The sequence below is a fragment of the Phacochoerus africanus genome, chromosome 12 (genome assembly GCF_016906955.1).
Source record: "Phacochoerus africanus isolate WHEZ1 chromosome 12, ROS_Pafr_v1, whole genome shotgun sequence".
Classification (NCBI taxonomy): Eukaryota; Metazoa; Chordata; class Mammalia; order Artiodactyla; family Suidae; genus Phacochoerus; species Phacochoerus africanus.
The window spans coordinates 29,127,501-29,197,099 of record NC_062555.1 but is presented as its reverse complement, the minus strand read 5'-3'; the positions used below and the strand labels follow the sequence as shown (position 1 = coordinate 29,197,099).

The 69,599-nt window shown below is 58.1% G+C and overlaps 1 protein-coding gene across 1 annotated transcript; it reads right to left on the bottom strand.

Moving 5' to 3' along the window:
• Window positions 1–20,007: 20,007 nt before the first annotated feature.
• On the bottom strand, window positions 20,008–50,641 carry IGFN1 (immunoglobulin like and fibronectin type III domain containing 1). Its single transcript, XM_047754932.1, has 25 exons — window positions 50,474–50,641; window positions 50,011–50,057; window positions 49,432–49,554; window positions 47,887–48,026; window positions 46,688–46,787; window positions 44,588–44,629; window positions 44,309–44,351; window positions 43,372–43,549; window positions 42,500–42,613; window positions 40,475–40,643; window positions 39,185–39,457; window positions 38,408–38,457; window positions 33,139–33,253; window positions 32,566–32,690; window positions 31,452–31,593; window positions 30,832–31,131; window positions 29,771–30,070; window positions 29,126–29,299; window positions 28,289–28,417; window positions 26,382–26,684; window positions 25,430–25,518; window positions 23,583–23,778; window positions 22,130–22,438; window positions 21,145–21,471; window positions 20,008–20,433 (listed from the first exon to the last, which is right to left on the bottom strand). The coding sequence occupies exons 1-25, from the start codon at window positions 50,485–50,487 to the stop codon at window positions 20,420–20,422; spliced, it is 3,816 nt and encodes a 1,271-aa protein (XP_047610888.1). The 5' UTR covers window positions 50,488–50,641; the 3' UTR covers window positions 20,008–20,419.
• Between the last annotated feature and the right edge of the window lie 18,958 nt (window positions 50,642–69,599).

Here is a 69,599-nt window from a genome sequence, read left to right as displayed (position 1 = left end):
AGGACATTTCTGAGCCGGACCGACTTTAGAGGAGCTGGAACACACAGTGGTTGGGGAACAGTACAGCACCCCCCAAAAAAGGATATGTCCAGATCCTGATACCTCCAGGACCTATGATGGGGACCTATGAAGGGTCCTCGCAGACGTAATAAAGTGAGGGCTCTTGAGATGAGCCCTCCCTGGATTTTGGGTGGCCCTGGGGCCCACAACAAGTGTCCTTCCAAGAAATGGCAGTGGGAGACCAAGCCAGAGGAGGCCACATGGGGCCAGCAGCAGAGGCTGGGGTGACACTGCCACAGCTGAGAATGCCCGGAGCCCCCAGAGGCTGGAGACAGAGGCTCCAGGGAGAATTAGCCTGCCCCTACCTTGACTTTGGATTTTTGGCCCCCCAGACGGTGAGAGAACACATTTCTGTGTTAAGACATCTAGTTTGGGGTGATGCGTGTGGCCACCCTCAGAAGCAGAGACGCTAACCCCCAAACCCTCTGGGTCACCTGGCCTGAGCTGCCAGCCTCTCAGCACGCCCATTGGGCACCCGGCTCCATGGGGGAGTGACACCCAGGACTGGCCCCAGGGTCCGGGAGGGGACACCAGAATGAACCAGCCCCTCGGCAGTGGCACCAGGTAAAGGCCAGCTGCTTGGGCCCAGTCTGGCACAGCCACTGCCCGCCTCCCCGCCTGCACCTGACTCTGGTTTCATTCCGTACCCATGAAAGAATGTGCTCCGAGGGCTCTGGGAAAAGTGGCCACAGCGACGTCACCTCCTGGGAGGAATTTACAAGGCCAGTTACACCTGCACCAGGAAGCCGGTGGGCCATCTCCTCATAGTCTCTGCTTAATGGGGTCTCTTTCATCAGCCACTGTATGCAGGCCCGGTCCCCAATAAGACAACATGATGCGACTCTGTCTCCCTGCGGCCTTCCTCTCAGAAGCTCAGGCAGTTTTATGTGCCGGGGGGACCCCGATGCCTCTTTATAGGCAGGGAAACTGAAGTCTGTTTGGGAGAAGAGTCAGAGCAGGGCTCCAGTCGGATTATTGATCCATGATGCTGGCTGAGAACTTGGTTCGGAAGGCGTATCTGGCACCCTCACTCTAGGATGGTCTACCAGGCTGCAACAGGAAGCTTTGGGGTTTTTTGGAGGGGGGCGTGGGGTTCTAGAACCATCCTCAGGATCTGCTGCTCCTTCTCAGATATGGTCAGAACAGTACTCAGCCGGCTTGGCCTCAGGATTGGAAGAGGTGGGGGACACAGACCCTGGGTTCCCAGGGCAAAGAGCACTGCCCTGGGGGGGTCCTTGTACCTGGGGCTACCTGGTACGAAGCAGAGGCCTGGGCCAAGCTTGGCCTCCAACTTGCTGTGTGACTTTGGACGAGGCATCACCCTCTCTGGGTTTCAGTGCCCTGACCTATGAAATGAGGGGGTTGGAGGAGATGCTCTAAGTCAGTGCTTCTCAAACCTGAACGCGCGTTGAATCAGCCAGGAGTCTCATTAAGACGCAGGCTCTGAGTCAGCAGGTCGGGGGGAAGGCCCGGGGCTCTGCATTTCCGACAAACAGCTCGGTGATGTCGGGGCTGCGGGTCTTCGGACCACGCTTAGGTGACACATCTTGGGGCAGGGCACCCAGCCGTGATCTGAGCATGCCACGGCTCTTGGTCACCGTCTTCCCCAGGATGCTGGAGGAACAACAGGCCTCTGTGCGAAGGAGACTGTGTGTCACAGGCTGTGAAGTCCTGGACGAGTGCACGTGTTTTTGAAAGCCCCACGTCACTGTGATCAAAACTTGTGCTGGACACAAAGGCACCTCTCAGGAGCTCACGACTCATGACCTCTTGGGCAAACGCTTCATTCTTGGAGCTTGGGAAATGGGGCTGACAGCACCTACCTCGCGGGCTTGTTACGAGGATTAAGTAAAACCAGACCGTCGAGGCAGCACCAGTACAGGAGAGCTGCTCCCAGCTTGGTCCCTTCTCTAGACCCTGGGTTCACGAGGGGATGGGAACAGCCAGGGAGGCTGCAGTGGCCACCAAGAGTCCAGGCCATGGTGTGATGGCCACCTGGTCCCCAGGGTCCCCTGAGGTCCCACCCAGGCTCATCCCCTTCCCCACTATCCTAGAGGGTCCCAGCTCCTCTCCAAGTCCCCTTGGAGCAGCTGGGGAAGCCGGGACTGGACTTCCACCCCTGCTGGGGGTCTGGACAGGAGAGAGGCTCAGGTTCAAGTCTCTTAGGAAACTGCCTGCCGCCTGGAAGTGCTTGGGGTTTGGCGGGGGTGGCGGTCAGTCCCCGGGCCGTGTGCTCTGTGGGTGTGAGCGGCTGCGGGGGGGCAGACTTAGCACTCCTCCAGCAGGGACTCCTCCTTGTTTCACCCCCAACTTGTGTCTGCCCCGCCCCTGGCAGGGTGGCCACCGGGACAGCCAGAGGTGGCAGTGGGCAACCCTCTGGCGACCCTCTCCCAACACAGGCTATGAGATCTGTGTACGTCTAAACAGAACAGTTACCCGAATTACTGCTGGTGCTGATTCCTTGCTCACCCCACGGCCACAGCCACAGCCACGGTCATGGTCACAGCCATGGAGAGCTTGCTGCCTCTGGGGAGGGGTGGGGGGGGCACCCAGCCCTGTCTGACCCAGCTCCCCCGCTCCACACCCCAAGCCTGGGATGGGGGGTGAGGGTCTCTGACTGTGACTGGGCCCTCTCTTCATCTCTAGGTATGAAGCTTTAGGTTGGCAGATGTGTAAATTTACATAATATACTTAAATGCACAGATGGCCTTATTGTCTAGACCCGATCCTGGGAACTCACAGCCCCCTTTGTGGTTCCGATGATCGGGAACCAGACTCGCCCATGTAAGGTAACCGGGGTGCTGGTTCATAGCAAGCGCTTCTGTATTCATTCAAAGTCACTTGGGTGAGTGATGACTTCACCATCCAAAAGTCCTCACCTGGGCTCTTCCTGCCCATCCCAGGGTGGCCGAGGGCACCTTCCAGTGTTGGAGAATGGGGGTCTGCCTGCCATCCTCTGTTTGCAAGATCCCTCTGCCCCCCCCCCCCCGCCCACGGTGGGCCCTGGGGTTGCTCCCCTGTGGGCCCAGCCCTGCCCAGCTCCACTCTCGTGGCCGTGGAGATGCCCTGCATTCTGGTCGTGACAGAAGCTCTGTCCCAGCCTGGGTGTGTCAGCCTGCAGCCTCCTGACAGTGACTCCTCGGCAGATCTGCTTGTCAGCACTCTGAGTCCTGCCTGCAGGGCCTTCCAGGTGCCCGGCAGCCCAGCAAGGGAGCCAGGGGAGGAGCGTGGGACCGGCTCTCCAGATTCCAGACCCCGAATCTGCTGCTCTGTCCCATTTAAGATGTGGCCCCCTGGGGACCACTGGGTTTTTCTAAGTCTTGCAATTTGCAGGTCTATGTACTGAGAAGCTAGGAGGGACCCCCACCGAGCCTCTTGGAGGGGGGATCCTACCCTAACTTATACTTGGTCTTCCTCCAACCCCCATCACCCCGGTCTGGAAGCCCATGGCAGGGGAGGAAGCAGGACCACCGCCCCCAAGGGTGGGAAGTCTGTTTCCTTTTCCTCCATCTGTGGAAGTGTCTCAAGGTCACCCCCTTTCTACATGCGTCCCCAGGCCAGAAGCCCCTGGGATCTGTGTGTAATCACAGAGGAGCTGCAGGGAAAGGAAGAAAAGGGTTTGGATCCCATTAGGAGAGGCTGAAGAGCCAGCCACCGCACTGCACAGAAAACACAGCCACCCAGGGGAGAGAAACGAGCTGGGACTTGGAGGCAGAAGGACTGGTTTGCGTCCGGCCTGCTCCTGCCTGGCTCTGCCTTCCTAGGATGCTGCGGAGAGGGGCTGGGGAGGGGGACAGCCTGCAGCAACACAGGAACGCCTGCCCATCAGGACAGTTCCCTCTCCACCCCCTCCCCAGTTCCCGACGAGGGGGGGGGGGCCCTGGGGGGTCTGTTCACAGGTGGTGGACCCGTGCAAGCAGAGTGACCCTGAAAGTGGGGCTGAGCACTCTTGTCACTCTTGTCCAACAGGGAACCTGGGTGCAGAGACAGGAAGAGAGTGAAGTGGGGTCTGGAGGAGGGGAGGGAGGGACTCCCTGCCCCTGATACTGACAACCCACTCCTGAGGCCTCGTAGCACCTCCTGTTTTCGATCTGCGATAATTGGGCACGGGCTACTCTGAGCAGGGGAGAGGCCTGATCCTCGGGGAGCAAAAGCAGTGATGACAGCACCCCAGCAACCGGACAGTTAAATGTGAGCACAGCCCCAGGCTGCCGGCCAGGGGCCACGCGCTCCCAGATGCCTCCTGTGGACACTGCCCGGGGATGAAACTCTGAGCCAGGAATCATGCTGGAGCCCAGACCCAGGAGGGCAACGACATGAGGGAGTCTGACGGTGATGGGAAGAGGGACCAGGTGGCTGCTGGACCCTCCTGTTCCCAGAGCCTCCAAGGGAACAGCCTTGCAGGTGGAGTCAGCAAGGCAGGCGTGGATTAGCGCCCCCCGCTTCCCCCGCCCCAGGGTCTCCTTGGAACTGCTGCCACCACTGCCACTGAGGCTTCTCAGGAGAAGGCCATCTGCCCGGGAGAGGGTCCGGCACCCGCAGGAAGAGTCAGTCTCCTGGGCACACTTGTTGCTTTCACACCCTCCTCCAGCCTGGTTTCCTGGCACCCATCAGGCCTCTGTCTTGGCCAGTGGTCCTTAAACTAGAGAGCATGGCGATCCTCTGAGTGCTATTTTATTTTATTTTATTTTATTTTATTTTATTTTACTTTTACAGCTGCCTGCACCATATGGAAGGTCCCAGGCCAGAGGTTGAGTCTGAGCTGCAGCTGTTGGCTTATACCACAGCCACAGCAATGCAGGATCCCCAACCCACAGAGGGAGGCCAGGGATCATGCCCGCATCCTCAAGGATGCTATGTCAGGCTCTTAACCCGCTACGCCACAGCAGGAACTCCTGCATGCTTCTTTTAAAAGGAACCCTTTCGGAACCCACCCACATCTGGGGCAAGACCAAGGAACCTGAATTTTGAAAGAGAGTGACAGGTTCAGCTGCTCTGGGGACTATGTTTTGAAACTGATGAAACAGACAAGGAGAGCAGACGTGTGGTTGCCAAGGGGGAGGGGGTTGAGGGAGGGGTGGAGTGGGAGCTTGGGGTGAGCAGATATCTGATGTTATATACACGGAAAGGAAAAATAGCACGGTCTACTGTATAGCACAGAGAACTGTATTCAAAGTCCTGTGATGAGCCACAATGGAAAAGAATATTAAAAGTGTGTGTGTGTGTGTGTGTGTGTGTGTGTGTGTATGTATCTGAATTGCTTTGCTGCACAGCAGAAATGAAAACAACATTGTAAATCAACAGCCCGTCAATAAAAATTTAAAAATAAGCATTGTGATAAAAGACACATAAGAAAATGTACCACTTTAGCCATTCTAAGTGCATGTGCAATGGCAGTCAGGGCATCTCGTTGCACAGCCATCCCCACCAGCCAGCCCCAGAACGGTTTCATCATCCCAAACAGAAACTCTGGACCTGTTTTAAAAAAAACCTCCCTCTCCCTACCCCAGCCCCGCCCTCTACCTTCTGTCTCTGTGAGTTTGACTCTTGCAGGTCAGAGGAATGGAATCGCAAAAATATTTGTCCTTTTGCGTTTGGCTTACTCCACGGGGCATCGTGTCGTCCAGGGTCTTCCGCATGTAGCAGGTGTCTGGTTCCCTCCTTTTCAAGGCGGCTGCAAGTGCGGATCCCATTGTGTTTATCCATTCGTCTGTCCGTGGTCACTTGGGTGCTTCTGCCCTTTGGTTTATGCGAATGATGCTGCTATGAACATGGGTGTGAAAATACCTGCCTGGGGAGTTCCCTGGTGGAGCGGCAGGTTAAGGATCCAGCGTCATCACTGCAGTGGCTTGGGTCGGGGAACTTCCACAAGCCACAGGTGCGCCCCCCCCCTGAAAAAAATATAGATAGATTGATAGATAGATCGATTGATCTATGTCCATCTATATGTAGATATATGGATATAGACATCTCTCTGCTTTCTGTTCTTTTGGGGACAGACCCAGACCCTCTCTCACTCTGACTCTGCCATTGCAGCCTTTGGCTTCCGTTACCTAGAAAACCTCCATCTCCAAGCCCACCCTGACTCCTTTGCCTCTTGTCATCCTGCCCACACTTGTTGAGCCAACCTGGGGGGCAGCACGGGGGAGGAGTCAGGGGGGCAGGTGCCTGGGAATGTTCCTGCCTGGGCAGTTCACCTACCTATGTCTTAGGACTAGTTAACTTCTCTGAACTTCAGTGCCCTTGGACTAGTTAACTTGTCTAAACTTTAATGTCCTTGGACTAGTTAACTTCTCTGAACGTTAGTGTCTTTGGGCCAGTTGACTTCTCTGCCGTCAATGTTCTCATCTAGGAAAGGGAATTAGTGAAAACCAACTTGTGGGAGTTCCCGTCGTGGCGCTGTGGTTAACGAATCCGACTAGGAACCATGAGGTTGTGGGTTCGATCCCTGGCCTCGCTCAGTGGGTTAAGGATCTGGTGTTGCCGTGAGCTGTGGTGTGGGTTGCAGACATAGCTTGGATCCTGCGTAGCTATGGCTCTGGCGTAGGCTGGCATCTACAGTTCTGATTCGACCCCTAGCCTGGGAACCTCCAGATGCTGCAGGAAGCAGCCCTAGAAAAGGCAAAAAGACAAAAACAAAACAAAACAAAACAAAAACACAAAAAACCAACTTGTGGGCTGGCTTTGGGAGGATTAAGTGGGAGGATAAACATCAGGGGCACAGAGTAGGTACTTGATCAACGGTGGTGGTGCTGGAATTATTCCAGAAAGTGTTCCCCAAGAGAGTGGAGGCAGTTTGCTTCCTTTTCAAGCAAACGCTGCACCCCAAGAAAAAGGGAAAAACAAAACCTCCTCCCCCGCTGAAAGGAGCTCAGGCTTTTCTGGCTCCCGCGAAATGAATATCAGACTGATTCTTAGAATGGAGCAAGTTGTGTTTTCAGAGAAACCGCAATTTCGCTCGTGTAATTTCAGCAGAGGTTCTCCTGCTTCATCCTGAATAACCTCCCTGCGCTGCTGTGGCAAGTCCTCTGTGACGATGAAAACGTCTCTCGGAACTTGAGACCCGGGTAGGGCCCCCACCTGTGGCCGCTGCAGTCAGAGCTCAGGCAGCCCCTGTGTGCGCCGTGTCTGGCGGGGGAGCAGAGGAGGATGAAGCCCGGCTCTTGTCTTAGGGATGCCCAAGGCGTGAGGGCAAGATTTACATGCATGAGGCAATCCCGGGAACAATACAAGACAAATGTGATTCATCCGTTTTATATCACGGCTAATAGAGGGTGTGGACGGGGCTGTGGTGTTAGCTTAAGCAGTGTGTAAAAGAAAGAGCACAGCAATTCTTCAGCGACGCTGTGGGGGCGGGGAGCAGGAGAGGCGCACAGTGTGAAAGAGACCGTGAGGCGTCCGATCTGGAAGAGAACCTAAGCTAGGGACAGAAGCGAATTCCTCCAAAGCGCTTCCTGATTTGGAACGTATGTTAACTCCCCATTCCAAGACTGGATAAATAAAATTGATGGAGTTCCCCTTGTGGCTCAGCGGTTAGCGCACCCGACGAGCATCCATGAGGCTGTGGGTTCGACCCCCAGCCTTGCTCAGGGGGTTCAGGATCTGGTGTTGCTGTGAGCTGTGGTGTAGGTCACAGACGCGGCTCAGATCCAGCGTTGTTGTGGCTGTGGCGTCGGCCCCCAGCAGCTTCAGCTCCGATTCCACCCCTAGCCTGGGAACCTCTATATGCCACAGGTGTGGCCCTAAACAAATAAAAAAATAAAACACGAAACGGATGGAGATGAAAAGAGATTTCAGGGTTAGGAAAACACATTGAGAACTAGAGAGACAATTACTAACTCACTAAATGATTTAGAAACACTAGCAGACAAGGCTGAAAATAGAAATGTGCAAAGGAGGCTTGAATCCATCACAGTCAATGCAAAGAAAGAGCGAGAAAAGGAATTCAAGGGACAAAAAAAGAAAGATCTGCTAATGTAAGAATAATTCATTTCTCCCAAGCAGAGAACATGAAACAGGAAAGCTCTTAGGGGATATTGTGCAGAAAAGATTTTCCTTAGCATTTTATTTATTTATTTATTTATTTTCTTTTTATTATTTTTTGGTCTTTCTTTCTTTTTTTTTTTTTTTTAAGAGCTGCATCTGCCGCACATGGAGGTTCCCAGGCTAGGGGCCTAATCCAAGCTGCAGTTGCCGGCCTACACCACAGCCACAGCAACACGGGATCCGAGTCCTGTCTGCCACCCACGCCACAGCTCACGGCAATGCCAGATCCCCAACCCACCTAGCGAGCCCAGGGCTCGAACCCTCATCCTCATGGTGGCTAGTCGGGTTCATTAACCACTGAGCCACAACAGGAACTCCAGTTTTCTTTCTTTTGTCTTTTTTTTTTTAGGGCCGAACCTTCGGCATATGGAGGTTCCCAGGCTAGGGGTCGAATTGGAGCTATAGCCACCAGCCTACACCACAGCCACAGCAACGCCAGCTCTGAGCCGTGTCTGTGACCTACACCGCAGCTCACGGCAATGCCGGATCCTTAATCCACTGAGAGAGGCCAGGAATCGAACCTGCGTCCTCATGGATGCTATTCGGGTTCATTTCTGCTGAGCCATGACGGGAACTCCGGTTTGCCTTAAATAAAGCAAGGACTGACTTTCCTGGTGGAAAAGACACCAGGAGTAATCCCAGAAAAAGAATAGAGAATGGTGAGGATGAACATGTACGCTGTTGAAGTTATCAAACTTCAAAGCACAAAGAATTCTTCAGGTGCCTGGGCAGAAAAAAACCAAGTCATCACAAGAGGGAAACTCAGGGTAGCCTCAGATTTGCCCACATCCAACACCAGGAGGCCGCACAGTAACGTCCACTAACACACAGAGGGAAAGAAAGCTTGACCCACAGACACGGTACCACCTAAGTCTAAAGGCAGCAGAGGGGGCTCTGACGTAAAACCTGTCTTGAAAGCATGGTCTGACAGAAGAAGGCAGAAAACTGCGAGTGGGACTTTCTGAGTTGGCTCCGTGCAATTACGAAGCCAGCTACTCTCCATGAGGATGCGGGTTTGATCCCTGGCCTTGCTCTGTGGGTTAAGGATCCGGTGTTGCCATGAGCTGTGGTGTGGGTCGCAGATGCAGCTCAGATCCTACGTGGCTGTGGCTGTGGTGTTGGCCGGTGGCTACAGCTCTGATGCGACCCTTAGCCTGGGAACCTCCGTATGCCGCGGGTGCAGCCTACAAGGAAAAGAAAAAGGAAAAGCCGTGAGTGATTCAAGCCGAAGACCCCAAAGAAAGGCCGGCAGAGAAGGGCTGGCGGGGAGCGGTGCATCCTTTGATCCTTTCACACACAGAGCCGCTGCAGAGGGCTTCCAGCTCCCAGCGAGATGAAAATAAGAGTCAGGTTGAGGGAGGAGGGAAGGGACCAAGCATCGGCCTCCACGAGTCTCATCTTCCAGAGCAGGGAGTCTGCGCACTGTCCACAAGGAAAACGTAACTCAAAACTAATGACTACGACCTTTTAAAACCCCTTTGCAAAAGAATTTATTTCCTTGTCTCTAGAGGGTCCTTAAAGGGACAGGAGTCTCTTGTGGTTTAAGAAACATTTATTCAAGATCGAATCATGCCTCCAGATTCCCTTTTTCCTCTCAAATGTAAGTCCATAGAAATGACATTTTCTTATTTTTCTTTTTTTATGTTTGCCTCACCTGCAGCACATGAAGGTCGAATCCAAGCCACGGCTGCGGCATCGCTAGATCCTTAGCCCACTGTGCCACAGCAGGAATTCCAACCTTTTCATATTTGAAAGCACGTGATATGATCCCATCATATCCCATCTTATCCCATTGGGTCTGTCTGGCCATCATCCTCCTACCACTATATCTGCATTTCTGCTTAGAGATAGGCCAGGACAAATGTCCAGCAAATATTTATGTTGGTTATTTCTGGGTGGTGATTTTTTACTTTCGTTGTGGATGTTTGTGCCAAGAAATTTAGACATAGGATTTTTCTAAATAGAAAATAGAAATAGGGTGTTTATAATAAGTACATACCATGTGACAAAAACCATCAAAATCACTGCTTAGAAACATTAACGTGAACAGAGTTTCCACTGCGGTGCAGTGGAAATGAGCCCGACTTGTATCCATGAGGATGTGGGTTCGATCCCAGGCCTTGCTCAGCGGGTCGGGGATCTGGTGTGGCCGTGAGCTGTGGTGTAGGTCGAAGATGCAGCTCGGATCCTATGTTGCTATTATGGCTGTGGTGTAGGCCGGCAGCTACAGCTCCGATTGGATCCCTAGTCTGGGAACTTCCCTGTGCGTGCCACAGGTACAGCTTTAAAAAGACAAAAAAAAAAAAAGGGGGGGGGGCGGAGAGAGAAAAGAAAGAAAACCCCAAAACATTAAAGTTAAAATGCATGTGGCCGAAGTCGGTCCTGGAGCAGAGGGAGTCCCCGTGGTGGTCATGTGGACATGGCCCCCTGGCTGGGCTCAGCCTGCCTCTGATGACAGGGTGGGAGGGCCCAGGAGGAGCCTGCTTGCAGGAGACCTTCAAAAACAAGTGAGTTTTCACTGAGCTACAGCAGGAACTCCTAAGAACACTCTTTCTTGTGGATAAGGCACAAAAAACCACAAAAAGCAAAAAAGGATTGCAATGCAGATGTCCTACGGCTCTTTTTATTTTTTTTATTTTTATGGCCATACCTGCAGCACATGTGAAAATTTCTGGGCCAGGGATCAAACCCGCACCTCTGCAGCAACCAAAGCCACTGCACTTGGATTCTTAGCCCACTGTGCCACAGTGGGAACTCATCCTGCTGCTCTTTTGAAAGCATTTGTGAATATATGTCTTGTCCATTTTTGATGATTTTATTAGGTCTTCTTTGGGGGATAGAATTGAAATATTCCTGATAAATAAATTAGTAGTTCTTGTGGGTAAAACAACAAGACAAAACAAAACAAAACAAAAAAAGAACAAGTGGGTTTGGGGAGCATCTATCTTGCCAGGCAATGACTATATTTAAACAAAATCCTAGGTGTGTGGGGTAGGTGGCATCGCCCTATTTTATGCATGAGGAAACTGAGGCCAGAGAGACAGCAAGGAGAGTGCATGGCACAGCCCAGACCTCAGGGGTGCAGCACAGCCAGTGGGAACCCAGTGCAGCCAGGACGCCCCCAGACCAGAGTGAATGAGGCCGCCCAGGGAGGGGCGATGCTGGGGGCTGCCCCCTACCATGCAGACCTGGCTCACTATGGCTTAGGTGGCAGGTCCCCCATGGAGACCCCCCAGCCCAAAAGAGGGGCTGGAAAGGCTGAAGCTACAAAGCAGCAGGGTCAGGGAGGTGACTGCCACCTGTGCTGCGGAGCACAGACACCCAGCTCTCAGCCGGTCCCGCTTGCGGAGGCTGTCACGGCTCCTTTGCCTCCTCAAATCACTAATAACACAGCAGGTGGCAACAAAACAGCCTTGGGCTTGCTCATCCTCCCAGGAGCCCGGGGCCTTGGGACAGCAGTCCCAGGGCCCAGTTTTGGAGCAGCTGCCTTGCCATGTGGGGGCTTCACCAGCCCAGTAGGAAGTGGGTAACATCTGGATGGCAGAACTTTCAGGGCACCAGGGCCCGTGAATGTTCAGAGACCCTGCCATAAAGCCCAGACCAGCAGAGGCACTCAGGATGCCCTCGGAGAACATCGAACCCCATCCATCCCCACGTGACCCTTGGAGGCATCCCGTCCGTCTAGTGGATGGAATCCCCGCCCACTCCCCTTCCGGGCTCCATGGGACCAGCTGGAGGCTAAGGCACAGGCTCTGACGTCCCAACCATTTTATGGGAATCATGGCTCCGCCGCTCACCAGCCTTGTGACCCAGGCTGAGGTCACAAACCTCCCGAAGCCCTGGCTTCCCCTGACGTAAGATGGAGACGCTATTATCCACCTGTCTATCTGTCATGAGGATAACACAGGTGGGTTAATGAAAGCAACACACCTGCACACGGCAGAGGTCCCTCCTGCTGGCCCCTTCCTCCGGTCACGTCTATGGACTTCCTTTCCACCCTCAGATTGGGCTCAGGTAGTAGCCTTGGCCGGCAGGTGCCTTTTCTTCCTTGGACCGTGTCTTTACTACCAGGCCCCCGACGGGTGGCCCCTCCACAGGCCCGGAGGTCAGCCAGGCAGGAGGGCAGGGCACCCGGGCCCCGAGAGAGACAGGCCTCGGGAGATCACGGTTGTCCAACAGGCATGATGAGATGCATGTGTACAAGGTGAATCCTTCTAGCAATTGCATTTACAGGTAAAAAGAGGCGCTCCTGCTGTGACACAGAGGGTTAAGAAGCCAACTGCAGTGGCTTGGGTCTCTGCAGAGGCGCAGGTTTGATCCCCAGCCCTGCGTGTTGAGTTAAAGGATCTGGTTTTGCTGTGGCTGTGGTGTAGGTTGCAGCTGCAGCTCAGATTCAGTCCCTGGCCCAGGCATTTCCATAGGACGCCAGTGCAGTCACTAAAATAAAAGAAAAAAGAAAAGAAAAGAAAAAAGAAAAGTGAAAAAAGGAGGTGAAATTAATTTTATGTATATTTTAAGTAACACACTATATCCAAATTGGGAGCATTTCAACATCCAATCAATATAAAAATTATTGCACTATTTTGACGTTCTTTCTCTCCTATGAAGTGTTTGACACCTGTTCAAGACACAGACACTAAGAGTATTTGGTGAGAAGACTGGGTGTGGACCTAGGACACACAAAAAAAGATTCCTAACTCCCTTCCTCCCTCCCCATGCCCTCCCCCCCGGCGCCCAGGGGCCCCTCCACTGGGGAGCATGCGAGGGGCCCTGTGTCAACAAGATGCTTTGCACCCACAAACTAGCACCTGGGTTCCTACCCGGGGGCCTGGGCTGGGCTGTATCTTATTTGTGCACGTTTACCCAAACTCTGCACAATGTCCCAGTGTGTTCTGTGCGTGTGACTCTCTAGAAAACAGATCTCAGTGGCTCAGAGTCACTGAGGGTGGCCTGGAGCCAGCAGGCCATTTCCCACTCTCTTCCAGAGGCAGCCCGGGAAGCAGGACAGCACGGGGAGGTAGGTGTGGCCTCTCGTCCCATCAGGGGCCCTGGGGTGCGAGCTGGTCTCTGCCCAGAAGCCACAGCCAGACACGCCCATCTGCATGCACATTTTTGGCAGAAGCCGCTCTGCACAGGCCGCGGTCCTGCTTCGAGGTCTCGGTGGGACCTGCAGGGGGTGGCAGGTGACCCCACTCAGGCCCCTAACTGCCCTCAGCCCCACCTGCAGGGCCCGTTGCAAGGTGGGCGGAGTGTCTGGGGGCTGCAGTGCCTCTCCCTGCGGAGGCCAGGGATCTGGCTGGGCAGGGCTGGGAGCACCCAGATGCCAGGGCGTGAGCTGCCAGCGGCTTGGGGAGGCAGCCCGGAGCGCGTCTCATGGCTTGGGAAGCCAGGTGCAAGCTCGGACATCTCCCCTGACTCAGGTGGGGGGCGGGCGGGTGCTACTGCCAGGGGAGTGGCAGGCTCTCACCAGCAGCCACGCCAGCCCCCGCCCTGCCAGCCTGCCGGCCTGGGGGTGGGGAAGTCCTCCAGCCAGCGTTTCGTGTACCCAGTGCACTTTTCCAGGGAATCGGGGAGCCCACGCCCTGGGCTGGGCCTCCTGGTGGCCCTCTCTGGCTCTGGAAGAGGAGGGCTCTGGGCCACAGCTCCCTGGGTGAGGCCAGGCTGAGGCGGGGTGGGGGTGGGCCCACTAGCTGCAGCCCTCAGGAAACGACAAAGCCACACCTCTTACCTGGAACAGGTGAGGGCTCCCGTTGTTCCCTCCTTGGGCCAAGCCTTCCTTATCCTTACCCCACGTGATGCGGCTGGGCCAGCCCCTGCTCCGGGGCGGGCAGGGGCGGTAGGGAGTGCAGCCCTGTCCCAGCAGAGAATGAATAGAGGGGCCCTGGCAGGGCCCGCCCTGGGGCTGACAGCGAGCTGGGCAGCGCCCGTGCTGCTCTAGATTCGCCAACATGGACCAACTCCCTAATCATTAAAAAAAACACAACTCTCAGGAAGGCGTTAAAAAATGGTAAGCTCAGCAGAATGGGGCCTTTCTTTCCTGGGCAGCTGAGAAACAGAGGAAGGGGCCTGCCTGGCCTCCAGGGCCACCTTGGTGAGGCCTGGGACCCCCTCCTACTCTCTGCGTCCCCGCACACATTTCTCCCGGCTTTGGGATGAGGAGTGGGCTGCCTGGCTGGGACCCCAGACGTGGGACAGGGTAGTGGTGCTGGTTGGGGGCTCCCTGTGTCCACTGCCCTGTGGGCTGGGGATCAGCTGCTGAGCCCACTGAGCCGGGAGAGCTGGGGGGGGGGCGGGGGGGATCTGGTCCAGCAGACCCTCCATGCATCCCCTCCATGGCCCACCCTGAGCTGGGAGGGTGTCCACGGGCCCCCCAAGCCTGGAGGAGGTGGGGGCAGAGGTCAGAGCTGAGAATAGCCCCCACCAGGACGGCCAGAGATGGGATGCAGGCCGGCAGGGCTTCACACCGGCTATAGTCTGGGGGCCATGGGGGGCCAGGGAGGCCACCCCCGGGAAGGCTGGAGCTGGCAGGCCACAGCCCAAGGTGGACAAGACGGTCTCTGCGCTGGAAGGACCCTCCCTCCAGCCTCCAGCCAGTGGTGAGCTGAGAAGACCTGCCCCCTGCCTGGGGTGGGGGCCACACTCCGTGGGCCTGCGCCCAGCTGACACCCACATCCCAGGCACCTCGCCCAGAACACGGTGTCCCAGAAGAGGCTGCAACACAGCTGACAGCAGCTCTGTCCTCCCACCACCCTCCTTCTCCCCTGGCCCAGGTGGGCTTGGCTGCACGGAAAAGGCCCCAATCTTCCAGCTGGAAAGGCCTGGCCTTGATTTCCTCCGCCACTACCCTGTCCACAGTTCCCTGGTGGTGGCCACGCCCTGCCCCTGATGGGTCACTCCTGCAGTCCCCTCCAGGCTTCTGAGCCGAGCCCCAGGAAGCTGCCCCTGGCCCCGCCCCCTAGCCCTCCAGGGAGACCCCGGCTCTGGGCCCAGGAAGAGGGGTCTGCCTTCGGCCTGTCCTCTCCACTGCCCCGGAAGGAAGTACTGAGGGGACTAAGCAGTCTGGGCGGTGGCACGAGGGAGTAGGTGGTGTCAGGATGGTCCCTCTGGTCCTGCCCACAGTGCCCACTGACAGGCCACATGGGACACCCAGACCTCCGAAGAGCCCGCCTCCATCCACTCTGAAGCTCCTCTAAGCGATACCAGGGCGCTGGTATCTTCAGAACAGCTCCTGGCTGAGTCCGCCCTGGCAGAGGACCACGGAGGGCAGATGGGAGGATGGGGAGAGGGGAGGGGGCTCTGGCAGGAGACATCCTCCCCAGGCCAGGGCCAGGGCTCCCAGGTCCAGCGCGAAGTTCTCCCAAAGAGACCTGGGGAGGTGGGAGCGGGAAGGGGCGCCTGCTGGTGGCCACCCCCACGGCCCCAACTCCAGCCGCCTTCCATTCCCCCTCCCCCGCCCCCACGCAGCCCCCTTTACCAAAGGCGGATTCTCCGCAGCCACCTCTCCAGTCTTGCTGCACAGCCTGTAGCACCACCTGGTGGTAGGGTATGGGATGGCAGACCGCTGGTCTCTGGGACTGTTGCGGTGCGGAGCGGCTTTCCCGACCCCGCCCACGCCCTCCTCCCTGATGCACTTTGGAGGGGGAGCTTCCTGGCCCCCTTCCACCTGCTCAGCCACCCTTTGCTGGTTCTGGAGAGCTGGCTTCAGCAGCACAGGATGGGGGTTGCTGGTGGGGGGGGCTTCTGTGATCACCCGCATGGCACCAGCGAAGGATGGGCTGAGGGACCTGGAGTAACTTGCCCAAGGCCGTAAGACTGGTTCATGATGGTGCTGGGCTGGATGGTCCTGGGACCCCCGAGCTTCCTGGGGTGCAGAGCCCATGTGGTCCACAGCCTCAGGCCTGGGTCAGGCTCTCCCCCCTGGGCGGGGAGGCGGGGGGGACAGCGGGAAGAGCACAAAAGTGGGAGTTAGAATTTAAGTCTAGCTTCTCCCTAACTCACTGTGGGGCTCGGGCAAGTGACTTCTGTCTCTGGGCTTGTCCATCCCCAAAGAGGTCACATCAGACAATCTCCCCGGGATTGGGGTCTGGCCACAGCATCCCTCCCTTGGCTTCCTGGGGGCCCACAGACAGGGCTTGGGCGGGCGGCGCTTGGAATGGGCCTCAGACCCCAGGTGAGTGACAGGGACACCCTCCGTAGAGGCAGAGCCAGAACCTTGGTCATCTCCATCTCATGAGCCCCCTCCTTCGGGGGCCTGCTGCCAGCAGCTGCCACCAGCAGGGCAGCAAAGGAGACCCACCAGGGAGCTGGTAACAATGTCACGAGGTAGGTTCAAAGCGCATTTGCCGTTGTGACCTCGCAAGGCAGGCAGGGCCGTGGGATCCTTGTACGTACAAGGAGAGTCAGCACCCCAGGTTAGGGGAGGTGCCCGAGGTCCCCCAGAGGGAGTGGCAGCCTTTGACTCTTGGTCCTGTTTGTCCTCATCAGAAGTCCTCCACCTGCTGGGCCAGCGCTCAGCTCTGCCGCACTCTCCCCCTGCCTGACCTTGCCCCAGCTCCCTGGCTCCTGTCACCTGCAGCCACTGAGCCTGGAAGAGTTGCCCACCTGGCCAGGGCCCCTCCACCTCAAGGTCTGCTGGACCGCGACCCCCAGCCTCCGCTCCAGCCTCCCTGGTGAGACCACAGACAGTATGTGCTTGGCTTCTTGGAGCTTCGGCCCCAGCTGGGCCTGGGCACCGCAAGCCGGGTCAGCTCCTGCTCTAGGACACCCAGGCCATGGACCTCTAACCCAACAAGGCAGAGGGTCACTTTCCTCTTTGAGAAATGTCCCCATCGCTGCTGCACTCCTGGCCGTTTATCATCACAGCAGCCACGCATCATACATTGTCGTGTGGTCCCTGTGGGAGGGGTATCCTGTGCAATTTGAACTCTCATGACTCTGAAAGAAGTACTGTTTTTGTCTTTTAACTGACAAGGAGGCTGAGATTCAGAGAGGTTAAGTAACTTGCCTGACATCACACAGCTGGTGGGTTTATGGATTTGAAACAACAGTCATACTCCAAAGCCCAAGATTTTTCTCTTTTTTTGGTCTTTTTTTTTTGCCTTTTCTAGGGCCACTCCTGTGGCATATGGAGATTCCCAGGCTAGGGGTCTAATCAGAGCTGTATCCCCTGGCCTACACCAGAGCCACAGCAATGCAGGATCTGAGCCGCATCTGCGACCTACACCACAGCTCACAGCAATGCTGGATCCTTAACCCACTGAGCAAGGGCAGGGATCAAACCCACAACCTCATGGTTCCTAGTTGGATTCGTTAACCACTGTGCCACGACGGGAACTCCCCAAAGTCCAAGATTTAATTACTATTCTCTCCATTATTTACCAAATTGTTGAGTATCTGTTTTGTGTCAGGCACTGGTTTTGGCCTGGGAATAGAGCAATGAGTAGAAAGGACCCTCCAAAAACCAGCCCTCATTTTCATCAGAGGAAACAGATAAAGGCAAACCAATAAAACAAATGTCAACTGGTGATAAACGGAGAAAAATACACAGAAGAAAATGCAGAGAGTTCCCGTTGTGGCTCAGTGTTTAGCGAACCCGTCTAGTATCCATGGGGACACGGATTCGATCCCTGGCCTCGCTCGGTGGGTTAAGGATTCAGTGTTGCCGTGAGCTGTGGTGTAGGTCACAGACGCGGCTTGGATCCCGTGTTGCTGTGGCTGTGGTGTAGGCAGGCAGCTACAGCTCTGATTTGACCCCTAGTCTGGGAACCTCCATATGCAGTTAGTGCGGCTCTAAAAAGACCAAAAAAATAAAAAATAAAAAAATAATCAGTGGTTGAAGGAGGAGAACGGGTGCCTGCACAGGCAGCTGGAAGGGAGAGACCTGGAAGGGATCCTGTCCCTGGGCCAGGACTCAGCCATACACCCCCACCTAACTGGGAGGCGGGGAAACTGTCACGGAGCCTTCTTTTTTTTTTTTTTTTTTCCGTATTTTTGCCATTTCTAGGGCCGCTTCTGCAGCATATGGAGTTTCCCAGGCTAGGGGTTGAATCTGAGCTGTAGCCGCCGGCCTACACCACAGCCATAGCAAACTGGGATCCGAGCTGCTTCTGCAACTTACACCATAGCTCACGGCAACACCAGATCCTTAACCCACTGAGCAAGGCCAGGGATCGAACCCGCAACCTCACGGTTCCTAGTCGGATTCGTTAACCACTGAGCCACGACGGGAACTCCAACGGAGTCCTCTTTTATTGGTTTGGAGCTTTTGTTCTTTTTCAGCATAAGCACAGTAGCAGAACGAGCCTTCAAACTCAAATTCGTTCACTCTGTGTACCTGACTGGTGAGGGCTTTGGGAGCTTTGGATGGAAATGAAAGAAGACACCTATGGCCATTCCCTGCCCAGTTCCAAAAGTGTGCCAGGCCCTCCCAGGCACAGGACTCCTTGCACCCTGCTGTCCTGGGCTGCGCTGTCCAAGCAAACCCCCGCTACCCCGAGTTCCCCCACGTCCCCAGCCCACAGGGTCCTGGAGCCCAGTCTGTGCCCTCCGGGTCCCCGCCTGCACCGGGGTCTGTTTCCTGCCTGGCAGCCCTTCCCTGCCTCTGCCCCCATCCCCACTCCTCTTAGCTTTCAAAGATGTCACCACCTCTAGGAAGCCCTCCAGGATGCTTTCAGCCACAGCATCCCCCTCCTCGGAACTCCTCAGGGCATCTCATCCTTGGGATGTGTATCCCTTATACCTTGGGTTATGGCTTCTGGTGGGCAAGTCTTCCCCTCCCAGAAGGTAGGCCCTTTGAGGGTCTCTCCCTGCACAGGCTGGTCAAAGGCATGGCGTATCTCCATAAGCCACCAGGAGGCCAGGTCTTGTCCTTGGGTCTCCTTGGAAGGCCCAGTCCCCCCGTCCCCCCAGGGGCGCAGAAAGGGCTCATCTCTCATCCTTGCTGGATGAGCCCTGCTTGGCACCAGGCAAGCCACGGGCACCTGCTGACCACTCTGTGTGACCCTCTTTCCCCCTTGCTGATACCTTAGACTCTAGGCTGCAGTCCCCCCCGCCCCCCACAGTGTGGGAAGCAGGAAGCTCTTAGCAGATCAGCCCAAAGGCCCTGCAGTCTCTAAGGACTTCCTCTTCCCAGGCCCCTGGGCCCGCAGCTCCCAAGGCAGGGAGGTGAGGGGTCTCAGTGGGGCAGGGGTGGGCCACGCCGACACAGACAAAAATCACCTGGCCCATCTCTGCCTCGGGGACACTCCTGGTCCAGTTGGGGACGACTCTCTCTCCAGTTCCGAAAGCTGTCACTGGTCCCCTAGCCCCCTTCTCAGAAAGTGCTGATGTCCAGCCTCCTCTCCCTCCCCAGCCCCTCATCCAGCACCTGCACAGGCTCAGCCTCCCTCCTTCTGGTCCCTGGGGACTCGGACTATTTCCTGGGAGCCAGCCCTTGAGGAGGAAGGAGGTGGGGTGGGGGGATGTCACACGGGGGTCCTTCCCTGGAGAGAGAGGCATTCCATCCTGTCTGTGTCACGGGGCCTGGGGCTGTGTCAGGGCCAGGCGGGCCCTGGGCCTGAGTAGGGGTCAAATCCCACGCGCCTGATGGGCCCCCGGAGCCAACCCTGGGGTGCCATCTCACCCAGCCTCCGCCCAGGGAGGCCCCGGCTCTGCAACTCACGGGATCTTGCAGGCAACACGGGCTAGGACTCAAGGCGGTCTCTGTGCTACAAACCCTCGGCTCATTCTCAGCCTCCCCACCCCAGGAATGGTACTTGCAGCCCAGGCTGCAGAAAAGCGCAGTCCTGACCCCCCCCCACTTCCCTGCAGTAGGAACCAGTGCCCCCCTTTCCCGGTACAAAGGCTCCATACTGGGGACCCTTCCTGGGCACCCCAATCCCCAATTAATCTTCAAACGGTCTGTTCACACCAGCCAATGCTTTATTGAAAAGAAGCACAGAAAGCATCCCCCACCCCTACAAACACACACACACATGCCCGCCATGCCCGGCTCTGACCCAGATCCTCTGAGCCCCCCGCCCTCACTGGGGTCATAGAGGTACAGCTCGTCCTGCCCTCCGGCCACAAGGACGTGGCCTCCATCCTGCAGACAGACCCGCGCCCTCTGAGCTCGGGAGTAGGAGGTTCGCTGTCACCCCATTCAGGGACAGTCCTCCTTTGTCTCCCCAAAGTGCCCGGGGCTCTGGCACTGCTGCGCCCTCTGTCCTTTGGGACTGGCTCCCCAGCCGCACGGTGTCAGGAGTGAAGCTTGAGGGGACCTGGTGTCCTCCAGCAGTCGTGGGGCCGGGCAGGGCCTTTCCGGGGTGAGGCGAGGCTAGGAGTCAGATTCTGCAAGACACGGAGCACATGTGTGCCAGGCTGGTAACCCCAGGGGTCAGGCGTGGGGGCACCGTCAGGGGTGTTGGGGGGCAGACCCACAGCTGCCCACGTTCTCCGAGTTTGGGCCCAGTTCTTCCCTGGCCCCTCTGGCAACCATAACGACCCCAGACACTGGGTGTGCACAGCCGGGCACTTTGAGACACCCCCTTCTGAGGTAGAAAGGGCCATTTCTGCACAAAGGGAAACTCCGAATAAAGTAAAATGTTTAGCAGTGACTTTTTTTTTTTTCTATTCAAAATGTTTGAAGTGCTACTGGGGAAAAAGGTTTTCTCATCAACACCCATGATTTGCTTTCCCCATGAAAGGGCCAGCCTGGCTTTGGGAATGCGGGACTCTGGGCATATTTATAAAGAAACAGCATGGGATTGAAACGGCTTTGCAAGGCCATTCTGGGAAGCTTAGGTGGCTGGCACGTAGCTCCTTACTCCAGAGGCCGCTCACCTGCAATCCAGCCCAGGGCCTTGGACAGAGGAGCAAATCAAGACCCCGGGAGGTCAAAGAGCAGAGTTCACGGAGCCCCTGCCCCTGGGGACCTGGCCCAGCACCCCACGAGGGAGGGGCTTCGAGGACCCCCCCACACCCCCCAGGCAGGTGGCGGCTACTTGTCTGGCTCTCCCTCCCCTCCCCCAGCTCCCCTGCTGGGCTGACGACAAGCCTCACCTACAACGATGAGGGTGGCCGTGCTGACCGCCTGGCCCAGCGTGTTCTCGGCCACGGCCTTATACTGGCCGCTGTCCTTGGCGGAGACGCTGGGGATGACCAGGGAGCACACGCCCAGCACGTCGGTGCTGTACACGGCAGGGTTCCCTGCCAGGCTCTGGTCGTTCTTGAACCAGGTGACGTGGGGCCGGGGCCAGCCCTGCACAGCGCAGGTCATGCAGCATTCGCAGCCCAGGGGCAGCAGGTGGGTCCGCAGCCCCACCAGGAAGCGTGGCTTCTGGCTCAGGTCTGGCTCCCGGAAGCTCGGGTGCTTCACCCTGCCCCTGTCTGCGGGGGAAACGGGCAGGAGAGGATGCTCAGAGAGTGAGCAGGGGGCTGAGGCCTTCCTGCCATGTCCCCACCCCCACCCCCGCCCCGTGAACTTGGCCCCAAGGCTGCCCCAAGGCATTTTTTGATCCTTTTATCAAAAGCCTTTGGGGATTTCTGTTTCTGTACTGCAAGCTAACACACATTCTCTGTGAATAAACTGGAAAATCTAGGAAATCAAAGCGAGAGAGAAAACAAACCAAGCCCAATCTACCTCCTGGTGACCGTGGCTACCACTCTGGTGTGGAATCTTCCAGACATTTTTATTTTTTATTTTATTTTTTTTGCTTTTTGGGGCCGCACCCACGGCATATGGAAATTCCCAGGCTAGGGGTCAAATTGGACCTCTAGCTGCCAGCCTACGCCACAGCAACGTGGGATCCGAGCCACATCTGTGACCCACACCACAGCTCATGGCAACGCTGGGTCCTTAACCCACTGAGCGAGGCCGGGGATTGAACCCGCGACCTCATGGTTCCTAGTTAGGCTGGTTAACTGCTGGGCCATGAAGGCAGGACCCACCCTCATTCAGAGGACAGGGTGCAGGCATGCAGGACTGGCGGGGGGGGGGGAGTGAAGACCCCCCCCTTTTCCTGCCCTCCGCCCAGCACAGGCTCACCTGGCTGCTCCTTTGGGACGACCCAGGGGTGGCGTGTGTCTGAGGGCTCGCTGGTGCCCAGCTCATTCTTGGCCACCACGCGGAAGTGATACTCGCAGCCTGGGAGGACACCCACCAGGGTGAAGCGGCAGTTGTGCAGGCGCTCGGCTGCGGGGCGCCAGGTTGCACAGGTCGAGGAGCGTGTCAGCACCGTGTAGTGCAGTGGGGTGGCCCCCGCCTCGGCCTCATCTGGGGACGGTGCCCACTCAGCTGTCACAGAGCCTGGAGTGACTTCCTTCAGGACAATGGGCCCCGGGGCCCGTGGGCACGCTGCGGGGACAGAAGGGGAGGGCTGGGGCCTCGGTGCACCTGGTTGTAGCCTGGCTGCTGTCTGGCCCTGTCAGGTCCCCTGGTCCTCCCCCCAGGTCTCTGAGTCCTCCCCCAGGTCCCCTTAGCCCTCCCCAGGTGCCCCAACTCTGTCCCAGGCCCCTAGCCCTCCCACCAGGTCCATGAGTCCTCCCTGGGTCCCCTAGTCCTTCCCAGGTCCCCAAGACCTTACACAGGTCCCCAAGTCCTCCCCAAGTTCCCCTATTCCTCCCATAGGTCCCCTTAATCCTCCCCCAGGTCCCCGAGTCCTCCCCCAGGTCCCCGAGTCCTCCCCCAGGTCCCCAAGTCCTCCCCCACATCCCTTTAACCCTCCCCGGATGCCCCAACTCCTCCCCAGGCCCCCCTAGTTCTGCTTAGGACCCCTAGTCCTTCTCTCAGGTCCATGAGTCCTCCCTGGGTCCCCTGGTCCTTCCCAGGTCCCCCTAGTCCTCCCACAGGTCCCCTAGTCCTCCCCAGGTCCCCCTAGTCCTCCCCTAGGTCCCCTAGTCCTCCCCCCAGGTCCCCTTAGTCCTCCGCAGGTCCCCTTAGTCCTCTCCCAGGTCCCCAAGTCCTTCCCAAGGTCCCCGAGTCCTCCTCCAGGTCCCTATCCAGGGCCCTGGAGACGGTCTCGCCAGGCAAGGGCCAGGTTCTGCAGTGACTGCGGGGGCGGGAAAGCTCTCAGAAAAGAAGGCCCATTTTAATTCACTTGGGCTTATAAGTAAAACAACACAGGACCCAGGGACAGAGTAGGGGCTTTCCTGAGACCACATTACAGACCCCCCCACTGTGGCTGTGGTCACTTCTGTGTCCAGAAACCCCTCCGGGGCTGGGGCTGGGGGATGGCGGTCTCTGGGGTGGGGAGTGGAAGGGGGTGCCTGTCTTCACTCACAGACCCTGAGTGAGGACCACTGGGCTCCTAGGATGGCTGTGGGCAGCTGTCCCCATGTGCCTGGGGCAGGAGGACAGCGCCTCCTTGTCCCCATCTGGGCCCTCATCCTCCAGGGTGGGGTTGTGGCCACCTGGACCCCCAGGCCGGGTGGAATCCGGGAGACCTGGGACCAGGCCCTGGGGAGCGGCCAGCTGTGTCCAGCCCCAGCCGGGCCCTCACCTGCCACCCTGAGGCGGAAGCTGTAGGTGGCCTCCTCCCCCTGCAGGCTCCGCAGCACCACGGTGTAGAGGCCGCTGTCCGCGAGGCTGGCTGCAGGGACCAGCAGCTGGGTGAGGCCGTCTTTAGCGGAGGTCACACTTCTGGCAGGCAAGGGTAAGCCGTCCTTCAGCCAGGTCACCTCCGGCATGGGGGCGGCCTGGGAAGCGAGGAAGGAGGGGAGAAGGGGAGGGGAGAGGGGAGAGACGATGGCGCTTGAGCTGGGCCGAGGTGTGAGTGTGACAAGCCTTCTAAGAGGCATGTCCGTGGTGGTGGTGACAGGGGCTGTTGTGGGCAGCGGGCATGGTGGCCAGTGCTGGGAGACGGAGCTGGAAAGGGGGGCTGGCAAATGCTCTAAGGGCTCTGCACATCACACCCACCCAGACACCTGATGTCATGCTGGGGGCCATGAGCTGCTGCTCTATGGTGTGGCGAGGAAGAGAGAATTAAACCTGGATTCTCATACGGGGCCGAGGGAGCGAGGGTGGGTAGGAGTGGGGAGGGCTGGTGGGGTCCCTGCTCTCATCCAGGAGGGGGAGTATGGTGGCCTGCCCCTGGCCAGTGTGGGGAACCAGCCCAGCTGCCTGATGGCCATGCCACCAACTCCCGTGAGACCCTCAGCTCTGGGTGTGCTGGGCGTCAGAGTCACGTGGGGTGTGACCGTGACCCACCTCACAGGACTGTCTGAGGACCCGAGACGTTAACAATACACGGGTGGGGGTGGGGGGAGAATGGGGCCCAGGACGGAGCAAACACTCAGTGGGTCTTAAATATTTTTGTCATCATCACCGCAGTCACTATTATGGTGTAATGGCTAAGAACGTGTGATTTAGAGTTAGCGCCCGGGCTGCACCTGCAGCCCATGGACGTTCCCAGGGCAGGGGTCGAATCGGAGCTGCAGCTCCCAGTCTACACCACAGCCACAGCAACTTGGGATCTGAGCCACGTCTGGGATCCACAGTGCAGCTCAGGGCAACACCGGATCCTTAACCCACTGAACGAGGCCAGGGATCAAACCTGTGTCCTCATGGATAGTAGTTGGGTTTGTTACTGCTAGGCCACAAGAGAAACTCCCTAGATCCAGGTCTGAATCTAGCTCTGCCACCTGTGAGCGTCCCACATGGATGATGCTGATGAAGGTGATTTTAATAATACAAATAACCACAATGATGATAACAATAGCGAACACATACTGGGTGCTTGCCATGTGTCCAGAACTATTTATGCACTTTTAAGTATTAATTCCTTGAATCCTCAGGACAACTCTTTGAGATAAGTCACTATTACTACGTCCATTTGACAGATGAGGATGTGGGATCAAGAGCGGTTAAGATTTACTTCCAAATTCAAACAGCTGTCGAGTGATGAGACCAGAATTTGAATCCAGGCCCCTGTGCTTCTAACCACTACACTGGCCGCTCAGCTCCGCACACAGAGACACTTGGTGCCGCTTGGGGACCGTCTTGAGTCAAATGCAGGCCATGTGTTTGCACATCACACATTCTCAAGTCAAAGGGCTGCGTGACCGGGGCTGTAGCCCCCCTCCACCATTTCCAGACTCAGAAGGTGGAGAAAGTGTGCACCCCCCCCTTAGAGGTGCAGTACCGGGAGCCACCACCAGAGGGGTTCAGAAGCCCAAGCAGAGTGACCGCCCAGTAACCAGGGGCACTCAAGAAAAGGTCCCTCTCCTCCCTGTCTCGCCACTGCCTGACACCCAGCACAAGCCCAGGTCACTGACCAGGGGCCAGAAGGGGACTGGGAAGGAAAGAGGCCCACAGGGCTGCCCCCTGCAGCCCACCAGGTGTGCTCACCTCAAAGTGGACAGGCACGCGAACTGTGTCCCCAGCTCTGACCATCAGTGGGTCCTTCATACTGGCGTCCAGGAGGAACCTGGGACGGACTGGAACACACATGGGGCTGCTTGTCACTGCCCTGTGCATGTGGGCCCCAGCCCTGGGTCACCACCAAGCAGCGGGGAGGGGATGCTGGGATCTGCAGGAGCTGGAGAGGGGGCTGGAGGGGATCTGGGGGAGCCTAGGGCGTTGGGGCAGGGGCGATGAGTGCAGGGACGATGGGGCTGAGGAAGCACAGCCGACAGGGAGAACCTGTCGGAACGGACGGGACAGGGTGGTGAGAAACCAGAAGGAGCCCAAATCCTACACTGGTGGTGAGACACGACCCTCGGAAGCAGGCAGGGGCCTGAGGCCCCTGGCATTGGGGGAGTGCCAACGAGGCCCCTGGGAACTTTCACCAGACGCCTCCCGTATGGTCACAGGGACAACCGGGGTCTGCTGGGACAGCCCAGCGTCAGCCTGGGCCAAAGGCAGGTCCACTGCTCCAGGAACAAAAGGGGAGGAACCGTCCACCTTCCAGTAACCGGCGGGGCGGAGGCGGGGGGGGGGCAGCTCCTGCTCCGACGTGAAGGTGGGAGCCGAGGGGCCAGTCTCTCAGGCCCAAGAATTCTGGGTGGGCCTGGGTTTGGGGTCAGTCACCTGGCTCAAACCCTGGCTCTGCCACACACCAGCGGTGAGGGCGGCCCAAGGCAGCGTACATGTGACTTCAGCTTTCTCATCTGTAACTTGGGGATAATATTGACCTTGTAGGATTTTCACAAGTTGTCATGAAAGCACATTTCTGAACAGACCTGGCCAGCTTGGCATCCAGCCCCTCCAGGCATCCATAGTGAACCTTCTGGAAGCTGGGGGGAGGGGATCGGAGCCCCCCTAGGAAGGGCCTGGGGCTGCAGGAGGGTGTGGCACTCACCAGTGACGGGCATGGCTTGCACAACTGTGTCCAGGGTGGCGGGCTGGCCGTGGCCACCGTCGTTCACTGCTGTCACCCGCACGAAGTAGCCCTCCCGGGGCCGCAACCCCTTGGCGGTGAAGGTGGTGCCAGACACGGTGCCCGTGTGGCACGGGGTCCAGTGGACGCTGTCCGAGCTGCACAGCTCCACCACGTAGCCCTGGGCTTCGTCCCCATCCTGGGCATCCGGTCGGGCCCAGCTCAGGGTGATGCTCGTGTGTGACGTGTCTGTGACTCGGAGGTCCCTCACGGGCCCGGGGGGTTCTGGCCAGACACCAAGGGGGTCAGAGGTGTTGGAGGGTATGGCCTCTCCTGAGGGGTCCCCTCCATGAGTGGCTGTGGGTCCCTTTCACTTAAGGATCCATCTGCGGACATTCCCGAAGCACCTGCCTGCACCCAAATCTCTGCTCGGTCCCGGGCTCCTCCTCAGTCTGCACACCCAGCCCAGGTCACCTCCTCCAGGAAGCCTCCCCTGACTCCTTCCATCCACTTGCCGACCTGCCACCCCCTTCCCCTGATCTCCCATAACTGCCCAAAGCTGGCATTTTAGTTGATGAGAACTTAGGCTCCAAGACCCCTGAAAACTAGAATTCTCTGTTTTTTTTTTTTTTTTTTTTCCTGAGCTCTAAGCTCCGGGTCAGGACGGCCCTGGGCACTTGGTCCACACTTCGTTTCGTGCTCTTTCCCTGTGAAATGGGAACCATGACAACATGGCTCACCCCCCATGAGGGTTTCAGAACAGACTGTGGTGTGTGTAAAGGGCTTTGTGAACAGCATGGGGTCCAGGGCTCTGGATGCCAAGCTTGGGGACCACCTGGTGGGGGGCACCCCTGGGCGCCCAGCCCCGAGACTCCCCTGAGTCTCTCCAGGCCCCATGGCCACTTCCTTGGGGCTTGTCTGACACAGAAGGACACCCCTGGCTGCTCCACAAGGGCTGGGAATGTGCCACTTCCCTACTGTGGCGTGTCACGGGTGGGGTCGGGAGAGGTGCATAGAGCAAATACCTGTGTAGAGGGAGGCACTGATGGGTGGGGTGCCCTCTGCTCGACTTTGGGAAATTTGTTGGGTTTTTTTCTGTGTTTGGGGGCTTTTTTGTTTGTTTCTGTCTTTTTAGGGCCGCACCTGCAGCATAGGGAAGTTTCCGGGCTGGGAGTTGAATCGGAGCTACAGCTGCTGGCCTACACCACAGCCCCAGCAACGCTGGATCCGAGCCACATCTAGGACCCACACCACAGCTCACGGCAATGGTGGATCCTTAACCCACCGAGCGAGGCCAGGGATCAAACCTGCATCCTCATGGATACTAGTCAGGTTCGTTACCACTGAGCCACCACGGGAACTCCCTTGCTTTGGGAAATGTGGATTAGCCACGCTAGGACAGCTCTCTCTCTCCTGTAGGACCTGGAGATGCCTTAGCCACGATGACCACAGGCCTTCTTAGCTGTTCCTGCTGTTCTCACACTGTTGGCACCTCCAGGGGCCCTGGTGTACCCAAGGCCACAGGGAGGGCAGTGCTGCTCTAGCCTAGAGGGTCCCCACGGATGCACCTGATCCTGGCACAATGCCAGGGTGGGGACTTGCTAGTGAGACTCTCCTGGGAGCCCCCCCCCCCAACCCCTCACCACACCACCCGGGATGACCCCTCACTGTGGGAGAGTGGGTGCTGACAGGGCTGAGACCAGTGAGTGACCTGGGAAGGCCTCTTCCAGTCCCCATTTCTGGCTGCTGAGCCTGTCTGGTCTCCATGACAGGGCTTTAGGCCTGTCTGCCAGCCCCCCCTTTCCTCAGGAATGTTCCTAGCCTGGGGCTTCTGGTCCCCTCCCCGCTCACCCCGCTGCCATCCTCTCCCGGGCTGGCACTGCACTTACTCATGGGGTCCCTGGCAAAGACAGCATCCGACGGGGGCCCAGGTTCTCCGAGGCCAGCAGGAGCCACGGCCGTGACGCGGAACTCATACTGAGCTCCCTGCCGCAGGTCTGCCACTGTCCATGTCTTCTCTGTGGAGAGAGAGTCCTGCCTGATGGGGCTGGTGGGGTCTGGGCAACACTAGCCTGGCTACACCCTGCCCCACCCCTGCCGCATGTGACCCGGCCCTCCACAGGGGAGAAGGATGCTCCTTGGTGTCTCAGGGCTTGAATCCATTTGGTTCTGCCACCAATGTGGGGGAAGTCTCTCTGGTTCCCTTGCCAGAGATGCGCGGGTCGAGCCCTGAAAGGCACAGCCTGGCACCCAGCACAGCCTGCCTGGCACCCTCACCCCCTTCGTCCTCCTACTGGCCTGGTTTTGGCTTTTCTGCATTCCTCTTGGTTTCAGAACTAAGTTCTTAGGAATCTACTTGGGAAGGGGACACTTCTGCTGTCTGGATGAGGAGCTGTGAGCAGCCTGGGCGGGACCTCCATCAAACCAGGGTCTCCCAACCCCACCGCTACTGACATTTTGGGCCAGACGCTCTGTTTGGGGAAGGGACGGGGGATGGGGGACAGTGCCCTGGAGTTGAAGGATGTGCAGCCACATCTCAGCTCCAGCCTCCCCCCACTTCAGGGTGATGACTCCAAAAAGTTCACATGGCCAAAGGCCCTGGGGTCAACCCCCCACAGGCGAGATGCCCACACTAAAGCCACCTGGCTTGATGCCACCGCAGGACCCCGGGCAGGGGTCCAGGGAGGCTGTGGAGGCCTGGATGGTGGGCACCCCCGGCTGCTCACCGGACACCGGCTGCTGGTTCACGGCTGCCCAGGTGTGGCTTCCCTTCTTACGCTTCTCGATCAGGTAGCCCAGGATGTGGGCACTGCCCGGGCCCCGAGGTGCGGTCCATGACAGTGTGATGCTCTGGCTGGAGGCTGACAGGATGGTTGGGGAAGAAGGGGGCCCGGGCAGAGCTGGGGACAGAGAAGGAGCTGGTCAGCCAGAGGCTGGGAGAGCGGCTACTCCAGCAGGTCCTGGTGCAGGAGCAGGCACCTGGGGCCGGCCACATGCCATCTCTCCCTGGGGAGTGTCAGGGCCTAAGCTAGCCCGCAGCTGGGGGCAGAAGTGATGGAAATGGTAAAGCACTGTGGCCTGGGGGTCTAGAGCCAGCCCTGAGGCCCCTCAGCCCCAAGGCAGATGCTCCGGATGGAGGGCGATGCCAGCCCCGCCCCGTGGCACTGCCGGTGCACCCCATTCCCACAGAGCCCCCGCTGGAGAAGCCCCCATGCATCCGACTTGTGGATTGCAGAGGACACTGGGGAAAGGCATCACCAGGGCTGTCGGGAAACCTCAAGACCCGCAGGCACCAGCTGGTGGCCCCAACTCTGGGCACAGTTGGGGGAGCCTGGCAGTGTCCCATCCCTGGCCCCAGCCTGGCCTCTCACCGTCAGGAGCCACCAGCACCTCCTTGGACTCCAGGGCCTCCCCAGGCCCCTCGGCGGTCACAGCCCGCACGCGGAAGGTGTACTTCTTGCCCCGCTCCGTGTGGGGGTCCGTGAAGGTGGTGTTGTCCGCGGGGGGCTCGCCCACCTTCAACCAGGTGCTCCGGCCGGCCTGCTGCCTCTCCACCATGTAGTGCTCCAGGGCCCGGCCCCCATCGTCCTTCGGGGGCCGCCAGCGGAGGCAGACGCCAGCGCCATGGCAGTCCTGCACCTCCAGGGGGCCCTGCGGGGGCTGGGGCTTGTCTGCAGACCCCCAGGGGAGCAGGAAGAGAAGGGGGTCAGGGAAGACTCGGGGAGTTGCGCTGACCCCCCCCCCCCATCAGCGGGGCGCCTGCCTCGGGGTGGAGGGCCTAGGTGGGCTTTCCCTGGAGGCGACCCTGGTCTCCACCCCCCACAACCCCCGGGAGGTGACACGGGGTGCTGCAGCCCTGAGCCCAGTCCCAGGGGGCCACAGGTAGGCCCACCTTGCTGGCACAGCTCAAGGCTGGGGCCACCACCCACCCCAGCGCTGGCCCTAGAGCCCGCTGTGTCAGCCACGGGGACCCATGGCCTGTCTCCCCCATGGGAATCATCTCCTTTGTCTAAACTGCTCTTCACAGTCTGAGGAGGGGGAGAGAAGGAATCTTTTTTTTTTTTTTGTCTTTTTGCCATTTCTTGGGCTGCTCCTGCGGCATATGGAGGTTCCCAGGCTAGGGGTTGAATCAGAGCTGTAGCCGCCGGCCTATGCCAGAGCCACAGCAACACGGGATCCGAGCCGTGTCTTCCACCTACACCACAGCTCACAGCAACGCCAGATCCTTAACCCACTAAGCAAGGCCAGGGATCGAACCCGCAACCTCATGGTTTCTAGTCGGATTCGTTAACCACTGAGCCATGACGGGAACTCCCAGAGAAGGAATCTTAAAGAGCGTGCACATGGGGTCGGCGCCAGGGACCCCCCTCCGCAGGGCCTGCCCCCTGCCAGGGAGGGCTCAGCAGGGCTGGGGACAGGGCTAGGCTGGCACCTAGGACTTGCAGGGTGAGCTGAGCCTGCACGGAGCCGCCCTTGCTCCTCAGCGTCACGCTGTACTGGCCACAGTCCTTCCTGCTGGCGCTGGGGAGACACAGCCGCGTGAAGCTGTCCCCCACAGCCACTTGGGCCCCCTTGCTGCCGCCAATCGCCACCTCGGCCCCATCCTTCTTCCAGGTAGCCTGGACCGGGAGGCGGCTCTGGAAGGGGACTTTCATGGCTACCGGCTTCCTGGCCTTGACCACCAGCGGCTCCTTGAGTTTCTCGGCCACGTCTGGAGCGATGACAGGGGGATCTGGGGGAGGACAGGGCACAAGAGTCAGACACGGCCACCAACACTGGGCACCAGGGGGTGAGGAAGGAAGGGCCCAGAAAAGGAAGCCAGGCCCAGGGGCCCCAGGGCTGGGTCCGCAGCGGGAGGCTGAAGGCCGGACCTTGCTGAGGATGTGCTGATGCAGAATGGGGCACATCCAGGCTGCTGTTTAAAACCACCCTCTCACACTAAGGATGAGGCTGCACTCGGGCCTCGGGCCTGCGACACGTTTGGACGACAAGCCGTGGAATGGTCACCCGGCCGAGAGCCCACCTAGCAGGAAGGGCAGGGCCGGGTCTCACCATGGACGGTCAGCGTGGCCTCGCTCTTCTGGTCCCCGGCCACGAAGCTGTACTTGCCAGCCTGGGTCCCCTCTGCGTGGGCAATGAGGAGACTGTGCGCCAGCCCGTCCTGCTCGAAGACCACTCCATCTCGGGCACTGAGCTGGGAATGAGGTCACAGGGGGGCGGTCACTCCACCCTGTCCAAAGCCCCTGCCGCTGGCCAGGGCCTTTCTGGGGCAACCGCAGAGGGGGAACTGAATGCTCGGTGCGTGCTAGGCTTCGGCCAATCCCCCTGTGTCTAGTGTCTCATTTAATTGTTCCAGTGACCTGACGAAGCGGGTACCACTATCAACCCCGTTTTATAGGGGAGGAGACCTAAGGCCACATCCATGGTGAGTGGCCGGGCTGGGGTCAGCTCTGTCCAGCTGATGCCAAGGCCGAGCTTTAGAGCCCAGGGATGACTCCCTCCTGAGCTGACAGCAAAAGTGGGGATGGGAGCTGTTCAGAGAGGTGAGAGCCCATCCAGCTGGGCCGAGAGGATGGCGTCTGCAGGGCCTAGAAGGGCAGGTAGGCTTCAACAGGTGTTGGGAGGGGAGGGCACTTTGGATGGTGGGAGGGGCATGCGAGGGGCAGTGGGACACGTGCCCTTTAAAATCCAGTTTTATTTTAATGGTGGGTCAAAAAAATGATAAGAATAAAAAAAATTAAATCAAAAAAAAAAAAAGGGAGTTTCCGTCGTGGGACAGCAGAAGTGAATCTGACTAGGTCGTGGGTTCGATCCCTGGCCTCACTCAGTGGGTTAAGGATCTGGCATTGTCGTGAGCTGTGGCGTAGGTCACAGACACAGCTTGGATTCGGCATGACTATGGCTGTGGCATAGGCTGGCGGCTACAGCTCCGATTAGACCCCTAGCCTGGGAACATCCATATGCTGCGGGAATGGCCCTAAAAAGCAAAAAAAAAAAAATTAATTGTGGGTTGTTTAACCTTTAACCTTTGCCCAGAATCAGTGTGTTGGTGAGTCAGTAAAGCGCAAAATGAAAACTTTCCTGCAAAGCCGCCACCCTCTACTCTTCTTGGCTCTGCCCCATCCCTTCCCCACAAACCGGGTGATCAGGGGGGTGGGGGCTGCACCTTGACTCCATCTTTGAACCAGGCTCCAGGTCCCAGGTCGCGGGTGAGGGTGCAGGAGAGCACGGCGGTCTCTCCGTGCTGCACCTCCGTGTCAGCCAGGCCTTGGGAGAAGTGGCCGAAGGAGCCTGGAGAGACAAGGGGGTGTGGGGGCCGGGCAGCCTCCCAGGCCATGGCCCTCATTGCACCCTGGGGGCCACAGTCCCACCACCTGGGCTAGGACGGTGCCAGCAGGGCCAGGCTGCCCGTTATTCTGCCTCCGGGCCTGGGCCGGTACAGGGGATGCGGGATCAAGGTAGGTGAAGGGGCACTTGAGTCACACAGAGGGGACATCCAGGTGACCCGCAGAGAGCTGGTTCAACAACTGCAGGGCTTTGGACATGGGGTGTTGAGATACACAGAGGCCCTGAGCCCCACACAGCTTCATCCACCTGCACGAGGAGGAAGAAGAGGTCCCTGGAAACGGGGGGCACTGCAGGGACAGAGTCCTGGGCAGGGTTGGCTGGCTCAGCATCCTTGGGTCCAGCGAGTCTGCCGTGGCTCCACCCCTGAGGCCGCACAGCCAAGGGCACTTACCTCCAGCCTCCCTGGAGAAGCCACCAGCTCCAGGCTTGTGTCTGGATCTCGGACTCCGGGCAGCGTCTCTCTGACTGAGGATGTCTGACTCGCCCTCCCTGCCATCTCTCCTGCCCTCTGGATGGCTTGGCAGCTCCCCTGGGGCATCTCTGTCCTCTGCTCCCGGTGGCCCCGGGCCTCTGGCCTCATCAGCTCCCCCACTCTTTGCTGCTCCACCCTCCACCCTCGACCACGTTTGAGTTCTGCTCCTGTACGGGCCCAGCCTCCTCTCGGACCCGCCCGACTCTTCCGCTGCCCCACCCTCGGACTCCCACAGGGCACCTGGACCTGGGGCCCCATCACCCTCAGCCTCCAGGGACGCCTGCTCCCTGCCTCCGCTCCATCCTCTGCCCGGCTGAGCGCCACGCCCCCCGGTGCCCCCTGATCCTGCTCCATCTCCAGAGTCCTTTCTGTGAGAAGGACCGCCTGGGCCATCCCAGGCTCCTTGACGTCCTGAGTCCCCAGGCTTTGAGGTGGAGCCACTCGCCCTCCCAAAAGCGCCTTTACCAGGAACACCTGAGTCCCCTGGGCCACTAGCCTGGCTCCTTCCAAGGCCCGAGGCTCTGCCATCCAGGAAGCCAGCACTCTGCCCACCACTAGCCTCTTTTCCGCCTGGAGCCCCCTCCCAGCCCCAGGAGCCCTCTGGCCCTTCACGGATCCCCCCGTAAGTGGCATCATCGCCCCGCAGGGAGCTTGAAGCCCTGGAACCTGGGGGCCAGTCCCCTGAGCCTATACTGCCACTGCCAGACCCCTGGTCTTCCCAGCCTGGGCCCCAAGCCTGACCTTCCCCGTGCCCACCAGCGGGCCCCAGCGATGATTTGCTCCTTTCCCCAGGCATCCGGCTGCTGTCTAGACCCTGGCCTGCACCTGCCGAGCCCCCAAAACCTGCTCCCATCCTCCCTCCTCCCTGGGGGGCCAACCCCTTCTGGCCAGCTGCCAGACCCCTGTCTGCTGCCCCTGGGCCTGCTTCCCAGAAGCCTGGGTCACATCCGGATTCCAGAGCAGCTGGGCCTGCCCCCCGACTACCAGGAAACCCAGAGGCTCCCAGGCCCCCCGCATGGCCTACAGATCCCCCTTCCCCACCGGGAGCCCCTCCGTACCCTGGGGACCCTGGGAGACCAGAGCTGTCCTGCTGCCCTTTGCTGCCTGACTTGCCTTCAGGGGTCCCTGAGGAGCCAGAGGCCCCCAAACCACTCTTGGAGCCCTGTTGTTCTGCAAGCATCTGTGGCCTTCCATGAACACCTGGCACCCCGGAGCCCCAGGGCTCGTCCCTGTGCGGGGGGCCGTCCGTGGTGCCTGGTGTTCCCACAATCCCAGAGCCCAGCCCAGCACCTGCCCCTTCCCCCAGCCCTGTTCCCCTGCCTGTCTCCCCACCATCCTTGAGGCTTGTGCCACCGTAAGGCCCCTCTGATGCTGCCCAGTACCCTGACCCATGCCCCGTGGCTTCCTGGCTTCTGGGCCCACCCCCATCTCCCATGCCGGCCAGTGAGCCTGCTCCTCCAAACCTCCCCGAACTGTCTCTGTAGCCCCTCTCAGCCCCTGGCCCCATCTCCCCAGATCCTGAGTCTCCCCGATAACCCACCATACTCCCGGACTCCATTCCTCTGGTACCCCTCAGACCATCCCGGGGACCTGCCTCAGCCCCTGAACCAGCTCCTCCAGGACCCCCTAAGCCATCCCTGTATCCAGCCTTACCCCCTAACCCCACATCCCCAGAACCCCCTAAACCATCCTTGTATCCAGCTTCAGCCCCTGACCCCAATCCCCCAGAACCCCCTAAACCATCCCTGTAACCAGCCTTAGCCCCTGACCCTCCAGGACCCCCTAGGCCATCCCCGTAACCAGCCTTAGCCCCTGACCCCATTCCCCCAGGACCCCCTAAGCCATCCCTGTAACCAGCCTCACCCCCTGACCCCATTCTCCCAGGACCCCCTAAGCCATCCCTGTATCCAGCCACAGCCCCTGACCCTATTCCCCCAGAACCCCCTGAGCCATCCCTATAACCAGTCACAGCACCTGACCCCATTCCCCCAGGACCCCCTAAGCCATCCCTGTATCCAGCCACAGCCCCTGACCCCACTCCCCCAGGACCCCCTAAGCCATCTCTGTATCCAGCCTTACCCCCTAACTCCACATCCCCAGAACCCCCTAAGCCATCCCTGTATCCAGCCACAGCCCCTGACCCCACCCCTCCAGAACCCCCTAAGCCATCCCTGTAACCAGCCACAGCTCCTGACTCCATTCCCCCAGGACCCCCTAAGCCATCCCTGTAACCAGCCTTAGCCCCTGACCCCACTCCTCCAGGACCCCCTGAGCCATCCCTGTAACCAGCCTCACCCCCTGACCCCACTCCTCCAGGACCCCCTGAGCCATCCCTGTAACCAGCCTTAGCCCCTGACCCCACTCCTCCAGGACCCCCTGAGCCATCCCTATAACCAGCCTCAGCCCCTGACCCCACTCCTCCAGGACCCCCTGAGCCATCCCTATAACCAGCCTCAGCCCCTGACCCCACTCCTCCAGGACCCCCTGAGCCATCCCTGTAACCAGCCTTAGCCCCTGACCCCACCCCTCCAGAACCCCCTAAGCCATCCCTGTATCCAGCCACAGCCCCTGACTCCATTCCCCCAGGACCCCCTAAGCCATCCCTGTAACCAGCCTTAGCCCCTGACCCCACTCCTCCAGGACCCCCTGAGCCATCCCTGTAACCAGCCTTAGCCCCTGACCCCACTCCTCCAGGACCCCCTGAGCCATCCCTGTAACCAGCTGTGGCTCCTGATCCCTTTCCTCCAAAGGCCCCTGCACCATCTCTAAAGCCTGCCTCCCCGCTTGGCTCCACCCCCTCTGGCCCAAGGCCCCTGGACCCTTCTCCATAAGCCCATTTGCCTCCGACTGGCTGAGACCCTGGAACTCCTGACCCACCCCCAGAACCCAGCACTTTAGCAGACCCGTCAACCCCCCAACCCTCAGAGGTTGCCCCAGCAGAAGGAGCTAATCCCTCGGGGCGCCAGGTGGCATCCCCATAACTGGTTCCAGCTCCAGAGGCCCCAGGGCCAAGGCCCCTGGCTCCAGTCCCATCCCTGCCTTTGCCCGCTGCCCTCAGAGACCCTGGACCCCCAGCGCCAACCACACGGCCTCCTTCTCCAGAGGCCGCCAGAGTCCCCAGGGCTCCCAAGTCCTCAGCATCTCCAGTCTGACCCCAGGGCTTTATTCTCCCAGAGCCCCCTGGTCCCACTCCTGCATGTCCCCCCCCAGGAGTCTCTGCTGCAGCAGAGGCCCCAAGGCCACCTTTCCCCACAGACCCCGCTGTCCCTGGATGCCCTGGACCAACAGCAGGGTCCGAATCCCCCCAGCGTCTGGATGCAACCCCAGCCTCTGCACACATCCCAGCCTCACCCATCAGCCCTCCGCCAGTGCTGCCAGAGCTGCTCTCGAGACCAGCGAGTCTCCCTGATCCCCTTCGGATAGACCCGTAACCAGCTTCCTTTCCAGACCACGTCCCCCCAGGTGCCTCTGAGCCAGGCCCCAAACTGCCGCCTTCCTCAGATTCTGCACCCCGGGGTACCCCAGAGGTGGCTTGACCACCAGCATGATCAGACCCCACAGCTCCCAGCCCCCCTGAACCATCCCTATAACCGGCTCCGAATTCGGGACCAGCTCCCTTGGAATACCCAAAGCCATTGCCAGACCTAGACCCCAGCGCCCCCGGACCTCCCATGCCCACCTCCTGGCCCATCTCCCCACCAGGTCCTTTTCCTCTGGGGCCCCATGACCCGGTCCCAAAACCTGGCTCAGACCCCACGGCCCCTGCACCTCTGAATCCATCCGTGTCCCCCAGGGTCCCCCCAGGGCCTGAAGACCCAGTTGGCCCATGGCTTCTGGCATCCACGCCCTGACCAGCCCCCATCAGCCCCGCCTGGGCAGCACCCACACCTACTTTCCCTGCACCAGACCCCAGCACTCCAGGGCCAGCGTGGGCCCTGGCTTGGCTGAGGCTGGACCACGTGTCATCGTGAGGGCCTGTACCCCCAGACCCCACTCTGCCAGCCTCCCCTGCCCCCCTCTGACCCGCTGTCCCATCGTGGGAATATGGGGGGCTTCGGGAGCCATCCCCTGCCTTATCCCAGGCCCCCGCCATCTCAGGGCCCTCCTTTCCCCCGAGCCCCTGCAGGCCCCTTCCCCAGCCCCCAGGGCCTCCGGGGGCTCCAGAGCTAGTTTTGTAGCCCCCTCTCCCATGCACAGACCCCTCTGGGCCTCCATCCTCTGCCCCCTGCAGAGACTCCCCAGCTCGGGCCTCAGGACTCAGGAATTTTCTGCCACCAGATATTGGTGGTTCCTGGAAGTCCTTGCCAGCAGATGTCTGTCCTAGAGACGCCCCTGACCCCCAGGAGCCCCCTGCATCCCCATAGTCAGCATCACCACCTCTCTGAGAACCCCAGGACTCAGGGTCCCCGCCCGCCTTAAAGCCAGACCCCATTCCTCCTGGAGACTCCAGGGCCCCAGGACCCCCCAGCCCACGGCTGCCTCCAGCTTCCCCCGGGCCAGTCCCGCTGCCCCACATGGCCCTCAACGCTCCTCCAGCCTGTTTCCCGCTCAGAGCAGCCCCTCCCTCCATCTCACCCAGGCTTGCCCCCTGTGAAGTCTCCATCCCGTCCCCTTCTGCCCAAGACCCTGCAGACCCAGCCTTTCCTGTCCCCGGTCCCAGCTGAGCCCCCCTGGTCAGCCAACCCTCGCTGTCCTCTCCGCGCCCCTTCCCTTCCCCGTGGCCGCCCAGTCCGCCAGCCTGAGGATGCCTGGACCCAGCCTCCCAGCCTCGTGCCGGCCCAGAGGATCTGCCCCCTTCACTGGCTCCGCTAGGACCTTGCTCTTGAGCCTCCATGAAGCCCAGGTCTGCCTCTAGGCCCCCTCCCTGCAGGTGGGCCCCCCGTGGAAGGCGCCCATCCCTGCCTCCCTCTCCAAGGAGCTCGTTTTCCCCAAGAGCAAGGACTCTGCCTCCCTCTTCTCCCAGAAAGCCCTTTCTCGCCTGCCCAGGGCCCCAGGCTGAGTCAGCTGCCTCCTCATCTCCCCTCAAGGAGTAGCCCTGCCCACCCTGGCCACCCCTGTCAGGGCCGGCTGTGAGCCCAGAAGCCAGTCCAGAACCCTGGAGGGAGCCCCCTGTGGGACCTTGCTCTCCAAGTCTCCCCCCCTCGCCACGGACACTCCTGGAATCTTCTGGGCTCTGGGCTCCTTGAGCCTGCAGCTGGTGGTCAGCACTTGTGGTTGGAAGGCTCTTATCTTTCCCAGCTTTGGTGAGAGATCATGCCCCGAGAGAGACAGACAGACAGACAGACAGACAGAGGAAAAGACCTGTTAAATCAAGCCAAGGTGCCTCTTGGAGCCCGGCGGCTTTGCTTGACCCTCAGTTTCCCTACTAGAGAAACAAGCTGACTGTCGCCAACGGAAGCTGGAATGTGCCCGTTCCGTGGGGTAAATTCCATCACCCCCCACCCAGTCCTGAACCCACGGGCCAGCCACCCTGCTAGGGGGCTCATGACGACTTTTGGAGAAGCCATGGAAGCCAAATGTCCTTTGCTATGAGCAGCTGCCTGCCTCTTACAAAATCTATTTGCCCATCTGCCTGCCTTACAAGTGCCCAAGTTACAGTCTCCTGGGATCACCCTGAACCCAGAACCCTGGGGGATTTAAGGGTGGTCTTTGGCCTGACCCAGGGGCTTCTCATCCTACTGGACCTGGGCCACTGTCCTGTCCAGGACCCTAGGGCCATCTTAGATCTGTGCCCCAGAAGAATTCGAGGCCCAGTGGAGCAGCAGGTGCCAAGGAAGGCTGGGTTGGCAAGAAGAGACCACACTGAGGGCATTAAGGATGGATGTAAGGGGCCTTGCTGGTTCTGAGGGAGAGGGAATTGTGAAAGCAAGGACTGGACCCTGGGAGCCCCGCCCTCGCCTTCCTCCTGTCCCCAAGGTCTGGGGGGGCGGGGAGCAGGCCAGGAAAGCTGGGGTAAGGCGCTCACCTTCCACCACCAGCCAGGCGCTGGAGGCATGCAGCTTGGTGCCCAGGGAGTAGATGCCCATGTCTGCGAAGCGGGCCCCTCTCACCACCAGCCGGTGGGTCAGCCCATCCGTGGACACGAACACCTCATATTTGTCACTGAGCCGGAGCGGCCGGTGCTGGAAAGTCCAGGAGGCACTGGGGCAGGGGCTGGAGAGTGTGCACTCAAAGACGGCGTCACCGTGCTCCTGGCAGTGGACATCAGCCAGCGGGACCACTACCCGGGGAGGGATGGCTGCAGGGAAGCAGGGCACCATGTGATCCCATGCGGGGGCTGGAGCGCAGACCAGCTTAGCTACGGCCGCCCCGTCACCTTGGACAGGTCACTCCTTACGCCAGGTATCACTTTCCCCACATAAAATCGGAGTTATAATTAGGTTGCAAACTGTGACTCCAGCCCTGGCACTCCGTAATTCTAAATCTGCACGTTCTAGCTGGGGGCCAGAGGGGTGCAGCAGGGAAACTGGTAGGTGGAGCGCTTTAGACCCGTGCTCTGAATGGTCCTCACGACCACCTCCAAGATCCTGCTATTATTTCCCCATGGCCGGGAAGAAAATCGAGGCTTTGAAAGTTAAATGGCTTCCCCCCAACCCCACCCCACCCCCCTCTCACCCAGTTAAGAAGTGGTTCTGCTGGAATTCACACCCAGGTCTGGCTGACCGAGACCCAAAGCCCCTGCACCTCTCCCCACCCCATGTAGTCTGGGGGTGGGGGGGTTCAAAGCCCACAGGTCAGGCTCCTTTTCAACCTTGACTTAGCCTGTTTTCTCTATAACGCATCTGCCGAAAGCTCCCCCTGCCCTCCAAGCCATTCGGGCTGCCAGATGCTGTGGGAGGGGGGCGGGGTTTGGGAAGGGACAGAGCGTGAGAAGGGAGGAAGGGACCTAGAGGCAGGAAGGGGAAGGGTCTGCACGGGGTACAGTGAGCCTGACACCCACTGGAGATTCCTGCTGGGAGCGTGCAGGAGGAGGACCTGCCCCAGAGAGGAGTGGGAATTAGCTGGATCTGGTCTCAGAGTGACTGGATACTGTGGACGCTCTGTGAGTGAGGATGAGGCGGTGTGTCCTATGTCTGAGACCCTCGGCGGAGCCCAGCCCAGCACCGAGACCTCGGGCCAAGAAAAGTCAGAGCCTAACTTAACTGCTTGGGGAGGCATTCCTCTCCCCAACGCGGTGAGGGGCCAGGCATGGCACCATCCCCCCGCCCCCAGCCCCCGCCCCCGCCCCCAGACCTCTGCAGGGTGGACGGCTCACCGCTGGTCTCTAGTTCCGTGGAGAAGACCTCAGCATCCTCTATCCGGACCTGGTAAATGCCGGCGTCCTCAGGCCGCAGGTCGTGGATCTGGAACTGATAGTGCTTCCCCAGGTGCTGCAGGCAGTGCTTGGTCTGGTTGTCGAAGCCATACGGGACCATCTTGGCATCCTGAGGCCAAGAAAAGACGAGAAGGGTCCAGGGCCTCTGTGGGTCTACAGCACCCCCTGCCCCCATCCTGCCTGCCTCCGGCCAGCAGCTCTCCCCACTGGCCCCAGCACTAAACAGCCTTGGTGGACCCAGAAAGGGGCGGGGCGGGGCGGGGAGTGGTGGCGATGAAAAGCAGGGCCGAGGCAGGGAGGGCTGGGAGCGTGTGGTGGAGGGGAATAAAGGCTCTGGGAATATCCATGGCTCTTACCACAGAGTAAACAATCTGCCAGGATTATGCAAGAGACACCCGAGATTGCTGAGCTGGCAGATGGAGCGGAGCGACTACCGGAGGTGAGCAGGCGCCCTGAAGGGCTAGCAGGGGGCAGGGAGGTAGCAGCAGTGGCCAGGGGGCCCAGCACATTCATTCATGAGGAACCAGAGTACTACCAGCCACCTGCAAGGCGCCACGAGACCTGGGTATCGAGGCACCGGCCGCCTTAGCCAAGCCGTGGATGGGTTGGCCACTTGCTGAATACGGACAGTCCGGGATCCATGGTGGTTCAGTTTGTGAGTTTTTGACTTTACAGTGGTGCAAAAGTGATGCACCTTCAGTGGAAACCGTACCTAGAATTTTGAATTTGGATCTTTCCCAGGCCAGCCTTGGGCAGTGCTGGCCAGCGCCAGCTCCAGCTCCTGGACAACCACCCCTACCCTCAGAACCACTCTGAACCAGACAACCATCTGTGTTCACTTTCAGTAGAGTAGCCAATAAATTACAGGAGCCAGCCAACACTCAATTATAAATGAGACTTTCTGTTCCATGATTTTGCCCAACTGTGGGCTAATGTTTGTCCTCTGAGCCCATGTAAGGTACGTGGCTGAGCTGGGATGTTCCGTAGGTTTGGGGTATCCAGTGTATTTCAACTTACAATTTTTCCATCTTACAAAGGGTTCATCGGGCCGTAATCCCATGGTAAGTCAAGGAAGGTCTGTATTAACCAGAGCTAACGCTCAGCTGCCTGCTGTGTGCCCAGCACTGTTTCAGGTGCACGGGACGCATCAGTGAATAAATAAAGCAAATATTCCTGCCCTCAGGGAGCTGACGTTGTATGGAGAGACAGAGATAATAAACATCACAAATGACTAAATAATATAATGTATGTACGAAAGAAGCAGAACTGGGGGGAGGAAGGCGGAGGAAAGTGTGAGTCCAGGACAGCCGGGATGGGGCTGGGGACCCAGCAGGCCTAGAGGGGTGGCTGGGCTCTCAGCATGCTGAGGAGGTGGCCTCTGGGTGCCAGGGAGAGCCCTGCAGGCAGAGGGAGTTGCGAGAGCAAAGAGGGGGGATGAGGCCAGGAGCAGGAGGAGGCGGAACACAAATCATGCACTAGCTCATCGTTACAACAGGTCCTGCAGATCCTTATGTCACAAATGAGGAAAACGAGGCACAGAGAAGCTAAGCATCTGCCTGAGGTCACACAGCCAGGAAGCGGTAGCGCCAGGATGAGTGTGACCCCGGGACAGTGCTATGCTGTGCTGCTGATCCTGCCACCCACCCCCCGAGTCTGTCCCGTTCCCCGCCCCCAACTCCCACTGCTGCCCCAACATCTGGCTGATGTGTAATTACTCCTGGAGCCTGTGTAGGCATGTCTGGCAAGAGCTCCAATGGAGTGGTACACCTCTCGGAACCCTCTTTCAATCCTATGCCCTGGCTGGAGAGCCTGGCGGCTGGGTGAGCAGTTAGGGGCCTTGTGGACTGTCCGGGCCAGGGTTTGACCTGACCCCACGCAGGAACTCCACGGGAGCAGTGCTCACTGCTTGGGCACTGGGCTGCCCCAGGACCAGCAGCATCTGCCTGGGTGGCCCCTCCAGCTCACCTTGTACAGGTAGATCTTGCTCTCAGGACTCTTGAGATCCAGCTCCAGGTCAAACGTTGCGATTCCTTTCTTGTTGACCCTGATGTGTCTCAGGTTGGCGATGGCATTGACATACTAGGGGAGAGGAGCCCGCCGGGGGAGCCCTTCTGAGCACACCCTTCAGGGCTCCATGTCCTCGGACCCAGCCTCCAGCCCCCACTGGGCATGCATCGCCCCAGTTTACAGGTGAGTCTGTGTCAAAACAGACCGGAGAGCGGGGAGGGGGAGGCTGGGCCCTGGATGGGAGGTGGATGAACCACCCTCTAGCTGGTGACATATACTGTTTTTAGGGTAGTGAAAATGAGCTGTTTTGGGGTTTCCAGAAGACAAATTAGACCCTGACTATGGTTGGGTTAGACACAGAGCAGAGCTTTCTGCACAGTTTATAAGAGGCTGGTAATCCTCTTCACTGGAAGCCTTAGAAATAAGACAGGTACCCACGGTCGGGTGATGATGTAGGACGAGGAGGAGAAGGAGCTGCTAACCGGAAGCCTTTCCTGGGCTAAGCGCTTTAGGCACACCCTCTGCTTCAACCTCTCAGTAACCCTACGAGGTACAGATGCCCGTAACACCCATTTTACTAGCAAGGAAACCAAGACCCAGAAGCCCTAACTTTTCCAAAGCCCCAGATTTTAGCATCAGAGCCAGGATTGACCACGCAGGGGGCTCAATCCGGGCGGCCCCTCGAGACAGCCAGCTCCAGCTGGGACTGCTTCCACAGGCGCTGGCGCGGGCGGCAGGTGCGCCTGCGCGCGGGGCGGGGCGGGGCGGGGCGGGGCGGGGCGGGGCGGGGCGGGGCGGGGCGGGGCGGGGGCGGGGGCGGGGGCGGGTACCGGCGCCAGCTTCTCTTCGCGCTCCTTGCGCATCCGCTGCAGCCGACGCAGCATCCCGCGGAAGTCCACGATGCCGTACTTCAGGCAGATCTGCTCATAGTCCTTCCGGTCCGCGTTCATCAGCAGCTGCCACACCTGCTCCTGGTCTACCTTCTTCACAGGGACGGGAGACGGAGCCCTGGGGAGCGGGATCAACAGGTCAGAGGCCAGGGGAGCCCCAGGAGCTGGTTTCCTCCGCTGGCCCCCGGACTGACGCCCCAAGGGTAGTGGGAGCTACTCTCCCCGCCCCAGAGGAAAGGGACGTGGAGACCACGGTCAGAAATAGGCAGGTGTGACTTCACCTCAGCTTTCCAGGGAGAAACTCTGCTCTTGACTGCTTGTCTTGTGGATTTCAGAGCAGGGTGTTTTTTGGGGGAAATGCTTCTGTTGCTCTGAAAATCTTTTTTTTTTTTTTTTCCAGGACTGCACATGCAGCACATGGCAGTTCCCAGGCTAGGAGTCAAATCGGAGCTGCGACTGCTGGCCTACGCCACAGCCGTGACAGCGCAGGATCCCAGCTGCGTCTGTGACCTACATTGATGCTTATGGCAACACCAGATCCTTAACCCACTGATGGGGCCAGGGATGGAACCCGCATCCTCATGGATACTAGCCAGATTCGTTACTGTTGAGCCACAATGGGAACTTATGAAAATCTTTTTTAAATCATCGTTCTACTGGAACCCCCCCATTTTACAAACGAATACATGAGGAACTGAGAAGGAAATGATTAAGTCAAGGATCCAGTGCTTAAAAGAGGAGCTGGATCTGGAGCTCCCAGCTCCTCCACTTGGCCACTGGATGTCCAGCTTCCCTGTATATGTTGGGGGTGAGATAAGGGCCCCCCAGCTTGCATCAGGGGAGCCTCCAGACTCCCTGCAGACAAGTCCAGACCCACCTCTTCAGCATCTTCCGGAAGTCCATTAGCTCCTTCTTGAGGTCTAGAAAAGGCATGGGAATGAGGTCCCAGTCCTGAGATGAGATTTTCCATAGGAAGGGGATGGGGTGATGAGGGGCTGGAGGAGGGCCCGGGGTCCATGCGGAGGACCTTGCTTTGGGAAGGGGAGCTCCTGTGGGGGGGGTGTCTCTTGTGACCCATAAGCATCTGCGAGAACTTGACCAGGTGGGAGCCCATCCCCCAAAGACCCAGGGAGACTCCTGACAACCTTCTACTTACCCTCTTGGGGCTCCTGCCTCTTGCGATTCTTCCGAAAGCCAACTGGACAGTAGAGGAGAGGAGACAGTGAGTGTGGACAGGCGGGGAGAGAGGCAGCATGCAGTGATGGCCTTTGAAAGCCGGCTGAGCCGGGCACTGACCACTTCTCTCCCCTCCACAGCTGGCAGCAGCCCAGTGACGGGGTGAGCAGCGCCGGGGATGCACCCACCGCAAGCTCAGATACCTCAGAGTGTGACCAAGGGGGCCCAGACCCCATCACCATCTCACGCAGGGGAGACCCACTCATGTCTTCAGGACAGGGGGTGGCATGAATGGACAGAGTGACTGCCGGTGACCACAACCTGAACAGGGGCAGCTGCCCTTTCTTCCCATCTAAGAGCTGCCATTTCAGGGCATAGGCCCCATATTGCTAATTACTCCCCTAGAGAGGCTGGAAAGCTGACCACGGGCCTTCCCGGCTTCCCTTACAAACAGGAGTGGCCACGTGACACCATTCTGGCCAATGAGATGCAAACAGACAGCTCCAAGGAGTGTCTTAGAAAGTTTCTGCCTTCTTTTTTAAAGATTACATAGAAATATAAATTATATATAGATAAATATAAGCGTAAATATATCCACACCCGAGGCATGTGGAAGCGCACGGGTCGAACCTCCTGGATCGAACCTGTGGCAACCTGAGCCACGGCAGTGACAACACCAGGTCCTTAATCTGCTGAACCACCAGGGAACTCCTCAAATTATATTTTCACATTTTCATTTTCTTTTTTCTTTTTTTTTTTTGTCTTTTTAGGGCCGCACCTGCAGCATCTGGAGGTTCCCAGGCTAGGGGTCAAATTGGAGCTACAGCTGCCAGCCTATGCCACGGCCACAGCAACGTGGGATCCGAGCTGTGTGCAACCGACACCACAGATCACAGCAACACCGGGTCCTTAACCCACTGAGCAAGGCCAGGGATTGCACCTGCATCCTCATGGATACTAATCAGATTCATTTCCACTGAGCCATGATGGGAACTTCATCCCATTTTATTTTCTCATTTTTTGTAAAACACAGAGCAGGAATACATGAAATAAATGAATATTTTAAATAATCATCTCATTTCAAAATCCTATTTTGCCTCAGGTTAAACCTATCTGATTTTTGACATTTCAAGATGTCAAAATGAGACAGACAGTTCCATAGGTCTCGGTCTCCAAGAGCAAATTAGCTTAATTTTCCTAAAACCTTGAAACTTTAAAGAACAAAGCAAAATTTGCATTGTACTGTACAATAGGAGTTTCCTGCTCCTTTCCTTGCAAATAGTATCTGCTGAAGCAGTATCTATTTTTATAGTTGTATCTTTTTTAATTGAAGTATTGTTGATTTACATGCTTCTGTCAGCTTTTGCTTCCTTGGTAAAAGGGCCCAATGTCCCTGTGGCCACTTCTTCCCTTTTTTCCTGCCTGAATATGGGTTAAGTCTGGGTGTGTGGCAGCCACGCTACCAGGAAGAGGTGGTAAACCAAGCCTGAGGGAGGCAGATCCGTGGGATGGAAAGAGCCTGTCCTTCCAGGGACTGAGCTGTGGTTGGAGCCCTGGACGCCACCCAGAACTTGTCATCATGAAGGTTAAAGAAGTGGCTTTGTTTCTTGGGCTACATGCAGGAGGGTTTTTTGTTACTTGTGGGCCAAAGTGTAACCAATTGAGATATTTACCGTCAATCACCTGCTGACAGTTAATTTAAACTTTGGGAAACACCGTGCAGACCCCCCAGACAAGCATGTCTGAGAAAGGATCTAGCCTCTGTGTTGACTGTTTGTTCCCCTGCAACAATAGACCTGTACACAGAGGCCTGCGAGTGGTGGAGACACTGCAATCGAAGCCCACTGAATAAGTCAGCAGCAGATCAGCCCCTGTGCCCACTCCTCGGGGCCAAGAGAGTACCATCCAGAACATCTGCAGGGGAGCCCCTGTGGGTGTGGGCCTCCCCAGCCTCAGGCAGAGGTGCAGGAAACCCAGGGCTCTGCCCCCATGGAGCTTGGCCTCTGTGGTCCCCCTCCCCGTCCCCACAGCCACATGCCGGAGCACCGAGGGCTGGGCAGCAGGATGGGGGCAAGCCCACCTTCAATGACCGTGAGCCTTGCCACGCACGTGGCCTCCCCGTAGGCGTTCACTGCTGTGCAGCGGTACACGTCCATGTCCTCACCTGTCAGCTTGTTGATCTGCAGAGAGGCCAAGGGCCAAGGATCAGGGCTAGCCACCCTGATGCCATGCCACCCATGCCACCGCCACCCACTGGTCGTGACCATGTTCCAAAGATGGACAAGCCCCGCTCCTCGTCCTCACGGAGCCTGCAGCCTTCATCAGGAAAGCAGACCCCAGAACAAACACCTGCACCAGGACTCAGGTGACGTGGCAGAGGGAGCTGGCCCTTCTGCGTCTAACGGATCCGAGACTAAACACCGTCTCTGGCGTGTGTTATGGATGGGCAGGTTATCTAACCTCTCTGAGCCTTAGTTTCTTTACATATGCAATGAGGATAATAATATCCCCAAAGCCGGGGATGGTCAGGATGGAAATGTATAATCTCTATCAAACCATTAATCCAGAGCCAGCACATAGTAGGTGTTCTGTGATTGGTAGCTGTAAAGAGTACCAATACTGACCAATATGGATTGAGTTCTCACCATAGGTTGGGCACTGGTGAGTCATTTTACATAAACTTTTCTTTTCCCATAGTTTTTTTTTCCTTTTTTTTTTTTCTTTAGCGCCGCACCCGCAGCATATGGAGGTTCCCAGGCTAGGGGTCTAATCGGAGCTACAGCTGCCGGCCTATGCCAGAGCCACAGCCATGCGGGATCCGAGCCGTGTCTGTGACCTACACCACAGCTCAAGGCAACGCCGGATCCTTAACCACTGAGCGAGGCCAGGGATTGAACCTGCAACCTCATGGTTCCTGGTCGGATTCGTTTTTGCTGTGCCACGACAGGAACTCCTACATAAACTTTTAATGCTCACAAAACCCCATAAAGAAGGTGTATTATTGTCCCAATTTACAGAGAAAGAGAGGCAGAGAGAAGTAACTTTTCAGGGCCAAGGTAACCCAGGAGTGTAAGCCAGGCAGCCTGACTCCGGAACCTGAGTTTAAGCTCCATGTTCTCTGCCAGCAGAGGGACCTGGAACTTGCCTGGTACACACAGGGTTCAGGCACTGGGTGCGGACTCAGCCCCCGCTGGGGGTACCTCTGCTTCCCCTGGGAGTGGAGACCTCCTCAGGGGCGGGCTGGGCAGACACCAGGAGGGGCAGAGCTGAGGTTCTGACCTGCAGTACGTGCTCCTTTCCGCCTGGGCTGGACGAGATCTGGTACTTGCTGGAATTGCTGAGGTCGCCTTTGGAGCACTGCCAGCGCACCTCGGGTCGGGGGTCCCCAGAGACCACAGCCCGGAAGATGGCATTTTTCCCTGCGGCAGGAAGAGGTGGGCGGGGGTCTGATGAGGGGGGAAGCCTGGTGGGACCTTTATTGAGATTTTAATTCATGTTGTCCTCAGGCCCTTCAACTGCCTGTTCCAAGAAGGGTGTCTGGCTGCAGCCCCCAAGCCCTCAGGACTCCTGAGGTGTCGGGACAGCCCTCACCCAGCTGGTGTGCCCAGCCCGGATGGGAGCTGCAGCCGTAGAGTCCACCAGGAAGGGAGGCCAGCAGGGCTGGGAGTGGGGTGGTGTCTAGGGAGTGGGTTAAGGAGCCCGAAGGCCTCTCCCCAGACGGGGAAGGGCATGAGTCTTTTTTTTTTTTCTTTTTGGTCTTTTTGCTATTTCTTGGGCCGCTCTCGTGGCATATGGAGGTTCCCAGGCTAGGGGTCGAATCGGAGCTGTAGCCACCAGCCTACGCCAGAGCCATAGCAACACAGGATCCAAGCCACGTCTGCGACCTACACCACAGCTCATGGCAACGCTGGATCCTTAACCCACTGAGCAAGGGCAGGGATCGAACCCGCAACCTCATGGTTCCTAGTCGGATTCGTTAACCACTGTGCCACGATGGGAACTCCGGGCATTAGTCTTTTGTGGATCTCTGGGGGTAGGGCAACCTCAGAAAGGCCTGTCTGTGGTGCCCAAGGGGCCGGTCCCCAGACACAGGCTTCCAGCCTCAGGAAAGAGCTGGGGTTCCGTCCTTGGCCTGGAAGCTTGGGGGCTGCCCCCCGTCAAAGACCCCCAGGCTCTAGCCAGGAGCATGTAGAGAACAGTCTGGAGTAAACACCCACGAGCCCCCCCACCCCATGATGAGAGTCATGGTTTCTGGTAACTGCGCTGAGTGCGGACTTAAGAATCAGCTTAAGAAAAATAAATGGCTGTATTTTTCTTAGGTCAAAACATTGTAAACTGAAACCTGTTGCAGGCACCGGTGTTGGGGAGAGAACACCAACCCACCCTCCCTGCATCCTGTTCCCACCACTCCCCCGGCCACCTGTCTCGGGGGAGGCGGGAAGGCTTCCAGAGTGGGTTCTTAGGGGCCCCACCCCTACCCCGTGAGCTGCACGCGGGGGGGGGGTGCTGGGGGGCTGGGCAGCAGGGTTGGGGGTTCAATTAACTCAGTTTGGAGAATGTGTCTGCTGGGGGTAGGACAGGGAGGGACCCGGGGCCCTCCACAACCTGCCCGCCCCCCCCCCGCCCCCGTCCCGCAGTCCCCACCCTGGTTCCCAAATACTGTGCCGTGGTAGCCTGCACCCCTTTTACCAGCCTGCTCCCAGGCCCCTGCGGTGGGGACCTGGTGGGGCCTGGGGACAGACTGGGGGTGGGGAGCTGTGCACGCAGAGGGCTGTGCACGAGGAAGGATCCCGCTGCCCCCTCGATGCCCCTCCCGGGCCTCACCCTCCTGTAGCGCCAAGGTGACAGGCTTCTGCTCAAAGTCGGGCACACTGCAGCCCTGGGGGATGTCCTCCACCAGCTGCCGCACGCTCACCCCGGGCCTGGAGGGCCTCTTGGGGGGCTTCCCTAGAGAAGGAGGCGAGAAGCAAGCTGGGCCCTGGCCCAGGGGGCAGACCCCGCCCCTCTCCCACTGATTGTGGGGGGGATCCGCTCCCACACCTCCCTCGCGAGCAGGGCCTTGGGATCTAGCGAACCTGGCGGGGGTCTTCCTGCAATGTGAGTGCAGCCCCCCCCCCCCCCGCGAAGTGGGCAGGGGGGTGCCCTGGGGAGACCCTGGGAGCATCAGGGCAGGGGTGTTAGCTGGGGAAAGGAAAAAGGGTGCCTCCCAGGCTTCAGGGCCCATGGGGGGCTCTGCACCCTGTATTCGAGAAAGCGAATTAAAACCCAAAGCCTAAGTCAAAAAGGCAAAGAGATAGGTGAGCCCCCAGGCGCTCTGAGCCCTGCCCCTTCCTCCCGCGCCTGGTGGGCGCGATGGTGGGCGCGATGCGGGACTAGTGACGCCTAGGGGAGGGCTTCTCCCACCTGCCATGCTTCTGGCTTCTCTTTGGCTGCAGGGGGTGGTGACCGATCTGAGAACGGAAAAAACAGAATTGCTTATCTAACCCGGTTCCTGCGCGTGCGCGCGCGCGCGCACACACACACACACACACACACACACACCCGCCACCCAGGGAGCAGGGAGTGTAGGATGCTGCTGTCCTGGTTGTACCTTGTCCAGGTACCGGAAACTGTGGAACTGAGCTACAGACCGTCCCGGTGGCCTCCTAGGAGGACCCAGACCCGATGGTCCCTCAGAGGGTGGGACACAGCCTTCCCCAACGTCAGGGAACCAAAGCCAGGCATCTGGATTCTTCCAGCTGTTTCACAGCCTGGCCCCTGGACTTTGGAATGTGAGTTTTCCAGGGACACCCTGTGGCCTCCGGGCTCCTCCCCCGCTCCCAAGATTCCCTCGCAGGGTCCCCGCAGCCCTCCACCCCCCACCTCCCTCCAATCTGGCATCCGGATCACCAGGTCTTCGGGCAGGAATCCCTGTTCGGCTCTTAAGATCGTCCAGCCCAGACCAGTGGGATCCCCATAAATCCATCCGCCCCTCCGAAGCCAGTGAATTATCACGTCAGGTGAACAAGCGAGCTTTTCTAGCCCCTTCCAACCACCTCCGTGGTCTCCCCGACTCCTTCGCCATGGCTCCCATCCATCAGGGCCCAGGGCGTGGGCCACCAGGAGAGGGCGGGGCTTGGCTCGGGGCTGGGATGAGAGCCTCCAGGAGAGCCTTGAGTTGAGTGGGGAGGGGATGTCTGAAAGAATTCGCGGGCAGCCCCACCCCCTGTGCGGCTGGCCGGTGGCCAGGGGTTCCATTTTGAAGACTCCCAAAGAGCCCTCGATATAGACTCACATGACAGGGCACATTCCTACCTCCAACTGACGCTCGTCCATTTCACAACTGCCCACCTACTGGCACTCTGGCCCCAAGGCGTCCTCTCTACCGCCCGGCCCCTGCCCCCCCAGTGCGCTGGAATGCCACGGCTGCGCCAGCCGCGCGTTCTAGGGCGGTCACAGGCTACAGCCATGGCTCAGCGAGGGGTGCGGGGGAACTCAGCTGCCCTCGGTGCGGGAGGGGCTGCATCCCACCCACACTGGGGACAGCAGGATGCGCCTGCCCACCACCTCCGCCGCGGAGCAGTCAGCACAGAGGCCCGAGTCAGCATTTTCACCTTCGTGGCTCCATCACCATCACATGGGCTCTCGGTTACTTACTCCGTGGCTGTTTGTCACACGCCAAGAAGCCTAATCCTCCACCCGGCACTCCCTCCAGCCTCCTGCGTCCAGGCCTGAGCTGAGAAGGGGGAGAGGCAGAGCCCCCACAAGGACGGAGGAGGCCAGTGTCAAGCCACTGCAACCTCCTGAGAGCCATCCCTTCAGGAATAAGCCAGATTTGGCACAAGATCAAAGATAGCATGGAGGCTCAAGGGTTTGGTTGGAGACCAGAGGGTCCGTGGTCCTCATGGTGGGGTCCTGGAGCCCTCTGCATTCCCCCACTTTGGAGAAGAGTCCTGATTCTTCCCTGCCCACGCAGCAGCTGGAGTCCCCACTGCAGCCGGCGGGCCCAGCAGGGGACGCCTGGTTTCCCCCAGGCCCGGCAGCCTCCGCCCCCTCCCCACCTGCTCTTGGATCCAGCAGATCCAGCTTCTCAACCGATCGGAGTCAAGGCGGGAAGGGACACAGTGGTGACCATGTGTCATCAAGATGTAGTAAGTCTCAGACCTGAGGTCCTTTTTTTTTGGACAGCTGGGCAGATTTGTAAGCTGGTTGTCATTTGCAGCCAAGCGGTGCCAGAAGCAGAGCCGGGACAGAATCACCCAGAGAGACTCACTGCAGAGCTCTCCTCAGAGGGTCCTGGAGGACATGTACCTGCCCCTACCCCAACCCCAGCCCCCAGGCGCCATCCGCCGGCCAGAGAGTGTCCGGGGCTTATTCCTGTCCACCGCCTGCCCCTTCCTGAGCAGAGAAGTTAGACAGTCTCCTGGCCTCTCCATCCCGTGGGCAGCCAGCTGTGCAGGGACTGCTTACCTAGGCACACAGTGGCCTCCAGCCTCCCTGTTGCTCCCTTCTCCCCGGGTCCAGCTGCAGCGCGCTGCCCGCGGCTCTGAATGGACTGCTGGTGGACGGGCTGGAGCTGGGAGCAGATGTAGGTCACGGCAGACTCACGGCTCCCTCTGCCCCTCCCACTCAGCCCGCCTCCCTCCTCCTCCTCCAGCCCGGGCTTGGCAGGGCAGGGCCCCCCGGGGTTCATGCCCTTGCCTCCCAGAGGGCAGAGATGGAAGGGTCCTGTGACATCAGCTCATCCGACTCCTCGTGGAGGCTTCAGCACTTAACCACACAAGCTTGCTCAAGTCTGCTCCATGCCACCTCGTTCAGATGACCACTCTTGGGGCGGGGTGGAGGGGTTGCTCATGACCCAAAGTCTTAATTTTTCAGCTAAGCTGAGCCCTCGGGACCCAGACACCATAAGGCACGCAGACACATAAAGCCCCCCCCCCCCCCGCAACTTGAGACTCACAATCCAAAGTGGCACCAAACAAGCCCGAACTTGGGGAGCTAGTGAAAGCTCCAGCAGATCCTAAAGGACAGATCCCAGCATGAGCCTAAAGGCTCTGCCACAGGGAAGTGTGGGCAGGGCAGGGCTCCAGGAGTCCTGCAGCCAGGAGGTCTCCCAGGAGGAGGTGAGCTTTCTCGGGATGGAAGGGGTGGCCCCGCCAGCCGAGCTGGGGCTGAAGGGCACAGGGGAGATGGCTGGGTTTTTGAGGATAGAAGTGGGGAATGGGGGAGTTCCCTGGTGGCCTAGTGGTTAAGGACCTGGCCTTGTCACTGCTGTGGCTCGTGTCACTGCTATGGTGAGGGTTCAATCCCTGGTCCCAGGACTTCTGCATGGCAAAAAAAAAAAAAAAGAAAAAAAAAGAAAGAAAGAAAAGAAAAGAAAAAGAAAGAAAGGAAAAGAAAAAAGGTGGGAATTGGGGTAGCATAGCTGGCGACAGGTTTCCCTAAGGAGAGTGGAGGGCAGGCAGGCCTGGAGGAGGTGAGGTGGCAAGGCCTCTTGGTCTGCTTTGGGACGTTGATGGGCTCTCTCCTTGAGGAGAGAGAACTGGTTCGCTGCCACCGAAAAGCAAGGCTTGATTAAGGGTTTGGGCAAAAATTGAAGGAAAAGGGCCAGTGTTTCTGGGAGGCACTGAGTATTTACAACGTTAGCACACGGCCAGCCCATGGAGTGACCTCTGCGTGTGAGCCAGGAGGCCAGGCGCCCAGCCTCTTAGATTGAGGTGTGTATGTGTGTGTGCGTGTGTACATGTGCCCATTAGCATGCGGTCAGTCCACGGAGTGACCTCTATGTGTGATCCAGGAGGGCAGGTGCCTGGCCTCTTACACCGAGGTGTGTGTGTGTGTGTGTGTGTGTGTGTGTGTGTGTGTGTACACGTGCCCATTAGCATGCGGTCAGTCCACAGAGTGACTTCTGCTTGTGATCCAGGAGGGCAGGTGCCTGGCCTCTTACACCCAGGGCTCTGCTCGTGTGTGTGTGTGGTGTGTGTGTGTGTGTGTCCACGTGCCCAGTGCCCATTAGCACATGGCCAGTCCACGGAGTGACCTCTGTGTGTGATCCAGAGGGCAGGTGCCTGGTCTCTTACACCGAGGGGTATGTGTGTGTTGTGTGTGTACACACACCCACAGGCATATCCGTGTATTCCCTGACTCCGAGTGTCAGAAGAGAGTTCCATTTCCTCAGCACATACGTGTCGGACGCCTCCTCTGCGGGGCCCTGGGTCTAGCGCTCTTTTGGTTTCTGGAAACATGCGGGAGACGGGGCGCTGCCCCTGTGGAGCTGACAGTCTAGGGCGAAAATGCCAAATAGCCAGGGACTACCTGTCTGCCCTGGGGACCCACCGGGAGCTGGGAGAGCAGGAGGAGAGCCTTGCCAGGTGAGTTTGCACAGGTGCACTTCGGAAGCTGTTGGAGAGTCTTCATCTGTATCCTGAGCTAGGTGGGTGATGGGATCCCTTTTGCATTTTGCAAACCCAGCTCTGTAGCAGGGCAGAGAAGGGATCGAAGGAGGGTGGAAACGAGAGGCAGGAGTGCGGGCAGGAGGGTGGTCCCGTAACCCCACGGTGTCCTTTCTCATGGGGGACCTGGGCTACAATGCCACATTGTCCCTGGGGGCTTGGAGGAGGCTGTGAGCATGGCCCAGCGCAGAACCCCCAGTGTTGCAGGTGCTTCTGTTGGCTCCCAAGGAGCTGGCAGACACCCCCCTCCGCCCCGACCTGCCCCGCCAAGCCTGGGGAGGCCAGACCTCACCGGATATGCCTCGAGTCCTGCACTGCCTGTCCTGGGAGCTTCTCACTGAACAGAGGTAGAAACACCAGGCCTCTGATGCGGGAGATCATGGGCTTTCACTCGCCCTCTCCCCTTTGTCCCTTACTCTTTATCCTCTAGCAAAGGAACTGCCGGTAACAGGCAGCCAAGGGAGTTCCCGTCGTGGCTCAGCGGAAAAGAATCTGACTAGCATCCATGAGGATGCAGGTTCGATCCCTGGCCTTGCTCAGTGGGTTAAGGATCCGGTGTTGCCATAAGCTGGGGTGTAGGTCGCAGATGCAGCTCAGTTCCTGCGTAGCTGTGGCTGTGGTGTAGACCAGCAGCTGTAGCTCCTATTGGATCCCTAGCCTGGGAACTTCCATATGCCACAAGTGTGTCCCTAAAAACCAAAAAAAAAAAAAAAAAAAAGGCATCCAAGCCTCTTCACCGTCCGCATGAAGGTGAGAATCTTCCACTGCATGAAATGTTCTGGTCCAGATGCTGGCGCTGCCCCCTGTGATTGCCAGAAGGTAAGAAAGCATGCAAACGAGGTACCTAGGGTCCCTAGCCCCCGGCCCAGCCCCTTCTAGGAATTTCCTGGCTGCCTCTCAAGCCAGTGACAAGTGTTCTGATTGTTCGCCAGTGGCCTTCTCAGGGCCCAGTTGGCCAGTGGGGAAATCTTCACACACACACACACACACACCACACACCACACATCCCTGCCCTCCTTGATCAGGGGAATCTCCATGGCAAAGGGCTCTGGGCAGGGGACCTGCATGGACTGTTCCCTGTGACTTCAGGTAGAAAAATGATCACCATGTACGAACACCCTCCCGCCTCCACCAGAGGGACGTGCATTACACAGCAGGTGCCGCATGGGGACCGTCTTGCTCCTGTGGCTTGGGTCGAGAGGCGTGATCTCTGAGGCTCAGGCCAGCTTGAACCTGCTAGAGTCCTATGACCTGCTGAGTGGGTTCCTGGGGCCAGGCCCCCGTGCACTTGGGTCATTTCACAGGACTCAGTGGAGCAAGGGAACTCGCTGGCGGGCTGCCATTGCCTCTGTGTTGGCATAAAGAAGCTTTTCTCCAGGGAGGCAATCATGGAGGCTGTGACAATGCTTTCTCTACTTCTGCGGAGCTGCGGAGGGTGGGCTGGAAGGCCACGGCTCTGATTAAGACACACATACAAGACACACGCGCACACGTGCAGTGTCACCAACAGAGGGGATTTGGGCCCATGCCTGGGCCCGGGGTTGAACACGGGATGCCACTCCCCCAACCCCATCCTCAGCCCAAAGGTAGAAGCAGTAGCTGAGAGCCTGCAAGGGTGCAAACACCCTGCCCCATCCCAGCCAGCCTCGCTGCTGCTCTCAGGACCCATCCATGCCCCTCACACACACATGCGTGCGCACGCACACACACACGCGCACGCGTGCACGCATATGTGCGAGACACAGCTGCTTACCGCAGCTCCCACCTCCAGCCCGGCCTCCGGTCAGCCCCAGTTCACATCTTTCTCACCCCCTGCGTGTAATGAATCCCCCGTGGCCCTGGGGACCCGAGGCCAATTTCATGCTTGGAAAGCTGACTCTTGGCATCGGAGAAACTCCAGTCAGAGCCCAAACCTCCTGAGTGAAAGCGCCCAGCCCGGCAGGCCCAGCGAGCTGAGGCCCCAGGGCGGGAGCAGGTGGGAAGGGCCCTGCCCCAGTTTGCAGGAGGGGCCGGACCTCAGCGGGCAGGTGGGGCCTCCCAGGGGTCACGGCTGGACAGAGCCTCTGAGCGCATCCAGCAGCAACAACACGACAACCACCACGCTCAGACCTTTCAGAGCCTTTAGCACAGCAACCCCAAGTGTGCATCTTTTTCTTTAAGTGAAACAGCCAACACACGGCCGCCTGGTAGTGAGAGTGCACCACACGGTGATGTGGCATTTGGCCCCTTAGGTAGCAACCCTCAGGACGAGCTTCCCCAGCAAAGGCGTCCCCACTCTCTTGACCACGCCCCTGGTGCTATATCCTTCATTCCCAGGCTGGTGTATTTTGTAGCGGGAGATGGGTCCCTCTTAATCCCCTTGGCCTCTTTCCCCCCTCCCTCGGGGACTGCTCTGTTCTTTGTGTCTCTGATGGATCTAACCCAGCTCCCTTCTGTTCCGAGACGGGTGTTGGGGCCTGGGGAGGAGCACAGCCTGCCAAGAGGCACAGCCTCCAGCGCTGGGCATCACACCTGCCGAGCTGCTCTGCAGATGCGTCCCCCAGATGCATTCCTGCAGGAGGAGGGCTGGAAACCCATCCTGCTGACAGTCCGAAAGCCCACCTACTTCAAGAGCCTGCGTGACACAGAGCCAGCATCTCGTCCACCCTCACATGGTCCCAGCAGATCACAGCCCTCGCAGTCCCCAGCTGCTCTGTGACACTGACCTGGGGTGCTTCATTTGCCCACATGACAAACGGAGGCAGAAGTGTCACGTCCACTTACAGAGAAGGATGCTGGAGCTGAGAGCAGCTACACAGGGTGGCAGGGGTGAGGGTGGGGGGGAGTCCTGAGGTACATGGCCCGTAAGTGATGCAGGACGGTGTGAAACCGGCCATCTGCTTCCATGCCGCTCGGCCTCCTGGCCCTGATGTTCTGAATTTTAAAAACTAGATCTAGGAGTTCCCGTCATGGCGCAGTGGCTAACAAATCCGACTAGGAACCATGAGGTTGCAGGTTCGATCCCTGGCCTCGCTCAGTGGGTTAAGGATCTGGCGTTGCCTTAGCTGTGGTGTAGGTTGCAGACATGGCTCGGGTCCTGCATTGCTGTGGCTCTGGCGTAGGCCAACGGCTACAGCTCCAATTAGACCCTTAGCCTGGGAACCTCCATATGCCGCAGGAAGTGGCCCCTGGAAAAGGCAAAAAGACAAAAAGACAAAAAAAAACAAAACAAAAAACTAAAAAACTAGATCTAACATTTTTCACCCCTCATGGTTGTACTCTTCTCCTCATGAAACTTATCCTCAAAGGTCCTATCAGGGCCTGTCAGAAGTTAAGAAGGGCCCAATCATTTGTAATTTTTTTTTTTGTCTTTTTGCCATTCCTTGGGCCGCTCCCACAGCATATGGAGGTTCCCAAGCTAGGGGTCGAATCGGAGCTGTAGCCACCGGCCTTCGCCAGAGCCACAGCAACGCGGGATCCGAGCCGCGTCTGCAACCTACACCACAGCTCATGGCAACGCCGGATCGTTAACCCACTGAGCAAGGGCAGGGATCGAACCCGCAACCTCATGGTTCCTAGTCGGATTCGTTAACCACTGCACCACGACAGGAACTCCCATTTGTAATTTTTAAGCCTCTGGTGTTTTTTTCCTCTGGCCATACTCATGGGCGTTCCCGGGCCAGGGATCGAACCCCAGCCGCTGCAAAGACAATGCTGCATGCTTAACTCACTACACCACAGTGGGAACTCCCTTCTGGTTTTGGGGTTTTGTTTTGGTTTTTTTTTTGGTTTTTGTTTTTTTTTTTTTGGTTTTTTTTTGCTTTTTAGGGCTGCTCCCGTGGCATATGGAGGTCCCCAGGCTAGAAGTCCAATTGGAGCTATAGCCATCGATTTACACCACAGCCACAGCAACTTAGGATCCAAGCCATGTCTGCGACCTATACACCACAGCTCACAGCAATGCAGGATCCGTAACCCACTGAGCGAGGCCAGGGATCGAACCCGCCACCTCATGGTTCCTAGTCAGATTCGTTTCCGCTGTGCCACAACAGGAACTCCCCTTCTGATATTTTTGAAAAGAAAGAAATGATAATGGAGTTCCCGGGTGGCTCAGTGAGTTAAGGATTTGGCATTGTCACTGCTGTGGCTCAGGTCACTGGTGTGGTACATGTTGGATCCCTGGCCCAGGAGCTTCCACGTTCCAAAAGCACAGCAAAAGGAAGGAGGGAAGGAAGGAGAAACAGGGGCTAAAATACGAGTGTTATATTTAAAATGTTTACATTTCGCCACTTAAACACTTTTAACCCATGCAGGCACAAAATGCAGGCACAGTAATTTTGCTGCCCACAAATTACAGCAGGATCTATAACCGCTAATCCTTGGTACCCTGCCCACGTGTAGCATGAATGAACATTGCTTGTGCTTAAAAGTATAAAATGTGTCCTTTCCTTCATTCCCGTGGCCCATGTGGACAGTTCATTGGAGATGATTTAGGCCCTGACAAGGGGCAGCCCCCCCAGCACGTGCCACTGGGATCTGCAGGGGTCCAAGCAGCCTCGGCCTCACCCCAGCCCCAGCCCCCACCGTTGCTCAGCACAGCGCCCAGCTCACGCTGTCCTTGGAAGCCCAGCCGAGGGATGGGCATCTCAGGGGGCAGGGTGGGGGATGGAGAGCTGTGATGACGGCAGCCGCTGGGGCTGTTGCCACCTTGCAGCATCCATGCCTGTGTCCCACCCCCAGGGTGCTGCCACTGCTCCTGGTGGAGTGAGGTCTCGAGTCAGAGGCTTTCTCCCTGCAGGAGGTGGGAGGGGGCTGGAGACCCTCCTACTCCCTCCCTGGAATCCACCCCCCCCCCAATCAGGTCACAGCTCTGAGCAACTCTGCCTGCCATCTGCTCAAGGGGATGAGCTGGGTCCAGAACAAGGTGGGGACCTGGTGGGTCTGGAGGGGACCTGAGACAGATGGGGCGGGGAGCCAGGGTGGCCCCTGGAAGCTGCGAGGGTGCCAGGCTCAGATTCTTGTCCTAGATGCTGGGCCCCAGGAACATCACAGCCCTGCAGTGACCCTGTTTGCCCCAAGTCTAAGCTCCTGGAGGCATCCAGGGCCTTTCTGCCAACCGACACCCTCCTCTGACCTCCTGCTTGTCCGCTGCAACTCAGACTCCCCACCTCCTGGCCCTCCGTTCACCCTGCTCCTGTCTGCAGGAGGACATGCCTCCTTTCTGTGATTCCCACGTGAAGGACAGGCCTTGTTCCCCGCTGATTTGTCAGCCTTCACCCCTCAGGCCACTTGGGGGTGCACGCAGCCTTCCTCCAAGCCCGGGGTTCCCCAGCCCACCCTGACCTGGTACCCAGAGCTGCATGTTCTCCAGAGCCCACAGCTCCCGGGTTGGCAGGTGGTTAAAAGCAAAGCTACCCTGTCTCCCAAGGTCGTGTTCCCTTTGAGCAAAGGAGGCTCTGCTTCAATGCAGATGAGCAGGTGCCCTCGAGGGAGCATCCGGGTTGAAAAAAGCCTTTGAGCAGCAGCCTGCCACCTGCCGCTCACTCTGGGTGTTTGTAGTGACTTTGGTGCCCTGCCAGGAAGTTGGGTATTTATTTTGGAGTCGTTGAGGAGCCACAGAAGGCTTCCAGGCCCAGAGGTAATACAACTGTATTTTAGGAAGAGCTCTGGGGTGTCAGGTGTTGGCTAAATTGAGTGGGAAAACCCTGAAGTCAGGGCCTATCTCCCCCGTTAGACTGGCGCCCCTTAGGAGGGGCTGCGTCTCCCACATCAGCCGGGGGCTGGGGGCTTCCGAGCGTGGGAACTGGGACATCAGCCCCTGTGCCTCTGTGCCTAAGCCTGGACATGCCCCCGGGGAAAGCTTGAGGCTGTGGACTGATGGACTTGAGGCCCAGAGTGGGTATGGATTGCTCAGGCTCCCACGCCCATGGGCCACTGGGACCAGGACCCTGGGGGTGAGACTGGTTGACGCCACCTCCTGCCCTGGGGTCTAACGGCAGTGGCTCCTTCCCCAGGATCAGCTGTCCTCTGTCTGGCACCAGGCTCCCAGATTCCCAGCAGCCTGGCCACATGCAGGCTGAAACTCCATCCCTGATGGTGTCTTGGCCTGGAGGCACCGAGCCAAGCCCCAGGACCCAGCGGGGAGTGTGGCTGTGCCAGCTGGGCACTCAGGTCCCTGGGAGGCTCAGCCGTGGAGGAAGGTGGCTGTGAATCCCCTGCTAGAGACCCAAGAACAGGACTCTCCTGCGTCTCCTCTTCTGATGGGGACCCAGCCCCCACCTTCTCTGCATGGTGACAGAGGCACCGCCCTATCCTCAGACAGCGCCGGTCCAGCTGGGGGGCTTAAATGGTGCCTGTCACTGCTGTGCTTGGCACAGATGGTCAGCCCTCGCTGACAAACAGGGATGGAAACTAGCAGGTCCTGAGATCCATGGTGGGCAGCTGAGCTGGGCTCCAGGTACCACAATGCCACTTGGTTGTCACATTTACTCTCACCATTTCCACTACGATGGTGGGGAGCTGGTCCCTCCCATGGCCGTGGGCACCTTGGGATCTCCTCGTCACCTTCTCTGACTTTCCAAACCCACTATGTCCATCCACCCCTGCATTTGTTTCTTGGCGCTCTCCCCAGCTTGAAATGCAACCCCCATGAGTGATCCCATCTTGTTTACTGAGCAGAGCACAAGCTTGGCAGTCATTGGCTGAAGGAATCACCACCTCCCTGGAGCTCCCTGGTGGTTCAATGGGTTGAAGATCTGGAGTTGTCACTGCTGTGGCTCAGGTCACTGCTGTGGTGCAGGTTGAATCCCTGGCCTGGGAATTCTGGTATGCGGCAGGCCCAGTCAAAAGAAACAAAGAAAGAAAGGGAAAGAAAGGAAGAAAGGAAAAAAGAAAGAAAGACAGACAGACAGACAGGAAGGAGGGAAGGAAGGAAGAAAGAAAGGAAAGACGAAAGAAAGAAAAAGAAAGAAAGAAAGAAAGAAAGACAGACAGAGACAGACAGGAAGGAAGGAAGGAAGAAAAGAAAGAAAGAAAGAAAGAAAGAAAGAAAGAAAGAAAGAAAGAAAGAAAGAAAGAAAGAAAGAAAGAAAGAAAGAAAGAAAGAAAGAAAGAAAAGAAAGAAAGACAGGAAGGAAGGAAGGAAAGATGAAAGAAAGAAAGACAGACAGACAGGAAGGAGGGAAGGAAGGAAGGAAAGAAAGAAAGAAAGAAAGAAAGAAAGAAAGAAAGAAAGAAAGAAAGAAAGAAAGAAAGAGACAGACAGGAAGGAAGAAAAGAAAGAAAGAAAGACAGGAAGGAAGGAAGGAAAGATGAAAGAAAGAAAGAAAAAAGGAAAGAAAGAAAGGAGGGAAGGAAGGAAGGAAGGGAGGGAGGAAGGAAGGAAGGGAGGGAAAGGAAAAATAACCACAACCCGCCTCCCCGGGTATCCACAGACTGTTCCCTGGACCCTAACTGGGGTGAGACCTTTTCCCACCCCCACTATGTGATTTCTGGTGGGCACACTTCGGGACCTTCGGTAATGGTCTGACTGACAGGCAGGGAAGGAGATGCCGTTGGGGTTCTGTGCAAGAAAACAGACCCAAGAACAAAGAGCTTCCCAACAGAGTGGGACCCCCTAGGAACTACACAGCCAATTTGGGAGCGATTGTTAGCACAAAGTGAGGGGCAGGGTGTGGGATTAATAGAGTGGTCCTTCCTGTCCCAACTGTGTCACTCCCAAGCTGTTGCACAGTCACCAGACCTGTCCACCCTCCCCATTCTGGAGGATTGTTTACATGGAAGAACGCGTTCCTGTTGTGGTGCAGTGGAAATGAATCCCACTAGTATCCATGAGGAGGCAGGTTTGATCTCTGGCCTTGCTCAGTGGGTTAAGGATCCGGCATTGCCATGAGCTGTGTGTGGTATAGGTCTCAGATGCAGCTCGGATCCTGTGGTGGCTCTGGCTGTGGCGTAGGTTGGCAGCTGTAGCTCCAATTAGACCCCTAGCCTGGGAATTTCTGTATCCCAAGGGTGCGGCCCTAAAAAGAAAAAAATTTAAGAAATCCACAAAGGCTAGAGCAGCAGAAGAACAGGAGGACATTAGACATGGCCACATAAGAATGGGGACCGTGCTGTATGTGGACCATTTGGTGACACACAAGGCATTTGTCCCCAGGAGGAAGAGCCAGCCTGGGGTCTTAGTGTCTCAGACCAACGTCACCTCTTTAACCTCCCCCAGATGTTTTCACTGCAATTGGTCCCCATCTGGTTAATTTCTCAATTGTGGCTCCAAATAAATGTTTGGTTTCTTTTCCAAAGATTCAATCCAAGACCATGGGGGCGGGGGCGGGGGGGGGGGGTGTGTTCACTGCTGTCAGAGTCCAACGGGTGGTGGAGGGGTCAGGTGGACGTGACGACCTTGGCCAGGACAGGAGCCAAGTGCTCCAACCTCATGCCAGATGCCATCTGCGCTCTTACACTTGTGGGCACCTGCAGGCCCACAGCTCTCCTGCCAGGGGGCATTCCTGTCCCCATTCTGCCGAGAAGCTGAGACACTGAGAGGAGAGGGGGGCCCTGACCGACGCAGAGGCAGAGCCGGGAAGGGAGCCGGACAGACACTCCCCTTTGTCCCTCCGAACTGGGGCTTCTCCGTTTATAAAACAAGAGTTTCAGGTCTGCCTGCCTGCAAGCCTGTCCAATTCCCCCTACAGAACTTCCTCCTAGGAAGGAAAGATGGAAGGGAAAGAAAGAGAAGTGGGGCATTCCCGTCGTGGCTCAGTTGTTAACACACTTGAACAGGATCCATGAGGAGGCAGGTTCGATCCCCGGGCCCGATCAAAGGGTTAAGGATCCGGTGTTGCTGTGAGCTGTAGTGTAGGTAGCAGATGCGACTCAGATTTGACATTGCTATGGTTGTGGTGTAGGCCAGCGTCTACAGCTCCAATTTGACCCCTAGCCAAGGAACCTCCATATGACTCAGGTGTAGCCCTAAAAAACCAAAAAAAAAAAAAAGGGAGGAAAGAAGGAGGAAGAGAGAGGAAGAGAATCCCCTGACTCCCCAACCCCCTGAGAATCCTGCCTGTACTCTGCTGCTGCTGGTCATGAGGAAAGTGACAGAGCCCTTCGGTTTGTCAGCTCAGTGACACTTTGGTGCTATTCCTTCCAAAGGCCCAGCCAGCATCCTCCCGTGATCTCAGGGCCCAGAGCTGCGCTTCCCCCTGTGTCCCCATTTCCCCTTTCCTAAGACACTCCTGCCTCCCACTGCCTCACAGTTAATTCTGGAAGATGCTCCAGGCAGTCCATGCGTGGGCTCCCCCTGGATCGCATCCCAGGGGGCCACCTGCCAGCCTTAGGTCATTGTTAGACACTTGCTCCTGGGAGATTGACGGGAGCTGGCTGGATCTCATTAATGCCCATGGCAGAAAAGGGCTTTACTGCCTGGTGATGGATCTGTGCTCCCGGAGGAATTCCTGATGAGGCCCTGGCCTGGTGGCTCCGTGGACTGGGAGCCTGATGACCTGAGGCTAGGGGTCTAATCGGAGCTATAGCTGCCAGCCTACGCCAGAGCCACAGCAACACAGGATCCGAGCCGGGTCTGCGACCTACACCACAGCTCACAGCAATGCTGGATCGTTAACCCACTGAGCAAGGGCAGGGATCGAACCCACAACCTCATGGTTCCTAGTCAGATTCGTTAACCACTGCACCACGACGGGAACTCCAATTTTTTTTTTTTTTTTTGTCTTTGGGGGATGTTTCTGATTTTCTAGAAGGAGTGCAGGGTTCGGTCCCAGCGTTTGCCATCGTGCAGCTAAGTGCAGGTGTCTTTTCCCAGCCACGCCCACACAGCCTAATCATCAAATTATGAAACATCACTTTCCTCCTTAGTAACAGGGGCTGGTTCTATGCTTAGTGGAGAGGTGTGGACTCCTGGATCCAACCCAGGTTTAAATACCACTTTTACTATGAACAAGACGGAGGGTCATTGCTCAGTAGGGCTGTGGGCCATGGCGGTGGCTTGCGTTTTACCCTGAGAAAGATGGGAAGCTTCTGTGTCGGTCGGCCTGACATGTGTTTTTAAAGAACGCTTCTGGCTGCTGGGTAGCAAATTGGCTGAAGGGAAGTTAGAGTGGACGCAGAGGGAGCAGACAGGCAGCCCTGAAATAATCCAGTGAGAGATGGGCCCCAGGGGCAGTGGAGGCAGGTGTGGCAGGCAGACCCCCGGACACCTAGGGTGGGATAGACGGGGTTGGCTGGCTTGCATGGCTTGTCGTTACCTGTGGGGTAGTTATTTCAAAGGTTTGTCTCTCACTGGAAGCTCTGGGGACAGAACTGTGTCTGTTACCCATGGATGGAGCCCAACTCAACCATACTTGATGAGGGACGATGAAACCCCAGGCGGTTTGTCACCGCTGAGCCTGCAGTGCCCTGAGCCGTGACCTCGTGCCCATCCAGCAGTGCTGACTCCATGGCCAAGGGGCTGCAGGTCTGGAGGGGCTGCGGCCAGAACAAAGGGGCCTGGAGGGGCCTTGATGGAGGTGGATGGTGCTGGTGGGAGGAGAGGGAGGCTGGCAGCCTGAAGAGTCGAGAGGCTGAGAGAGGGGGACATGATGGGAGGGGACTCGTGGCGGGGGTGGCGTGGAAGCGCTGCCCCAGAGGACAGAGAAACAGGCTTTTTCAAATACTGACGATGGCACAGGTGCAGCCCACACGATGCAGCTCATGGCAGAAGCCGCTGCGGCTGTGGTCCGTCCTGGGCAGCAAAGTCTCATGTCTGCATCTGGACACCCCCCATGCCAACCCCACCACACACACACCACACACACACATACACATACACTTCTCCTGGGTCTGATCTGGAGAGAAGCCTCTCGTGCCGCTGGACTGCTCCCCCGGCCAGGAAACCTCCAAGGACGGCAGTCCTTCCAGCCCAGGCCCCCTGGTCGCCTGGGAGCTCTGTTCTGAGGTCATATAATCTGCCCTGAATCAGGGTCACCTTCTTTCTATCAAGTACCAACCCTCAAATCTTGTGAAGGCTTCTCTGCCAGAACCCTTCCACTGTTAATTCCTCCTGACCTAGTGCCCCCCCCCGCCCCCCATCATCCCAGCATCACACAGGCATGGCAGCGAGCCAGGCCAGCCTGGGTGCCCTGCCCTCCCCCCCACTCAGATAACACCCTTGCCCCTCTGGTTACCCCGCTGCTCCCATCCTGCGTTCCACCCAGGAATCACTCAGCCTCAGGGCAGCTGCCCCAGGAGATGGATCCCATCACAGGCTCACAGATGACTCCACAGGGCGCGTGGGGGGGGCGGGCACAGTGGGTGGCGTGGTGGGAGGCTGGAGACCGGGCTCATCTTTGCTCCTGAATGATCGACAGGCAGCTGCCCTTGACCGGCTGGAGAAGGTTTAGCACCTCTTAGCTCTAGCGTTTAATGAGCTGCCCAGACTCTTAATTGCTTCGTCAGCTTTTCCTGCCAGGGACACTGGTGAGGGGAGAAGACGAGTGGGCCCAGGAACAGCCTGGAGGAGTGGGAGCCAGTCTCCAAGCTGGGGGGAGCCGGGGACATGGGAACACTTGGGAATCTGGGCCAGTCAGGCTCCTGTGTCCAGGGCCCCAGAGGTGAGCTGAGAGAGCAGAGGGGAGGGTCAGGGGTGGAAGGAGCCTCGTGTATTTGTGCCATCTCTCTTTTTTTTTTTTTCTTTAGGGCCGCACCTGCAGCATAGGGAGGTTCCCGGGCTAGGGGTTGAACTGGAGCTGCAGCTGCTGGCCTATGCCACAGCCACAGTAATGCTGCATCAGAGTTGTGTCTGTGACCTACACCATAGCTCATGCAAACGCCAGATGCTTAACCCGCTGAGCGAGGCCAGGGATCAAACCTGCGTCTTCATGGATGCTAGTTAGGTTCATTACTGCTGAGCCACAGCGGGAGCTCCTATACCATCTGTCTTTAATACCCCATCCACAGGCCTTGCTTGTCACCAAGGCCTGGTGGAGCTTGTGCCCCCTGAGAATCCTCAGAGCTGATCGCATCAAAGGCATGGGGCCCTGAAATCAAAAGAGGGGGCCAGTCCCTGGTCACAGGCCAGTGTTGCCCTGGGGCTGGGACTGCGACCATGACGATTGGCCCCAAAGGAGAGGTGCACCAGTCTGGTTTCCCAAAGAGGTGAGGGGGTGGTGTGGGTGGAAAAAGCTCCAGAACAGGCTGGATGGCACTGCACCCCCACCCTTCCTGCCTGCAGCACCCAACACTCGAAGATGCAGCGGCTTCTCCACACACGGTGGTCACAGCAGCCTGGACGGCGCCAGCGCTGCAACAGCCACCTTGAGAGGGACGAGCGGGGGCAGGAGGGTGGTAGGGGGCGTGGAAGGCTGTGATTTGAACTCAAATTCTCATGGGCTTTGACCTGACTTTCTTCAACCTGCATCCCAGGCTGCCCAGCTCTTCGGTGCCCATCTCTGCCCTTCCTGTTCCCTGGGGAAATTGGAACAGTGGGCAGGATGCCATCCGGAAGTGCCGCAGTTCTGCTTGTTCTTTGGGAGACGCTCCCGGGCCCGGGGCTACTGCAGAGCCCCAGCCCCAGCCCACGTGTCCCCAGTTGAGGGGGGTGGCAGGTAACTAATCCCGGTGACAACCGGAGGTCTCTAAAACATACGTGAGCTCGGAAACTCCCCTTTCAAAAGGAAACCACTCCAACCACTCCAGAGGGGGCAGTTCTCTCTCCTGAGGGCCCTTCAGCCCCCCCACACACACCTACCCCCCCAACACACACATCCCCCCACACACACACCACGAACACACACACACACACCAGAACACACATACACACCACGAACACACACACACCACAAAAACACACATACCACAAGCACACACCCCCCTCATCCCCCCCACACACCATGAATACACACACACCATCAACACACACACAGCAGAACACACACACCCACATCCCCCCACACACACCGTGAACACACATACACACCACGAACACACACACACACCACAAAAACACACACACCACAAGCACACACCCCCCTCATCCCCCACACACACCATCAACACACACACAGCAGAACACACACACAGCTGAACACACACAGACACCAGGAACATACACACCCACATCCCCCCACACACACCGTGAACACAGACACACACCACGAATACACACACCATGAACACACACACACACCATGAACACACACACACACCACAAATGCACACACACCCACCTCCCCCCACACGTACCACAAACACACACACACCACGAACACAGTACCTCCCTGTTTATCCAGGGGAAACTAAGTCCCAGGAAAACAGGGTCCAGAGGGAGACAGGAAGTCTCGCTTCCAGGCAGAGTCCAGGAAAACATCCCTCCACCACCCCCCTCCCCACACGAAGGCCACTAAGACAAGGTGCCCGCCTCTGTCCAGCCCACGCAGACATGTGCGCAGCCATCAATTCTCGGAAACGAGCGGAAAGGGAAGGCTGATTCTCTCAGCAGAGAAAGGACTGTAAGCAGATGCAGGGGGTAGGGGGGTGGTCCCCAGGAAAGAGAACCGGCGTGGCTCCCTGGACGTAACAGAAGCCACTTTCCTAAGCTGTGCTGATCTGAGCTGGGTCTGGCCACCGACCCTGCCTTTGAACGGGTCTCTGTCATACTGATCTCAAGGAACAAAAGAACACCCGCCATCAGGCCGAGAAGTAACAGCGGCAAAGACCATCCATCAGAGGTAAGCACTCTGGCTTGTTTCCACGGTAAAGATTAGCCTGAAGCCCCAACCTCCAGATCAGCTGGGACCTGAGGGGGGTCGGCGACCTTTTTGACCCTGGTGACATCAATCTGCTGAAGCAGGGACTCTGTCCCTTCCCAGGCACCTCATGAATATGCATGAGCCCACAGCTTAAAGCCTCCCCCGTCTGGCTGTGGGAGACGGGCTTTGGGCAAGGGCCTGGTGGTCTCACTACTGCTCCCCCCTCCACCCCAGCTCTGGCTTGGTTGTCCTTTGGCTCCACACTCACCACCAAGAGGGGACCCCAGTATTCGGAAAAGAAGACCTCTGTCCCCTCAAACTTCTTGGGCCATTTAAAGAGAATACATTTATTCCCATAATAGTGACAGGAAGGCTCTGGCCAGCATATGGGTGAGATTCACGTGTTCGTTTGGTTGGAATTTGCTGAGCTGCTGCTGCCTGCCAGCACGGAGCAGGGGCCTCTACCATCAGAGTCCTCAGCCTGACTCACATTCTAGCAGACGGCCAGGCAAGCACAGGATTGCAGCGAAGCACGATAAAGGCCTGCGTAGGGACTGGCAGAGCTAAACGGGAACACACGGGCCACCCGACCCAACTTCAAGATGAGACAATCCAGGGAGGCTTCCTGGAGAAAGTGGCAGGACAAGCACGTTAAAGCGAAGCAAAGACAAAGGAAGAGTGTTTCAGGGAGAGGGAACAGCACATGCAGAGGCCTCAGGGTAGAAAAGACACAGGTGGAGTTCCCATCATGGCCCCATGATAACAAACCTGAGGAAGTTCCATGAGGACACGGGTTCAATCCCTGACCTTGCTCAGGGAGTTAAGGATCCACTGCTGCTGTGAGCTGTGGTGTAGGTTGCAGACGGGGCTCTGATCCCTTGCTGCTGTGGCTGTGGTGTAGGCCTGAAGCTGTAGCTCCAATTGGACCCCTAGCCTGGGAACCTCCATGTGCGGCAAGTGCGGTCCTAAAAAGCAAAAAAAAAAAGAAAGAAAGAAAGGAAGAAAGAAAAAGAAAAAAGAAAGAGAGGGATGCCCCGAAAGAAATGACGGAATTCTGTCTGAGAGGATTCCTCCCCAGCAGAGACTTCCAAACAGGGAGCTCCCCACCAGCCACACGACCTCAGGGCATTGGCTTTGGGTTTTCTTCCAAGGGCATCAGCGGGAGATGAGACCTCAGTCACTGCTAAGGCTGGGGGCCTCCTGCCTCAGGGGAGGGCCGTCTGCATAGGTCACAAGGACTCTTGACAGCAGTCAGGGCCCCATTCTAGGTATTTCCAGGACCATAGCCGTACCCTTGGTCAGCGCTCCCCAGGGACCTCCGTCCACTCAAGATCTCCACCCCATCTCTGGGGTGGGCGGGCTGGTGCCCAGCTGTGCAGGCCCAGGGTATGCCTTGGCCAGCTGCCCACTGCCCCAGCCCTCTGCCCCACCCAGACCGCACCCCTAAACCTCCTTCTAGCCCAAGTCTGCAATGGTGGCTCCAGGCCAAACCTGGTGCAGTCTATTATCATAAACAACATTTTATTTATTTATTTTGTGTTTTTTTGTCTTTTCTAGGGCTGCTCCTGCAGCATATGGAGGTTCCCAGGCCAGGGGTCTAATCAGAGCTGAAGCTGCCAGCCTACGCCAGAGCAACGCAGGATCCGAGTTGCATCTGCAACCTACACCACAGCCACAGCAATGCCAGATCCGAGCTGCATCTGTGACCTATGCCACAGCTCACGGCCACGCCGGATCCTTAACCCACTGAGCGAGGCCAGGGATCGAACCCTCAACCTCATGGTTCCTAGTCGGATTTGTTAACCACTGAGCCACGATGGGAACTCTGTAAACGACATTTTATTGG

Excerpts from the sequence above, each read along its gene's own strand:
- IGFN1 (XM_047754932.1), bottom strand. Across the intron at positions 46,788-47,886 it reads GAAAGGAGCACGTACTGCAG|ATCAACAAGCTGACAGGTGA; the intron begins GTCAGAACCTCA and ends GCCTCTCTGCAG. Across the intron at positions 28,418-29,125 it reads GAACCAGCAGCCGGTGTCCG|AGAAGACATGGACAGTGGCA; the intron begins GTGAGCAGCCGG and ends CTCTCTCCACAG.